General features: G+C 36.7%; 1 protein-coding gene and 1 non-coding gene across 5 annotated transcripts; both read left to right on the top strand.

Moving 5' to 3' along the window:
- Positions 1-16,907: 16,907 nt before the first annotated feature.
- Positions 16,908-17,014, top strand: LOC125492972 (small nucleolar RNA R71). The gene has a single exon (XR_007269357.2). It is a non-coding gene; the product is annotated as a small nucleolar RNA R71 (small nucleolar RNA).
- A 3,855-nt stretch (positions 17,015-20,869) lies between these two features.
- Positions 20,870-65,994, top strand: LOC104901176 (ABC transporter C family member 2). 4 transcript variants are annotated; one of them, XM_010688726.4, is made up of 28 exons: positions 20,870-21,025; positions 21,603-22,029; positions 25,185-25,363; positions 28,664-28,703; positions 28,998-29,154; positions 34,424-34,538; positions 34,621-34,701; positions 34,982-35,006; positions 35,701-35,757; positions 37,117-37,182; positions 40,028-40,102; positions 42,464-42,571; positions 44,271-44,405; positions 46,733-46,839; positions 46,929-47,022; positions 48,022-48,189; positions 48,734-48,874; positions 50,439-50,642; positions 50,853-50,951; positions 51,051-51,203; positions 52,657-53,042; positions 54,262-54,442; positions 54,626-54,949; positions 55,765-56,521; positions 57,691-57,812; positions 59,969-60,214; positions 64,857-65,280; positions 65,708-65,994. In XM_010688726.4, exons 2-28 carry the CDS (start codon positions 21,697-21,699, stop codon positions 65,815-65,817), a joined length of 4,887 nt encoding a protein of 1,628 aa, XP_010687028.1. In that variant the 5' UTR covers positions 20,870-21,025; positions 21,603-21,696; the 3' UTR covers positions 65,818-65,994. The 4 variants fall into 4 exon arrangements, with proteins under 4 accessions (XP_010687028.1, XP_010687030.1, XP_010687027.1 ...); XM_010688728.4 differs by having other exon boundaries at positions 20,983-21,137; XM_010688725.2 differs by lacking the exon at positions 20,870-21,025 and adding an exon at positions 21,032-21,246.
- The last annotated feature ends 6,095 nt before the right edge of the window (positions 65,995-72,089 follow it).

Raw genomic sequence — 72,089 nt, 5'->3', positions numbered from 1 at the left:
CTAAAAGGTAATATGTACTAACCAATCAGCGCTTGCCACGTGTCCTGATATTATTGCTTAGCCAATCAGATGCTCCTAAATTAGGGTGACATCAAGGTACATCAGTCATTTCAAACAGTATATATAGTCCTTGATTTCAGGGTGAAAGGTACGTTTTTCAGAGCATAGTACTGTTATTCTGCCATAAATTCTTCTCCTCTCTCTACTTTCTCTCTCTAAAAGTTCCTTCACATCCCTGTTATCTGACTTAAGCATCGGAGGGGGAAATACCACCCAAACCTCCAGGGTGGGTCCCTTTTTTGCAGGTTGCTGGTCAGGAGTTTGCATTGGGATTTGAGCCAATCATTGTTGCACAAGTCTCTAGTTTTAGAACCTATCATTGGGAGTTGTGATATTAAATTACCAGTAGTTTTACGCTACGTAACAGAAAATAATATAACTTTACTTAGGTTCCAGAATAACTTACATAGTCATCTAATAAGGCAACATTTGATTTGATCTTTAAAGATCGCATCAACAAACAATTCCACTAAGTTTCAACATGAAGTGTTCTCTAATAATCACATAATTGTTCACGTACATATATACATATCAACATGAAATAGGATTGAGTAAATAAAAAAAATATGATCACATAATGAAATTAAAAAAAAAACATTCCTATCACGTGCCCAGAACAAATTCTTACTCACTCTTATAAATAAATAATAGCTTTTATTCCTCAATCGATAATAAGAATATTCTCCCAATCCAAAATAACCAACTTATTCCTCAATAATATAAGAATGCTCAATAAGGAAATTTAAACCATTGTAGCTTGACTACTTTCCAACAACTAATCTTAAACCATAAATAAATACTCGATGGAGTTACATTATCATTCTCATCCTTATTTCATTTTGAGTAACTTTCATCTCCAAAGTCTCCGTCTTCATTATAATGATGATAATAATAATAATAGTAACAATAATAACTTGAGTTCCTAGATCTAATAGATCTTCAAATCCTTTTGGGATGATGTCCATTTTCATCCATCTCTAAAACATTGACATCGCTCAGATAAGGTCTCCAAAATAATATTGTAGATGTCCTTTCAGGTTTGCACTCTAGTATAATCAAATTCTTGAATTACTTCATATACCACTAACAGGGATGCCTACTTTTAACCCATAATGTATAATGATCTCCAGGCTAATGTAACTATAAATTCGAGGCTCATGACATCGAACATTCTCATCATCACTCCATATTATTGGGTTATGATGGCTTCCTACTTTATTAACTTGCCTGACAATTCTATTAACTAGCTTGGCAGATATGGTTAGGGATCTACAACAAATAAACCATAATGTCCTAGTACTCTCTCTAACGTGTTCCCACAAAAAAAATAATAAGGGTAAACAAAAACAAAGGCATGAAAGCATAACACCTTAGCAGGCAAGAAGGATATAACAGTTAGCAGGGAAGAAAAATATTCATGCATCATTAGCTAGAAAGTATAATAATATAATGCATCATTACAGAAAGAAGTGATAATATGCATATTTGCAGGGAAAAATAATAATAATGATGCTGAACTAACTTCCTGATTCAGGCATATAATATTTCTATCCTATATGTCCTTCCTATACTACCCATTCTCAGAATGCAATACTATAAACCTTAAAGGCATGAAAAATAATGCAGACACTTTTTATAAAATAATATTACTTAAGAATTTTCGAATAAAAAAAAATTCGAACTTATGCATTTTCGAAAAAAAAATTCGACTCTTCCTAAATAAAAAAAAAATTTCGGGCTTACTATTTGAGAAAAGAAAAAATTTCGAACTATGTATTTTCCGGAAAAAGAAATTTTTGAACTATATGTTCAAAAAAAAAAAAAAAATTTCTTGAACCTCATTGTTTCCGAAAAAAAATTTCGGTATGTATATAAAAAAAATTCTGGTTTAAAAAAAATGTACTCTACGTCCAAGTTTTCGAAATAAATATGTAGGAGCAATTCTAAGGTTTCCTTCAAATAACTAATAAGCTAAATCACTTAGTAAGCTACGTGACTTAATAAGCTAGCTAGCTAGCTAGTTAGTTAGGCACCTATACGTCTTAAACTAAACTAAAGCGCCCAGATACCACTTTGTAACACCTCGATAATTCTCTCTTTCTAGAAAATACTTTTATAATAAACCTTAGAGAATTACCCAGGCATTATCGCCCGTGTGATAACGTATCGGCTTACTCAGAATTTTGCAACGGAAAACAATTTACTAAAAACCAACTTTATTAAAACTCACTAAATAAAGACAATGTTGAATCTTAAACACACCAACTTAAATAAATCACAAACTGAAGTAAAGATGTTCCTACGAAACATAACTTAAATTAAGCTAGGTATATAAGTAGTCTCTCCATTCCAGATTCCCAATGAGATGCATCTGCTAACCTGTAATGTCAATCACCAGAAGGATCATCACAGGATCAATAGGCAAAGCCAAGATCACACACACAAACAAGCACGTAATCAGCAAAGCTGAGTACTACATATCAGACATAATAATCCTAAACATGATACTACAAAAATAACATGCAGGAAAAATAATAATATAAGTATATAATAATCTGCAGCAACTTTTACTGAACTAAACTTAAACCAACTTTTTATACTTAAATGGAATAGTTATTGGACGAGTTGTCTTGCCTACTAATGTGAAATGGGGCGCGACTCCGCTTTCAGAGTGACCTGCGATATCGAGGAACCTTTGAAATAAAGAGGGTGGTGATCAATCCATTCCTAGAAAAGCTATGGCACGCTCACCATAACCCCAACCCTTATGTCCAACTCTAGACGTGCACCAGTCTAAAGTCTATAACTTATTCTCGTTGCACTTTACATTAATTACATTTTATTACTTGTGTTGACACAACCAAGCAATAACACATAATTAATAATCACACAATCATAACAAATTCCTTTTTATCTTTGGATTAACAAGTGATCACAACTTATCAACCAAGACTCCTTTTTCCTTTTTAACTTTACCAACTTACTTGTTGAACCTAGCCAACAATAAACTTTACCTTTTATATAGGTATAACTTGTCACTTACCAAATAAGATTCACGGTCCTTATAAGATAGTAAATAATACTCAAAGAATACATGTACACATGATTCCCTTTAACTTATATTAATTCACTCATGAATTAAAAATAAACTACTCAACATGCTTGCATCAATCATTCCATATAAACATTTATAATCTGGTAATATAATCACTTCTAAATCACATGCTGCACATAGGTACATAACATGTAAAATAAATTCCAGCATCCACATATATGAACAAACAAGTTCCTATACATGATACTAATATTATAATACTCTTAGAGTATGCTTCTAAATCACATAGCACGTAAATAATGTACGTACCTTGAATACACTAGCCTGTAGGCCACTTTTAGGTCGTTAAAAGTCTCCTACAACGAAATCTCCGCCTAGAAAATAACGTAATACAAATTAATAACTTGAACTAAAAATTCCAGCAGCTTTAAAACGACTAAAACCCCATGAAACACGTTTTAAAAATCGTTTTTAAGTTCCATACTTACGTTATTTTTAATTCCTAGTATAGTATATATTCTAGCAATTAAAAATCCTTAAAACACCATAAATCATTCTTTCTGAAATTACAGCACTTATAAAATTTAATAACCACCTAAAACATATAAAACGTATTTAAAATTACGTACTACATAAATTTCATGATTTATAATATATATATTTAGTTTCTAGTAATTAAAAACCCTAGAAACTATTATTTTCATGATTAAAACTAAAAATAAACTTAACATAATAAATCTGAAATTTATTATATTAATAAACATGATGACCGAAATTGTTTGTATAAATAAAACAGTAATTTAATTCACAAATATGCTAAATAATAATAAAATAACATAAAAACTAGTATTTTAATGGAATCTTAGAGAGGAAGAAAGAAAACAACCACAACAATGGAGGAAAAACGGGACGGCAGCATAGCAGCCATGACAGGGAAACCGGCGGCAGCAGATTCGGTTCTTGAGAAGTATTGTGACGTTTCTTGTTGAACAAGAAACGTTACTTGAAGAAGAAGAAACAAATTTTTTGAGAGAGAAGGCCGAAGGAAAACGACGCACAACCGAGAGGAGAGAGTAAAAGTCGAGTAGAAGAGAGAGAGAATGACGTGAAACTTGGAAAATAATGTGTAGGGTGAAAATATTTTGGGTTTTAGGATATTTATATAAAGGCTTTTACTTGTGGGTTAGGAAAAGAGATTTTAATTAATGAAACTTGATGACTAATAAGATGGGCTATTTAAACTTTAGTCATCAAATGACTCTTTCCCTTTTTATCACTTTTGGGCTTTCGATTCCATTAAACTTCCTTTTCAATGTACTTTTGAATATTTAAAACTTTTATTAAAACATGCTTAATTAAAATATTTCTAATTTTATTAAGCTATGAAAAATAATTTCACTTGACTTTAAACTAGTCAACCCTCTTTAAAAGTCAAACCATTTTCCAAACTCATTTGGATCTAAATATAACTACATAAATACTTAAATATATTTATAAAAATTCTTTAAAATTGTGGGGGATTACAATTATAAAGTAAATATGAGATAGGACATACTCCGTTGTATTTGTGAAACTCAGAAATAGATAAACGCAGTGAATTTGTGATGCATAGTAATCTATTGAGCGGGAGAGAAGTCTTATTTATCCATATTGTCTTGTGTCGAACAAATTGATCGTTACGAAACCTAATTTATGCAAATAAAACTTGTATTCAATTGACCACGTTAATTTGCACATGATTGAAAAAATGCTTCAAACGCATGTAAGTATACATAGTAGCTTACCATTGCTTTAGCTTGCTTGCAATCTTTGTCCTATATTGATCATGATTTGTGTGTTTTCAACGGATTGCAAATAAATACCTATGAAATGTAGTAAAAATACAAAAGTATTTTAAAATAGATTGTAAACATATGTTACCTAAATCATACAATTTTTATGCTTATCATCGTCATTTTTCAAAACCAATCATCTTGCTAAAACAACCATAGCTTCTTGTAATATGTCAGAACTTAATTGTTCTAAATGATCAAAACAATTGTCGACAACGCATAGTTTCATAGCAGTATAACTGATATAAGTAGAAATAATAACGAATCAATATATTGATCATGTGGCGACAAAAAAATCAACTACAATTACATGTAATATAAATCACAACAATTTAAAACTACCTCTTGTCAATTAGTATGATATATTGATTGTTGCTTTGTCGATTGATTTTTGATTGAACACGTCCCATATTGATGAGTACTCCAACAACAGCTAACATGTCATTTTTTAAGAATTCCACAGTGAAACATGAAACTATTTCACATGCATACATATATATATATATATTTATGATACAAATAAATGAGTTAAATAAATACTAAAAAAACGTGTAAAATGATAATAAAATTATTGTGTTAACAAATGAAAAATTATAATATATTAGACTTATTTAAAAACAAAATATGCAGTATATATATACCTATCTCCTTACTTTCAACATCAACTTCCCCTTCAAAGAATTTAGCAATGTGAATTCATTTTTTCGCACCTTATTGACATGAGGATCCATTTCACAAAAGAGAATAAACACAACTTGATCAAAAAAAAAAAGTACCACAATAGAACCAACTTTTGTATGTTCAATATATATAAGACAAACAATAACGCAAATAAAATCATGGGTCTATTGAAATCATTTTATTTCGGAATCAATCAATTGAAAATTCAATGGAATATTTTGTTTCTAAACTGATAAATATTTGCGTTTTAGATTAGTGTTTTAATGCATGTGTTTGGTAATGAATCAATCTGTGATATATTCGAAGGTAAATCAAATCAAAATCTTTAACACACATAAGAGTATCAAACGGTGATATATATTCCATGTTAGCTCGAAAATAACAAAATAATTATGTTAAATATACAATTTAGTACATTTTTTCATTGATTAATCTTTAATACAATTTATGTTAAATCCGAAAAAAAACAAATAAATGGTGCATTATATTGTACTTTTCATTGATTAAACTAAATTCATGACCATGAAAAATAAAGAGAGATATATTATTAATATTTAATACAGAAATGCAAGACAGTACATGAGAAAACTAAACTACTTCATTCTTCAATACATCATATTATATGTTGATTGCCAATGGTTACACACCTTTAATTACATTACTGATTTATTAGAGAATCCAAATACTGAATTGTTCTCCTTGCTTCTGTTGTTGCAAGTTCAATCTGATTACGAAAGGAGATAATCATACCAACATAACCCATGGTTTCCATATCTTCTTCTTCTAATTTTTCTAATGCTTTTAGAGAATTCGCAATCTGCTCATCAATGGCAGACCATGCTTCAAATAATTCCATCATAGACTCATTAATATCATTGACATGTTTAGCAATTTTAGGATCCATCTAATGAAATATTTCGATTTTTCAGAAATTGTAAGGATACTTGGCTTAGAAATTTTTGTGAACGTTTTTGAATTTGGTTTGGTTGTGAAAAAAAACCGGATTAGTATATTGCATTTTATAGGCATAAAAACATCATTTAATTCATTGCATGCATTAGGTGGTAGATCATATTTAATGTGTTGCATGCATTGGTTGGTATTTGAAAGTTTAATTTATTGCATGTATTTATAATCCAACCGTGAGATATAATAGCAAAATCGTTTTTTTTTTTTAATATTAAGATTGACCAATAAATAGTATAACACTAATTGCACTTATTTTGTAATTCAATTAAGAAAATTAAAATACTACATTAATATAAAAGAGTTTGTAGGCAACTTGCTAGTATACCTACAACAAATGTCCTAATCATTCTTTGCAATATAATACACCAACTTTTTATTTCTAAAACGAAGAAGATTTCCGTCGACCAAATTCAATTCTTCGAAACACTCATGGCACACTTTATGAATCCTTGGAGGTAAAGTGTGTAGGTAGTACAACATCATGTTATCACAATCCAAGTAGGCCCTAAACCCAGATTTTGATGAACAAACGTCTTCAATAGTTGACAGGCTAAAGTCGTATCACCTTATCAAAAGTAATCCTAAGTCCTCTAACAAATAGTAGTCAGGGAAGTAGGGTCGAATCCACAGAGAAACAGTGTTCTTTTCCTAATTGTCAGTCAAATCTAGAGTATAGGAACGAGTGTTTGTGTGTAATTATACTAAACTAAACTATAACTAATTCAAGAATTATCAATAATAAAAAGTCTAGGGCATAGGTTCACCAATGATCAATATTTCGGGATGAAACACTAAAATCGACAATTAATAATGCAGTTAAACAGATTGATTCGCTCTCTCGAGTCTAAATCAAGCATAGAACGATATTAACAGGCTCTCGCAATTTATTAACACCAATTCTACCTATTGAAACTAGCCTTAATATCAAGTTTATACCTCTCGGCGCATAACCTAATATTGCAACACTATAACAATCAAATCTGGCCAAATTGGATTGAATAGATATAAAAACATTCAATAGGAATCAACATGCATCAATAAAAATCAATACTTTAACTAAACATCCCTTCCTAATTGATCTGGATCCCCCTAAACCCTAGAAATAAACTACTCAATCATAATTGGAGAAACATATTCATAATTAAATAAGCAAACATGAATTGATAATAAAGGATTGAATAGAAATAAGCAAAGAAGAGAAATAATACCAATTGTAGAACCAATCTTGCAAAAATCAAAGCTTGTATTGAAAATTCAATGTAAAATGGAGAAAAAGCAAAACTAGGGTTCTTCAATAATTGAGAGAAAAAGAAAAATAATCTTTTATGAATTAATGACGGAAAAAAAAAATAGAAAATAAGATAGGAAATAATAATATTCCCTTGAGTCTTTATACCTTTCTATTTCCTAAAACAACTAGAAAAATAGAGTCTAATTCGTCAAAAGATAAAGCCTTATTCGACTAGGAAACCCGGAATAATCCGCGGCCGCGGATTTTCGGGCTGCAAAACAGCGTCAACTTGCCAAGACCATATCTCCCAAAATAGAAGTCGTATCGGGGCGTGTAATATACCGTTGGAAAGCTTTCAAGTCTAGTTTCCAACCCCACTGGAATCACTGAATTCCGATTTCTGGATAATAAGTTATGATCAAAAGAGTGCACATGACTCAATTTCCATACTTCTTTTAATACGTTTCCGCTATGTTTGAGTTGCAATCCGACTTGAAGATGCCCTTTGGACTTCTCATTTGACTTAGCTCCTTCCTAGATGCTTCTCATGCTTAACCTTGTCCAATAATACTCCAATTGTGTTCTCAATACCTGAAAACTATCAAAAACACCGAAAACACACACTAGAGTAATATCTTCTCAACTTAAGTAACTATATGCAATTATGGACTAAGAATGCAACTAAATGATCCTAAAATGCAACCTAAATGCATCATGAAATGCCTATATTAATATGACTTATCAAACTCCCCCAAGCTAAACTGTTGCTTGTCCTCAAGCAATTAAACAATAGACACGGGAAGAAAATGATAACCTACAATATGGGAGTAAAACAGGGTCAAGCACACAATCCAAAACACGAGAGATATCAATCCTACATGAACCAAGCATCGAGTATCAATGAAACAAAGCCGCATAGCACGTCATGTGACCAATCAACTCAACAATCTTACCACAGACCCTTTCCCCCAAGCTGGACTTAACAACACTTGACAGACCTCACTATAGGTATGTGAATAATACTCTCTTGTGTTTAGGGCGAAAATCAATGACACTCAATGATCTCAACCTATATATATCAACTCAGAAGAAGCAATACTCTTTAACTTTGACCCTTTGACTCACTTTCAACACGAAAAATGTAACACACAAAGATCAAGAGGACTTTCAAGGGTTGTAATGAGGCTAGGGTTAAGGGTATGGATCATATTTTGGGAATTGTGGTGGAAAAGCCAAGAAGGGGAGCAAATATCAATGTAACACGGCCTAACAAGGCATTCATCACAACTTCATATAACATCATCATTACCACAATATCACCACAATATCTTTCATGCATAGTAGCCCATATATAACCTTTTCACTTTTCTTTCAAAATATGTTCACTTTCTTTGTTCTTTCATTTCTTTTTCTTCACTCTTTTTCATATTGCCAAAATCTCTTTGCACTACATTCAAATTCGATGATGAAGCTCATTAATAACACTTTCCTTCAACATAACCATGCATTAACTACATCCATGTAATACAGTATGACCAAAACTAACACTTGCTCCCCCAAGCTAGGCTTGGGACAATAATCAAATGAGGTTAAGGGTTGTAATATGGGTGTAAGTAGCAAGCAAGGGTCAAGAAAGCTCAGCGGGGCTAGAGACGGGAAATATGTAAACAAATAGAACTCTGGAGCTAAAATCATGAAATGAACGCCTCAATCATATCAAATAGTGTACACAATCAAGTATCAAGGACGTACCAATGCATCAACTGAGGAACTAATCACTCATGAAAGAACATAACCGACACAGATTCGTCAGTTTATTAGGCACAGAAGCTCACATGGGTCAATTTTGTCTGCACAGTAAAGTTAAAGCCAGCCAGAGAGACCAAACAGTCTTACCACAGCCAATCAATCGTATCACAATTATGCTATGAAGAATCATGCAACCACTGTACAACAAAGCTGTAGAGCTGTAGTAGAGGTATCCACAAAGTTCTCGAAGGTGTGCCAACAATAGTCCCATAGATGAAAACTAGAATGAAATGAGCTAGCTAAAATGCAACTATGATGCAACTAAGAAAGCAGTACATTTTTTTGGTTACACGTAAAATCCTATTCCTAATGAACAGGCAAAAGCGTGTAACAACTACAAAGCAATAAAAACTACACTAGAAATCAGTAAAGGATAGAATATCCCTCCCCCAAGCTAAATACAGCACAGTGTCTCACTGTGTAAAGGAAAATAAGGAAAGGGAAAAATAAAAGCTCACGCAACGGGAGCTTCGTCCATTGAGGATGGCTCAGGAGCAGTGTCGACGCCAGAAGCGATGGGGCCAGAAGCATCTAGCGGCCGACGTAGATCACGGACCTCGGCACGAAGGTCCTCCATATGACGCTCCACAGTCTCGAGACGAGATAAGATCGTCGTCTGAAAGGAGGCAAAAGAACTCATGAAGCGACTGAAACGGGCTTCCATGCTCTCAGGAGACATAGTAGTGCTGGACGAGGGGTCCTCAGAGACTGGAGGTGGAGGGGCTTCAAGTGTGGGAGAGATGACAGAGCTGGGGCTGATAATGCAACACACTGCAGGCACGGGAATGTCCCCTGAACCTTGCCGCCTACCTCTATAGTTTCAGAGATAGCACGGGGATTCCACAGCCAAACACTAGAATCCTGAGGATGATCATTTGGTATAATATCGTAGATGATGCGCTTTTCTGTGGAATGACAAGGCTTAACAAACCATAGGTACATGTTCTTAGCTTGGTGGACGAGCCATCCATATCGATCCATAGCAGTGGTGTTAAGGAGGTTGGTGGAGGAAGAAGTCATTTTAGAGGCTAAATCGATGCCTCTATCCAGAGCAAACACAGAAACAAATCCACCCATAGAGATATCACCTTTCTTGACATCCCGCTCCCAAAGAAATCCTCCCATAAGAAACTTGGCAAAGTTCAGTTTACCGTGCACAGTCGTGGGAGACATAGAAAGAAACCACAGAAGTTTCAAATCTGGGAGAGTGACTTGCCCTGATTCCGCTTTGGGACGGAAAAGTTGAAGTATAAAGCGGTGAAGCAGGCGGAGAGCAGGACAACCAATAGATGAGGACTTGCTAGAACCCGATGCCCAATCAGAACGCCCTGTAATCTGCTTCCAAAAGGAGGTTAGGGTTTGAAGATGATGTGAATGGAAAAAGAAAAGGGGGAAGATGGTGGTGTTGTGTCGAGTGGCCGAGGGTGGGTGAGCCGCGTCGCCGGCGGGTCGGACGGCGTCGTTGCACCGGAGCGGTCGAGAGAGGAGGGTGGGTGAGAACGAGGGTCGAGTGTGGGGGGTTCGAAAGGTTTAGAGGGGTGAGAAGGGGGTGTCGCTGCACCGCGGGTTGTCGGATGGAGGCGCTGGCTTGCGGGGGCTGGGCGGCCGGCCGGTCGGCGGGCGAGATGAGGGAGGGTGGGGGCTTTGGTGTGTGGGGGCCGGAGGTTTTGAGGGGTGGGGTAGGTGTTACTTTTTTTTTTTTTTATTTGTTTATGTTGGTTGGGTGGCGTGGTTCGGGGTAGAGGAGTGCGAAATCCCGCGGGCGCGGGAGTAATCCCGCGGGCGGACAGGATGAAGTGAGATGGGGGGAAGGGTAGGCTGCGGGCGCGGGTTTTTGGTGTGGGGCGCGGGGTAGTCGAAGGGGATTGGGAGTCGCGAAATCCCGCGGGCGCGGGAGTAATCCCGCGGGCGGACAGAAGTGGGAGATGGGGGGGCTTTTGTGGGCTGCGGGCGCGGGGTATCGAGTGGGGCGCGGGGTATTGGGTAATTGTGGAAACCTGCGGGCGCGGGTGTCGGCCCGCGGGCGGACAGAGGGGGGCTGTAGGCGAGATTGAAGTCCTGCGGGCGCGGGTTCTACACCGCGGGTGGATAGTTTTTGGTGTTGTGAAGGGTGTTGCTGCGCCGGGCGCGGGTTCTACACCGCGGGCTCATGTGGAACCTCGTGCTTGCACCTAGGGTCGAAATGAGCACACCAAAACCACTAAATAACACTTGTTAGCATGGTTAGTCTAATTAAAAAAAAAATAAATGAAGATGGAATTCAAGTGAATACAAAACGAAAAGAAACTACGAAAAGAAACTAACTAAACTAAAAATTAATAAACGAATTCAAGTGAATTCAAAACACACAAAAATTGAAAAATAAATTGAATTCAAGTGAATTCAATATGCAAATATTTTTGTTCTTTTCTTTTGTTTAGATAAATGAAGAGTAAAAGGAAAAAGAAGAGTTAGAGATTCGGGTTGCCTCCCGAATAGCGCTGGTTTATGCAGGTCCCGCACGACCGTTTACCTCTTTTCAATGACTAGTAGAGGTAGGTGTTTGGAGGTAGAGTACCTCAACTAAACCCACAGGAGCGCCTTCATAGTACAACTTCAGACGTTGACCATTCACCTTGAAACTTTCACCTTTTTCGTTCATAATCTCGACAGAACCGAATTTGTTCACTCTGGTAACTGTGAAAGGGCCTGACCATCTAGACTTTAACTTTCCAGGAAAGATTTTTAGCCTAGAGTTATAGAGTAAAACCTTATCTCCAATCGTGAACTCCCGAGGGAGGATCTTTTTGTCATGCCACTTCTTGGTTTTCTCCTTGTATACTCGTGCACTATCATAGCTAGCAACCGAAACTCATCAAGCTCATTGAGTTGTAGAAGACGTTTCTCCCCGCAAGCTTTTGATCCAATTAAGCTCCTTGATCGCCCAAAAAGCTTTATTTCTAATTCAACGGGGAGTGGCACGCTTTTCCATACACAAGCCTATACGGTGAAGTACCAATAGGCGTCTTGAATGCAGTTCTATAAGCCCAGAGTGTGTCATCCAATTTCGTGCTCCAATCCTTCCTAGACCTTGCAACTACCTTCTCAAGATGGACTTAATTTCGCGATTTGAAACCTCTACTTGCCCACTTGTTTGAGGATGGTATGCTAATCCAGTACGATGGTAGACTCCATATTTCTTCAAAAGGGTGTCTAAATGTCGTTCATGAAAATGGGAGCCTCCATCACTAATCACAGCTCGTGGGACCCCAAACCTCGGAAATATGATCTTCTTGAACAGAGCTATGACTACCTTAGAATCATTAGTAGGAGATGCCACGGCTTCAACCCACTTAGAGACATAATCCACAGCAACCAAGATGTAGCAATTTCCATTGGAGGAGGGGAACGGTCCCATAAAGTCAATACCCCAAACATCGAAAATTTCAACTTCTAGAATACCGGTTTGGGGCATCTCATGCCTTCGCGAAATATTGCCGGTCCTCTGGCAAGCGTCACATGACACGATGAAAGACTGTGCATCCTTGAACATTGTCGGCCAAAAGAAACCCGACTCATGGAGCTTTGCAACAGTCCTGGAAGGGCCATGATGCCCTCCATAAGGTGAGTTATGGCAGCGATTCAGGACTCCATTGACCTCCCATTCAGGTACACATTTTCGAAAAAGACCATCTGAACATTCACGAAACAAGTGAGGATCATCCCAAAAGTAGAATTTAACATCATGGAGGAACCTTTTCTTCTGTTGGTAGGACATATCAGGAGGTATCACACCGCCTACCAAGTAATTGGCGTAGTCGGCAAACCAAGGAATGTCTGTGACTGCATATAAATGATCGTCAGGAAAAGAATCATCTATAGGAGTTGAGTTCATACCATCTTCATGCCTGATCTTGACAGGTGGTCTGCTACTACGTTCTCTGCGCCCTTCTTATCACGAATTTCTATGTCGAACTCTTGGAGTAAGAGAATCCAGCGAATGAGCCGAGGCTTGGCTTCCTTCTTAGAGAGAAGGTACTTCAAAGCAGCATGATCAGTGTAGATAATGACTTTAGAGCCAATCAGATAAGATCTGAACTTCTCTAAAGCATAGACAATAGCCAAAAGCTCCTTTTCTGTAGTAGCATAGTTGACTTGAGCCTCGTCTATGTCTTGCTAGTAGTAGATTGCATGCAAGACCTTATCCTTACGTTGACCAAGTACTGCTCCAACCGCATAATCACTGCGTCACACATTATCTCGAAGGGAGTTCCCAATCGGGAGAGCGGATAATAGGTGCAGTTATTAAAGCTTGCTTGATCCTGTCAAAAGACTCAAGACACTCATCAGTAAAAACAAATGGAGCATCCTTGAGAAGGAGTTGGGTCAGTGGTTTAGCAATTTTCGAAAAATCCTTGATAAAGCGGCGATAAAATCCCGCATGACCAAGGAAGCTTCGTACCCCTTTAACATTAGCTGGTGGGGGTAATTGCTCAATCACTTGGACCTTAGCTCGATCCTTGGATGCCCCTATCAGAAACAATATGGCCTAAGACGACTCCTTCAGTCACCATGAAATGACACTTTTCCCAGTTTAAGACCAAATGACACTCTTCACATCTTTTCAGGACTTTAGTGAGATTAACTAAGCATGTATCGAATGTGGAACCATACACACTAAAATCATCCATAAAGACTTCCATGATAGACTCGATGAACTCAGAAAAGATACTCATCATGCAGCGTTGAAAGGTGGCAGGGGCATTACAAAACCAAAGGGCATTCTACGATATGCAAAAGTGCCATAAGGGCATGTGAATGTGGTCTTTTCTTGATCATCAGGATGAATGGGAATTTGGAAGAAACCTGAATACCCATCCAAATAGCAAAAGTATTTATGACAAGCCAACCGTTCAAGCATTTGGTCAATAAAAGTGGAAAGTGGTCCTTTTTAGTGGCCATGTTGAGTCTCCTATAGTCTATACACATACGCCATCCAGTCACAGTTCTAGTAGGGATTAACTCATTCTTTTCATTTTTCACAACAGTCATGCCACCTTTTTTCGGTACTACTTGGACAGGACTTACCCACTTAGAGTCAGCAATAGGGTAGATAATACCTGCATCGAGTAGTTTCATCACCTCTTTCTTGACCACTTCCTGCATGTTTGGGTTCAATCTCCTTTGTGGTTGAATGCATGGCTTATGGTCATCCTCAAGGTGTATCCTGTGCATACAAAAATCGGGGCTAATACCCTTCAAATCATCAATACTGTACCCTATAGCCTTCTTGTGATTTTTCAGAACAACTAGAAGTTTGGAAAGTTGGCTATCGTCGAGTGCAGCACTGACAATTACAGGATCTAACTCTTGCTTATCTAAAAAGACATACTTCAAATGAGAGGGGAGAGGTTTAAGTTCGGGTTTCTTTACCTCAACATTACACACAGATCGATCAAACCTCTTTACCTGTTGGCATCCATGAAGGTCAGATTCTTCACTTGCTAGCATCCTCTCAATAGCATCTACTTCATCGCTCCATATACTGCCATCACCTGAAGAATCAAGACAAAGTACCGCCTCCAAGGGATCTCCATAGAGAGTTGGGGCATGTTATCATGGCAAATTAAATCAACCACATCAATACTATAGCACTTTTCCTCTAGCATAGGACTTTTCAAAGCAGTGCTCAGATTAAAAGTGACCTCATCATCTCCAACAGATAGTGTAAGCTTACCATTTTTCACATCAATGACGGCACCAGCAGTATGAAGGAATGGCCTACCCAAAATGATTGGAATTGCCTATCTTCCTCCATATCAAGTACAACAAAGTCCACGGGAATAAAAAATTTACCTACTCTAACAGGTACATCCTCTAAAATACCTGGGGGTATTTAACAGAACGGTCGGCCATTTGTAGAGTAATATTGGTAACTTTCAAACTTCCCATATTCAATTTTGAGGAAACAGACAATGGCATAACACTCACACTAGCCCCCAAATCACATAAAGCTTTATCAATGAACAAACTACCAATGTGACAAGGTATAGAGAAACTACCAGGGTCTTTTAATTTTGGTGGAGATTTATTTTGTAAAATGGCACTACATTCTTCAGTAAAAGCAACTGTCTCCACCTCGTTAAAAGCCCTTTTCCTAGTCAAGATATCTTTCATAAATTTAGCATAAGCAGGCACTTGAGTAATTAATTCCGTGAAAGGAACTGTTACCTGAAGATTCTTGACGACTTCCAAAAACTTACCAAATTGCTTGTCCAGCTTACTCTTGAGGTGACGATTGGGGAAAGGAAGTTTGATAGGAGGAACCTCAATAGCAGGCTTTTTGGCTTCATTGGTCTCTTCATGTTCAGTGCTGCTAGAGTTCTCCTTGTCATTTTAGCTTCAGCTGGGACCTGTTCCTCATCATTTTTCACCTCAAAGTATCATCAATAGGCATGGGTGGTCCATTGTAGTGAGAACCACTCGGAGAGTGATGGCATTTGCCGAATCTGTAGGCTGAACAGGTTGTGCTGGAAGAGCACCTTGTTGTCGAGTGAATTCGAAGTAGCCAATTGTGCCAACTGATTCTCCAACATCTTATTGTGAGCAAGAATGGACTCAATTTGTGCCTTATCAGCTTGTCGATCCTTTTGCATTTGTAGCATCATGTTTCTCATCTCAACCATCATTGGATCGGCAGGAGGTGCTTGTTGAGATGGATTGAAAGGTGGTCTAGAGAAACCAGGAGGGTGTTGGGAGGTGGTTGGTAGTACTTGGTTCAATTGTTGTGCTTGTGGTTGTGGTGCAGGAGGATTCAGGACATTAGTGCTCTTGTAAGACAAGTTAGGATGATTTCTCAATCCTGGATTGTATGTGTTGGAGTATGGGTTGTTCGGCCGATATGCTTGAAAAGCATTAACTTGTTCGAGAGAACTCCGACACTCTTGTGCCCAATGTCCAACTATGCCACAATTATCACACATAATCTCGGAGGTAGTACCCAAAGCAGCAACACTTGCAGGAGAGGAGAGCTGCATATTGTCAAGTTTATTGCTGATGGCATTCATCTGTGCAGCTAATAGGATATAGAATCTATCTCATGCTTTCCACCCTTGTTAGCTAGTCCTCGAGGATTACCATATTGAGAGTTGTGGATAGCCATCTCCTCGATCAAATCATGAGCAGCATCAATTTCCAGTTTCATGAATCTCCCATTTGCTGCAGAGTCAAGGATAAGTCTCGAGTTGTTCCCCAAACCATTGTAGAATCCTTGAACTAGGAACCATTTTTGTAGTCATGATGGGGACATTCTCTCTGAAGATCTTTAAATCTTTCCCATGCCTCATGTAAAGACTCATCAGTCCCTTGGGTGAAGTTTGTAATCTGACTACGCAACCTAGCAGTCTTCTCTGGAGGGTAGTACTTTCTGTAGAAAGCTAGAGCCAAGGTATTCCAATCAGTGATCCCAAGAGTGGCTCGATTAATCCCATTGTACCACATCTTGCCTTGTCTCGAAGTGAAAATGGGAAAAGAATCTCCCGAATCTGATCTTGTGTCACTCCCTGCTGCTTAATGGTAGAGCAATATTGGCAGAAATCTTGATAATGAAGATTGGGGTCTTCATTAGGTCCACCACCAAATTGTTTTCTTTCGATCATGTTTAGCAATGCAGGTTTGATCTCGAAATTTACAGCTTCGATTTCAGGCATTTGATTGCTTCTGGGAAGTTCAGCCAAAGAGGGTTGGGAAAAATCAGTAAGCCTCCGAGCCATCTCTGATTCTGGTGAAGCAACAAAGACAATGCTGGTAGAATCAGAGTCAGAATCCAAAGGATTATCTTCCCTTGGATTATCTCGCAACTGTCTGGAAAAGTTCTTCTGTCTATGAAAGGATCTTTCGATTTCAGGATCAAATTGTAGGCAATCTGAACTCAAACTCCTGCGCATAGAAGAACTAAAGAACAAACAATTAAGAGATTTTGTCCAAAGAACAAGTGTTCTCTGAGACGAGAGTATATAATCTAGACTCTAAAACAATTAAAGAAAATGGAACAAAACCGTTTTCCCGGCAACGGCGCCAAATTTTGACAGGCTAAAGTCGTATCACCTTATCAAAAGTAATCCTAAGTCCTCTAACAAATAGTAGTCAGGGAAGTAGGGTCGAATCCACAGAGAAACAGTGTTCTTTTCCTAATTGTCAGTCAAATCTAGAGTATAGGAACGAGTGTTTGTGTGGTAATTATACTAAACTAAACTATAACTAATTCAAGAATTATCAATAATAAAAAGTCTAGGGCATAGGTTCACCAATGATCAATATTTCGGGATGAAACACTAAAATAACAATTAATAATGCAGTTAAACAGATTGATTCGCTCTCTCAAGTCTAAATCAAGCATAGAACGATATTAACAGGCTCTCGCAATTTATTAACACCAATTCTACCTATTGAAACTAGCCTTAATATCAAGTTTATACCTCTCGGCGCATAACCTAATATTGCAACACTATAACAATCAAATCTGGCCAAATTGGATTGAATAGATATAAAAACATTCAATAGGAATCAACATGCATCAATAAAAATCAATACTTTAATAAACATCCCTTCCTAATTGATCATGGATCCCCCTAAACCCTAGAAATAGACTACTCAATCATAATTGGAGAAAACATATTCATAATTAAATAAGCAAACATGAATTAATAAAGGATTGAATAGAAATAAGAAAGAAGAGAAATAATACCAATTGTAGAACCAATCTTGCAAAAATCAAAGCTTCTATTGAAAATTCAATGTAAATGGAGAAAAAGCAAAACTAGGGTTCTTCAATAATTGAAGAAAAAGAAAAATAATCTTTTATGAATTAATGACGGAAAAAAAAAATAGAAAATAAGATAGGAAATAATAATATTCCCTTGAGTCTTTATACCTTTCTATTTCCTAAAACAACTAGAAAAATAGAGTCTAATTCGTCAAAAGATAAAGCCTTATTCGACTAGGAAACCCGGAATAATCCGCGGCCGCGGATTTTCGGGCTGCAAAACAGCGTCAACTTGCAAGACCATATCTCCCAAACTAGAAGTCGTATCGGGGCGTGTAATATACCGTTGGAAAGCTCTTCAAGTCTAGTTTCCAACCCCACTGGAATCACTGAATTCCGATTCTGGATAATAAGTTATGATCAAAAGAGTGCACATGACTCAATTTCCATACTTCTTTTAATACGTTTCCGCTATGTTTGAGTTGCAATCCGACTTGAAGATGCCCTTTGGACTTCTCATTTGACTTAGCTCCTTCCTAGATGCTTCTCATGCTTAAGCTTGTCCAATAATACTCCAATTGTGTTCTCAATACCTGAAAACTATCAAAAACACCGAAAACACACACAGAGTAATATCTTCTCAACTTAAGTAACTATATGCAATTATGGACTAAGAATGCAACTAAATGATCCTAAAATGCAACCTAAATGCATCATGAAATGCCTATATTAATATGACTTATCAATAGTATCCCATATAGGCGAATCATAACATATATCTTGCGTGAATTCAATTGATACTTTATGACACAAGAGACGACCCGAACGAAATAGTGTTAAAACCATTGCATCAACATCAAAGAAATTAGAATGTGCCAATTTCGGATGCCATCCTTCTTCACACGTTTTTGCTTTACACGCAGAATCTTCAATTGAGGCGCATTGTGTTTCACAGGGGACTTCATGAAATACATCTTCAATTACGGACATATCACGTTTATGGTTATTAGATTAGTTTTGATTTAGTATTTTTTTGAAACTAATCTCATAAATACGCATGAATAAGAAACAAACAAACTGTTTTATGGTGTGACATGACCATCCTAAAAACGTCATTTTGACTCTCTTTTAATTTTGAAAATTATGATAGTTTGTGTTATGGTATGGTGTGGTGAGACAAAGGCCAAAGCACCATTGATATTTATACTACATATGGCCGAGTATAATTACCACTTTAATGTTTTTTTATTTATTTGTAATGATAGTAATGTAAAATTGTTTCCTTAATATTAGCATGGTTGGTTGGTTTAGTATCAATTACAACCGTGATTGATATTCAAATTTCCTTAATTGATTCGAAAATGTATCAATTAATATCGTCCTTAATATTAGCATGGTTGGTTGGTTTAGTATCAATTACAACCGTGATTGATATTCAAATTTCCTTAATTGATTCCTTAATTGATTCGAAAATGTATCAATTAATATCGTGATTGATATTCAAAATCTTGTGAAATGTTAACGTGCAATTTGGTTGACATGGATTACATAGATTACGTTATTGGAATAAACGTTTCCTTAATTATGTAGATTACATATCAATTAAAATCCTTAATTAACGTCAATTTCATATTCTTTGATTGCCTTGACACGTGGACACTCTAATTGAGCTTCAAAAAAATACTGATCAATGGAGCATGCCACGTCATGCCACGTGGGATTGAAATCTCTAACTTTGCGACACGTGGCCTGAAGGATTCTTCTTTAGATATATATATCTCTCTATATATATATGAGAACCACCCTTATGGTGAGAACCGTGAGAATCACTCATTTTTCCTCATTTTACGAAGATTTTGATCATTTCATAACATTTTTGCTCATTTTTTGTTTCACTTATTTTATGGCTTTGCTCATTTAACAATTTTGTGCTCGTTTATCAACGTTTTTGCTCATTTTACTTTTTTTTTCTCATTGAACTTTTTTATGCTCATTTTACGTTTTTCTTCTTTTACATTTTTATACATTTTATGTTTTTGATAACTTAATGTTTTCTACTCATTTTATGTTTCTACTCATTTGTTACGTTTTTTGCTCATTTTAGGAAGTTTTTGCTTAGTTTAGATGGTTCTCACCATAAGAGGGTTCTCACTAGAACCCAACCCTATATATATATATATATATATATATATTTATATATATATTTGTTACCTTTAAAATAATGAAACGAAAAAAATAGGTGTTATGGAGCAACTAAAATGATGAAGGAAAAAATATAGTCATGTGAGATCTTGTTGGATTCGTCTCAATGTGTATTATCCAAATATCAAATTTTTGTAATTTTTACTTATCGAAAATTAGAAATATTAAGGTTCAAATTAGTATCTCGGCAAATGTGTCCCAAAAAAAAGGTAAACTAATAAAAGACCGAGGAAGTATCAAAAACTATTGTGGAGTTTGGAATTCCTCGTTGCAAACTTGCAGATCTTGTGGAACAAAATCAATGGCATCGTAAGCGGTGACGTAGGCATCTTTATCAGCCCACTCCAGTAGACCCAGTATAGGCAGTATTAGACTATTAGTTAGTGGGCGTAAAGTTTGATTCTATTTCTGCCCATTTTCAGCGCATCATTATTCGCATAAAGGTGACACACAGTCTCTCCCTCTCTCTCTCTCTGTGAAAACGTGCGAGTTTTTATTCCAATCACTGAAGCTTTTCTACTCACCAAGTTCCCATTTTTGCGTATTGTATCCGATGTAATTACTGCCCAAAATCTGGATTATGTTGAATTTAAGTATCTTAAACTTGATTAATCTATGAACTGGGAAATGGGTCTCATCTGCTTTCATCGATTATGTGGTCAGGGTAGGTGGGACTTATTCCTCGTGTTCATTTTGGTATTCATCTAATGATATTTTGCAGTTTTAATTGAATATCTTATTAACAGTTGGTTTTGTATGTTTCCGATTTAAGTTCAAATTTTTATGGGTATGTTCTTTTGTTTCGATTTTGGAATCTAGAAGTAACCATTTTATGTTTAATGTTGTTCCATATTAACGTGAGTAGTATGTGTATAGCTATTAATAAGTTAACTAGTATGTGACTCATAATGTATAACCTGAAATTTCATATTCGGAAACTAAAAACTGACATTGATATAATATGTACTTTGTGTTGAATTAAACATAACTGATTGAATACTGGTGTTGGTTTCGGTGCAGGCGTGGTAGGGGATAACTTCATCTGAGAAAGGAACAAAGGGGAGGATTTTTAATTATTGTTTGTGGTGTTCTGAGAGAAAAAGGGTGATCAGTGATGGCTTTCAAGCCATTGATATGGTATTGTCAGCCAGTGACAAATGGTGTTTGGGCAACAGCAGTGCAGAATGCTCTGGGAGCTTTTACACCTTGTGCTACGGACACTTTTGTGATTTGCATATCTCATCTAGTTATGATGGGGATCTGTCTATATCGGATATGGATAACGCACAACAATCTCAAAGCCCAGAAGTATTCTTTAAGGTCCAAGTTCTACAATTACTTACTGGCTTTATTGGCTGGTTACGCTGCTGCTGAGCCTTTGTTCAGGTTAATAATGGGTGTTTCGGTCCTTAGTTTGGATGGGCAGGCTGGACTTGCGCCGTATGAGGTGTGCCCCTCTTTTGAATAAACTGAGTTTGTTTTCTTCCAATAAATTATGGTTCAACTAACATCAACTTATTCTTATGTAATTAAACTTATTTTTCAATTCAATTGTTTATGCTATACTTGATTAATTTTTGTTGAATTGAACTTATTTTTCTTGAACTATTTTTGATGAAATCTGTTAAATACCTAGTTGGTTGTTGTGATAATGATGATGGTGATCAACTGATCTCTTGTTAGACTGGCTGACACAAGTATTTGGTAGTTGTTATAAAAAAATTTTAAGAAGAGAAGGAAATTATGTAAAAAGTTATCCTTTCCAATACGGTTGACCTTTTTACATCATTTGTTTGTGTAACTAATAGTATTCTGACACAAGAATCCGTGTTATTACAATCATCATCATGGTATGTTTAGCTACACCAAGCTCGTGTCTCACTGAATTTGTAAAATCAGTATTATGTCAATTTGAGGGCATTCAAATCTCTCTTACTCATAACATGTGTCTCAAGCAAGTTTTTATGAGAATCCTGAACTCACTGTGTCAAAATAATCATATCTAAATAGCTTAAGTAGCCAAAATAGTTATAGAGTATTCATAAAATAATAAAAGCTAGGTTAGACTAGGAAAAAAAAAGCCTCCTTACTTTGTGTATAAACACCAGAAGCCATGAAACAAACTTTTAGCACCTACTAACTACAGTTCTGAAGTTACATTTGGAATCAAAGGTTTGTAATAGGGCAAAGAATTTTGTTTGGACGACAATATGGGATAAGCATGATACTACTTATGATTAACTGTTTCCTGAATTTGTCTGAGGATTATGCCATTCTATGACTCAAGTAACCATATTGAATTAATTCTGTATGGGACATATGAAGTAACACCCAAAAGATGAGGCTTCCATGATCACTATTGTGATCTTGATCTGACCACAAATTTTTTCCTATGCTTATTAGTTATTACAAAAAACAAGTAATACGTATGCAGTGCGTTTAAAGTGTGATGACATTACATGTAAAAGTGGGTTCAGTCAGTAAGTTCACTTGTATACCTTTGACCTAGACTTGGTTTTGCCATGTCACAAGCTCTAAAACTCTAAGTTTTCGGCCGAAAGCTTGCTGATTTGAGGAATAAGAGGAAAAATTGACCTTTTCCGTTGTCAAAACAGATAAAGGAAAGGTCAGTGAGTACAATGCTGGCATAAGGAGCTAGTCACGATCTTCTAATTTGTTGCTTGTCATGTGTAATCTCATTGGAGACCAAATTCTATCTGTGAGATAGAGTGGTATCTTTGGCTATCCCGGAATATTTTTTGTGGACTTCTGGTTGTTTTCGCGTTTCCTACTAGTTGGTAGCTCTAAGAGGTTAGCTGTTAAGGTAGTTGTTTACATTATGATTGTTCGGTAAAGCTAGGTTAGATTAAGTAAACAATAAAACTTCTTTTACTACTTAGATAATTAATTAATGAAATTAAGTGAACCTTACTAGAAAAACTCCAACCTAAACATCTTTTTGATGAATATAACAATTTAGGGAGGCAAAACATCCACAATAGAACCTAACTAATAATACCAAAAGGAAAACTAAATACACCTGACATACCATAAACATGGAACTAAGAGAACATCAATCTAAAGAAAATAGGAAATTTAAGCACGGAGCTTAACGCAATTGAAGTATAACAAAGATCAAGCTAATTTGCATTGGCAAACTAAAGTAAATTAGTTAATAAAAGAAAGAATTATAACAAAAATCAAGCAAAAATATAACAAAATTCAAAGAAAAGGGGAACTGCAACTGTAGGCAGAGAATAAAAATAAAACCAACGTCTATTCATGCCCGCAAACGAATCTAAATCTAACCAAATTATTAATCCCCGCAAACAATCCTGACAAACAGTAGTGCAGTGGCTCATAAAGAAATCCCAGATCTTATAGTTTCTTGAATCAATTTGCTCAAAAATTCTAGTTTCTGAATGGTTTGACAATTTTGTGGCACGGTACCTCCACTAGTAATGGAGGTGTAGAGGCAGAAAGATTAATGATTTGGGGAAGAAGACTGATAAAACTTTTGAAGTGTTATTTATAAGGATAAAACTCTACATTTTAACATTTGGCAAGCTCTACCAGAACTCCACCCGAAACTCTACCATTACTAAAACCACTGTTTGCCAAGCCCTTTCTTCTCTTTCTGAACTTGTGTTTTGACCTAGTCAAAACTCTAAATCCACCTATAAAGTTAAGTTGAACAGGGTCTAAATATTATTGGATGGTTAGGATTCTGGTTTTTTTGGTACATAATGAAAGTTACGACACCCTTCTCTCAAGGGAGACTCCTAACGAATCAAGAACTAATTTATTTAACAAAGGTTCCGTAGAAACTTCCACGCCTACCGAAGCAACAGAACTATTGTGACCTTTTTTTTTTGATAGAAGATCTGCTACCCGATTAGCTACCCGAAAAATATGCTTAATGTTGTAGAATCTAAACTGACGAAGCAAATGTTGGTTATTATTATGTTCAAGGCACACCATTTCCTTTCTTGTAGCTGCCACTTATTGTCACTAAAACCCCATAATTATGCTGTCCAGTGTCCAGAGTGCTAGAAGTCAAAGGGATCTATGTATATACTACCTCTGTTTCTTAATTAGTGACACACTTCCCTTATTTAGAAATGCCACAATAAGTGACACCAAGCTTGAAATGGCAAAAAAAGTCCTTTTTGTTACAAATATGCCACTAAAAAGTAAGAGGGGACCACTACTTTTTTATTTCACCCCTTGAATTATCTTACTCTGCTGTGGTCCCAGATTTTGCTCTCTAGATTCCTTGGTTTTCCCCGCTTTCTCTATGTTTCACTTATTAAGAAACTGAGGAAGTATACGTGAACATGAAAACAGTGATGAAACAGCCCATAATCGTGCTATCTGCTTAATTGTCCATTCTTTATGTACTGGCTGAGGATCGATAGCATGAGTTCAATCCCTTGATAGTCAATGCTGAACAATTAGAATTTCTTTTCTCTTTCTAAAGTTAGTCATTAATTCTGTAGAAATGTCTTTAATCTATACTTCCAATATTTTCTGTACCTGTACTACCTGAATTCTTCATTTCCATTCTGCAGAATTAGTTACACATATTTGCTTCTGTTGCAGGTCATGTCGTTGATCATTGAGGCTCTTGCTTGGTTCTCAGTGCTTGTCATGATTGCCATAGAAACTAAAGTGTATGTTCGTGAATTACGATGGTTTGTCAGATTTAGTGTCATTTATGCTCTGGTTGGAGATGCTGTCATGCTGAATCTTGTTCTCTCTGTGAAGGAGCATTATGAAAGGTTGGTTCTTACATCTTCCATGCTTCTTTTTCTTCCTAACACGTTTATTGTTGAGACTTTGTTCTTATGTGACTACCTTTTTTCGGGAAACAATTTATCCTTGACATCAATTTGTCCTTGACATTTTTTCAATAGATAAGTTTCTGAAGATTCTCACTCCAATTATTTTACCTTTTGAGTTGGTTGGAATCCTCCGATCTAAGTTCTTTGACATATCTTTGATAAAATTGCTTCTTATCTCAAGCCTCCCCTCCCCCAAAGAAAAAAGAGGAAAGAAATAAAGAGAAAGAAAAGGAATGCAGAAGATTGGGGTAGAGTAAAAGCAATTTTCATAATTTGTAGTGGGCCGTGGCACATGTATATGTTCCCCTTTCTTCCTAGTTCTGAGTTCTGCGTTAACTTTTGTGTACCGCTTTATGTGTTGCTTTCCTCGTCCGCTTGTTTTCTTGTGTGATTTTGTATACCTATATGTAGTTATGTACGCCTTAAGTGGTGATTGTGGTTCAGTTTCTTTGATTGTTTGATTTTCCTGGACTAAGTACAAAAGGAGATTCATTTAGATGGAAGGAAGTTGTGGTGAAATAATTTTCAAAAAAAGTTATGTTGATGAAGGACGTAGAATATGCAGGGAAGGATGACTAATGAACCAGAACTGAAGTGAAAAAGAAAAGAATTCTGTCTCATTTTGGACATTCAGCAGGGAGACTTGTGAAAGTGAGCAAATGTGAAGCTAGAAACCTTATTTGTCCAACAAAAATTATAGGCACCTGATCTTAGAAGATCATATCCTTTACCTTTATTCCTTTAATCAATTTACATTTAGTAAAACACTTATGGGAGTGGCTATAATTGTTATTCGGACCCTTGCACATATGGGAAATGGAAATACAAGGTCCTGTGTGCATTTCGATAGTTGGACGAGAGACATGTGTGATCTGTATACCTAGGAAACTCATGAACAATGATGACGTCTGCTTACAAGAATATATGACATGAGCACTAGCAAGACACAAATGCACATTTAGAACCATTGATTTTTTTTTTTAGGCTTTAAACCTACTACTTATTACTAGGATAATATTCTGTTTCTGTTTCATTTGGTCACTTTCTTGATGGAGATGGAGATGAAAATGGAAGCCAGTCTTCAGGAAATGAGGAAGGAGGTTAACTATCAAGCGCTGGGTAGTTTCTTTCCTCCTTTTTCTCTTGGTTTACTTGGCTTGAAACCCATATTGTTGGATCCGATCAATGGCATTTTTAGGCTCTTGTGTTTTCCGTATCCAAAAAGCGACGCGACATGTTACCCCTTAGGTATTTCCATGCCCCCGAGCTCCTAAGTGAGTGATTTATATACTTTGGGTCAATTTTGGAGGAATGCGGATATTGACTAAGATGTGACTCTTGTGACCAAAATAGAATCGCTAGTGTTATATCGATCGACCGAAACGGTCTTATAAGGTTAAAAGAGAATTCTATTGGAATGACTATTAGGCTAATGTTATCCTTTGGGTTGGATTGTTGGTATATTTAGAAGATGAGCATTGGTATATTTAGAAGATGAGCATAGTATATATGCATAGGTTTAGATGGATGTCTAGGAATACCTTATGGGATATACTTTCGAAAGTAAATATTCGGAAAAAGGTCGAAGCTGTAGATATTGAGGATAAAACAAGGGACTATTGGCTGCATTAGTTGCGGCATGTTCGATGCTGACGAAAAGATGATTTAGATGGAGGGAGTTGAAAATGATATGGAGAAAATGGGCTTGCAAGAGTACATAACATTAGATTAAAGGACATATCTTTTTGGTGGACTACCAAAAGAGATTAAGTTTTTGGTTCATGCAGGTGGAGGTAATCTCATCCCTTGGTTTTAAGTCTTTGATATTGTTGATTTTGGCTAATGTTCTAGGGGTACCTTAATAAGTTAGTAAATCTTATAATGATGTTATGGAACTAGTGTATGAGTTACATTAGGAACTGACTTAATATTAGCTTGCAAAAGGAAGCTGAACCTTCAAATACTAATGAGCATTTGATATCCACTTAGCCATTAACATTTAGAGAAAAAAGAGGAAATTTCTATGTGGTAACCTTGTGGTTTGCAAGTGTCCGTATGGTACAAATTTTCTATTATTAAATTAGATGTTATCGTGGAGTCCTGCAAACATGTATAACCCATGTGATTCTTTGGCGGGGTTAAGAAAAAGTTATGCCTGATGTTGTTACACATGATAAGCAAGACAAAAATGTAGGAATTCAAGCTATTGATGCATATGATGTTTTAATACGATGTTCCACAATATATTTTTATTTATTAAGTTCTGAGTAATAGAGGGTCACTTTGAAAATCAAACTTTTGTTCCCAGCATATAAAATTTGCGAAAACACAAAATCACCATCTAGAATTGTAGTTTGGTTCGGCTGGCACTTTCTGGGAAACTGAACTAAATTTTGAACTGTAATTTAATAAAAATGTAAACCAAACCGGAAAAATGCAGTTTGGTGCAGTTTGTGGTTCAGACCATACTATGAACACCTTTAGTCGTTATATCAAACTAACAATTAAGTTAGATAATTATTGTGATTTTAAATAATATAATGGGCTTATCTATCTCTAGCATAGCAAAATCCTACTTTCCTACTAGGTCAATTCGTATTGAGATTGGTGACTTGCATGATATTGAGATGTGAACCAAGAGATGCTAAGGGATATGGTGTTTTGCTGCATCATAGTGTTCTTAGCCTTTTCGATGTTTGTTTTTTCAATGGCTTGGTTCTGTTTCTGGTGGAACTTGGACGTATAGAGGTATTTGTATGTGTTCGGAATGATTTTGAGAAAATGGAGCTGAGTTTGATAAAGCTGATGAGAAAACTAGCATTCTAAGTTTATTGTGGGAAGGCAGTTTGAAGTTCATTTTGTGGTCATATTCTTCAGCATAAATTTTTGTAATAGATTCAATTTCATGTTTTCTTAAGATTTTGTTTGGAGAATTTCTTGTTACCGGTTGTTCTCTCTTCTCCTTATCTAATAGTACTTTTCTTATCTAAATAATCCATTTACATCAGTGGTTCTTAATTGGAACAAATTGTAAAAAAAAAAAGGTCTCTTCAACAAGTTTGCATGTATGAAAGAGGTCAATAATACCTCTTTTTTATTAAATTATATACTTATAGTTTCTGATTTTCCATATGATTGAAGTCTTTGATGTAAGGAATTGACACAAAGAGAATATCATGTTCCACTAATTATATTCCTTCTTTTTCTTATAATTTTTGAATGGTTATGTTGTTGCAGATCTGTGCTGTACCTCTACATCAGTGAGGTTCTTGTCCAGGTTTGTTGTCCATATGCCTTGTTAGTTTCAATTTTCTTTATCATTTTTATTGCTTCATGTATCGGGACTAATAAAATGGAATCTTTATTTGAATCTTGCTTAAGTGTTTTTTTTTAATCTACATCTTAATCTGCATTTTGTTTTTTCATCCCTCTAATTTGCTTATCTTACTCTATTCATATGGGAAAACAATTTTGATAAAATTACTACTTCTATATCAATCCTCAACCATGACTAATATGCTCTCTTTCTTAAAATTAGATGTATTTAAGGTGTTCTTTTCCTTTGGTTTAGGGGTTGTTTGGAGTACTTTTGTTTGTCTACATTCCTAGTCTGGATCCTTACCCTGGGTATACCCCTGTAAGAGATGAACCAATTGAAGACAGTGAGTATGAGGAACTTCCTGGCGGAGAGCAAATTTGTCCAGAAAGGCATGTTAACGTACTCTCCAGTATGTTTTTCTTTCCCTCTTTCTTTAGTCTTTAGAAATATCCAGTTGGACTTTTGATTGAGCACTCAGTTTTAAAACTATTGTAGCTAAATCTATATCGTTGATTAATTTTACAAAGTAGCTGCTTCTTCGATCCTTGAATGTTACACTCACTTCGGTATAATAAGGGGATGTAAGTACATGTTTTTCTACTCATATACTATATCTTGATATATATGATGTAAGTGGAATCTTCATTTATACTCTGAAATTGAACTATATTGTTAAGACCACTAAATTCAGAAATCTCATAATGCGAAGGGACTAGGGAGCAATGAAAAAAGCATGGATGCGGTCACGATTGTGGTAAAATTTTTGTTGTCACGAAAGTGGCTTGTAACAGATGAATGGAATGGATCGGAGCCGACACGGTGTGAATTTTTTTAAAAAATGCACATTATATGTTCTAACCTTATTGCATTGTTTTAGTTTATGAACTATTATTACAATATAATATAATCAAATCTACCAGATCATGTTTCATCAGCTATATAATCAATTCATGAAATATATTTGGCCAATGTTTGAAAAGAACGGGTGTAACGGGGATAAAAACATTCTGACGCGGTGACTTCACATTACGGAATGGAAAACGCGGCAAGAAGTTTGTGGATTTTGTTATTGTGTAATAGATTGGTTTAGGAAGAAGGATATTATGGGTAGTACAATATAATTTGGTTGGCTTGGGGAGTGAGTAAGTAAGTTAGCTCCATAAAAATAGTGGATTAGTGATAGGAAAGGGGTATCAAGAAAATATTGGAGAAGTTTATTTATTGGGTAGGATGGGAATGTGACCAAGTCACTCGAAAACTTTGGCAATTATCTTTTTACTTTCAATAACTTACATTTCCTTCAATCAAATATCATCATCTTCTTCCTTAATTCTATTGTCAAAATATCTAGTTTATTACAAATGGTATCAGAGCAATCTTGGGAAGTAAGCTGCTGATTTTTTGTTACAAAAAAAAAAAAAAATCTGACATGGAAGTTGATGAAAATCTGGTCTGGACATAAAGGAGATAGGAAAAGAGTTTGCCAAAAAAATAGATGAGATCATGAGAATAAGTTATGAGAAACTTCAAAACGGTGTAGAGAAGATAATCGATGAAGCCTTTTCTCCAATCCAACGAGAGTTGAGGTTACTTAGAAAGGAGCTTGAAGAAGAAGAATACATGCATTTATTGTAGTGGAAGAAGATAATAAACTCTGGAAAAATGTAGATACGACGAAGGTTACACCGACGATGGGTTTGGTGTTAAGTCTGGTTGTTATCCTATCTTCTTCACTAGAGAAAAGATGGTGGGATCGGGGGGGGGGGGGGGAGAGTACAAGTTTTTCCGTCTCAAAACAGAGATGGAGGCTCATGCGGTGGTTCTAATGGTTGTCCCAAAATTCGTGTGGATGGTGATATTAGTGTTTTTGAGGGTAAGAAACTGAGAAGGGATACCGATGAGCTTGATGTCGTACGCCTGAAGAATATTTTCGATATGGGTGGTGCAAATAGCAGTGGGTCCGGTGGTGGCCCAGGTGGTGGTGGCGGAGAAAGTGGTAAGAGGAATTAAGGCTGTTCAAGTTGGTGGAGGGTGCTTCAAAGGGGTAAACTAGAAGATTCTACAAAGGGAGGTGGAGAAGAGTAGATTTGAAAATAATTTTGCAAATTTTAAAGATGGATTTGCCGAGGAACAAAAGGGAGATGCACTGATGCAGGTTGTAATTTTGTGAGTATCGAGGGCGGAAAGTTGAGCAATGAGTCTGACAGTTTAAAGGTGGTTCACCTCAAGGAGTTTTCAAGCGAGGGGGTGTGGAATGCTGTGATTCCGTTGGTGGGCCAGGATTCGCAAGTGAAGTGTTTGAGTGCGGCGCTGGAGGTAGACGACCCAGTGAATGGACCAGAGATTCTGTTAGTCCTGGTGGTGGTCTTGATTTCTTCGCCGGGGGTAAGCTGGGTGGTGTTCTTCTTGGGTGGGGGCGTCAAAGACATCTCTGATGAAGTTTCAGAAATGGTGGAGTATTGGAGAAGCTTCCTGTGATGAAGTTTCAGAAATGGTGGAGTATTAGAGAAGCTCCTGTGATGAAGTTTCAGAAATGGTGGAGTATTGAAGAAGTTTGAGCAAGTTCCTCCTTGGCTAGGAAAGAAAGCTAATTCTAGAAGAAGCTACTAAGGGTAGAATGGTTAGAAAGAAAAAGAAAAAAAAGGAAATAACAAAGGAAGGAGGAGGCACAAGAAATAAAACTCGTATGAACCCGATGCACACTAATTAATTTGCACCCAGTAGATGTTATATAGGTTGTAATGATTAGAACTTCTACTATTTTGTATTTCTCTCTACTCAGATTTCCTTGCTTTTTCAGTTTCTCTTTCATAACGGATTCATTTTTCTCCCTCTTTAATTTCTTACTTTATTTTTCAGCTTTTGTGATATAGTTGATTGTACAATTGAACCCGCTATAGAAGATTAGGATTATATTGTCGGTTTCGATATAGTGTGTTTGTGTGTTATAGTGTGTTTCTCTATGCTATAGTGTGTTGATTTGTGATAGTGTTTTTTTGTGCTATAGTGTGTTTTGTGATATAGTGTATTTCTTTCTTAGTGTATCTGTTTGTGATATAGTGTGTTTCTATGTATTATGGTTGATTGTACAATTGAACCTGTTATAGAAGATTAGGATAATATTGTCAGTTTCGATATAGTGTGTTTGTATATGGTATAGTGTGTTTCTCTGTGCTATAGTATTTTCTTGCAAGAGCTATAGTGCTTCTTTGTGTTATAGTGTATCTGTTTGTTCTATAGTGGGTTTCTGTGTATTATAATAGTGTGTGTTCCGATTCACGTGTGTGGGCTTGGTGCACACTAATTTTAGTGTGCACTAGGTCCGCACAAGTCGGATTGGGACAAAAGAAGGCACATGCAGTTAAGAAAAGGAAAGCCCTAGTATGCCAAGTAACCTAATTGAGTGGGCTCATGTGAAACAAGTGATTGGGCCTTTTAAATTTGAACCCATTACATCATTTACTGATGAAAACATTATATATGTGCAGATGGACATTAAACCCAACTATTTTCTTTTCCAATACTTGAGCCTATATCACTCCATTCCCCCATTTTACTAGGCCCGTGTCTAACAAACTCACCCCATTTTCATTAAACCCACCCCTACCGTGTAATACTAACACCTATTCTAAGTGTTCCAACCTCATGTTTCTACCAGTAAGTGAAGAACAGTTACCTAGGTCAACCCACATAAATTCCAACCATTAGTTTTAAACCCCATTCACGTCATCAAATTTTCCAAACCGTCCGCTCCTCTTATTGTTTCTTCTACAACTAAACCCAAGTCGAGATACTAATTCAAAACCACCTTACACAACTTTCCATCACTACCTCCAAATTAGACCAACAATTTAGTGTGAATTTTCCCAGCCTTACAATTCCAAGTCGGACACCGATACCATAATGCCAGCTTACGATAACTTCACATATCATCTATTCTTAGCTACACGAGTAGGGGAAGTACAAGGACTCAAAATTGAGGAGTTTGAGCGCCAATGGAAGTTGGGCATGAGTGTTTTCAACATGTCACAGTACAATGTTGTCGAGGTCGGACATTTAGTGCCAATTGCTACCCACATTTTGAGGACAAGGTGAATGATTCGGCCGCACATATTGTAATAGATTGGTTAGGAGGAGGGGTATTATGGGTAGTACAAGATAATTAGGTTGGCTTGTGAAATAAGCAAGCAAGTTAGCTCTATAAATATAGTGGATTAGTAATAAGAAAGGGGTATGAAGAATATTTTGGAGAGTTTATTTTAGTGGTTAATTTGGAGTGTGACCAAGTCACTCGAAAACTTGGCAACTATCTTTTATTTCCTCTAACTTCTATTTCCATCAATCAAATATCATCATCTTCTTCCTTTATTTTTCTGCGCATATTCTTAGTTTATTACAAATGGTATCAGATGTGTCAAATGAACTTTCCTGAAAAACGGAAGCGAGGGAGGAGAACAGAGCTTGGGGTTAGCTTGGAAAGGAAGCCAGAATATGCTGTTGAGATTCTTGAGAGGTCACGTGGCAGGAGTAATGAAGGTGTATAAAAAAATTCTAGCTGCCAAGGGAAGATGGGTACAAGGTCTAGGTCATGATGTCAGCAAGGAAGTTATAAATATGTGGACCCCTATTTTAACTCAAGGCAAAAGAAATGAGAACCCAGATTGTGATAATTTTATAAAAAGATTAGACCTAGGCTTTTTGAGCGCAACATTCCTCTTAAATATCCTACTCCAAGCTAGGTCAATGCAAGTGGAAGAAATGAACTGCATGTCCGCCCAAATTCTAATACCTTCATGACAAAAATTGGGCCTAATCTTTTTGAGCCTAATACTCCTTTTAAAAGGAGACCGGATAATTGGGCAGCCATGGTTTAAGTTACATCAGACCCAATCCCACAACTATTGAAACTACACCTTTGAATTATTCCAACCAACAACACTACAACTCTATCCCATTTCCTTCCAAGCCTAAGTGAGACAAGACTTCCACCCAACCTTTACTTCCACCACATGACAACTTCAAGGATCATTGTCTCTTAGCTACACCACTAGAGGAAGTACAAGGACTCACCAGTGAGGACCTTGAACGCCAGTGGAAGCCGGGTATCAATTTTCAAACAGACACTGTTAAGTGCTGATGAGGCCGGGAACTTAATGCTGATTACTACCCACCTTGAGGACAAGGTGGAAGTTTGGCGGGCCGGTAGTATAATATAATTAGGTTGGCTTGGGGAGTAAGTTAGCTCTATTAATATGGTGGATTAGTGATAGGTATGGGGTATCAAGAAAATATTAGAGAAGTTAATTTTAGTAGTTAGTTTGGGAGTGTGACCAAGTCACTCGAAAACTTGGCAATTGTCTTTTTATTTTCTGTAATTTGCATTTCCTTTAGCAAAATATCATCATCTTCTTCCTTAATTCTACTGCCCAAGTATCCAATTTTTTACATATGGCGTTACGTAACGGGATCTCGCGGAAGGACAAATCCAAAATCCGTTACAAAACGGTCATTGTATAACAGAAGAGGAGAGTTTTAATTCCATGCTAGGGAGTGCTTTTGTGGCTTGCTTGTATTATTCTTTGTGTGATACACGTCAAGAGAACTTAAATTCTTGATGTCTCAAATGTTCTGTTCTCTATTTCCTTCTTACACCCTTTTTTTTTGTTTTGTTTTGATAGGTATTGTATTCTCATGGATGAATCCCCTCATGGACCTGGGTTCGAGAAGACCATTGACAGAGAAGGATGTATGGAAGCTAGACACATGGGATCAAACTGAAACATTGATAAGCAAGTATGTCTGATTCTCTTATATTTATCCTAACATCTTTATATAGTATTTATGCTTTTTCCTAGGGTTTAATTTGAGATTCTAGGTTTCAGAGTTGCTGGGATGAAGAATCTGAAAAACCAAAACCATGGCTTCTAAGGGCATTAAATCGTAGTCTTGGGGGAAGGTATGTGGTATCTCTTTTTGCTCTATGTTAACGTTTTTTGGTGAATGTTTTAGGTATTTTTGTCTTAATCCTTTTTGCAAATATATTTATTTGCTTAAATCCTTATAATTTTTAAATTTTTACTTCCCAAAATGAGATGGTATTTTCTATTCAGATGAAGCATTTTGACTCGAAAAGGTTTGGGCTCAGGTTAAATGGTTACATTTGTATATGAGGATTTGTTTTCAATATTTAAGTGTATGTATTTTCACTGATGTGATTCATTTTTTTTTTTTTGTAGGTTCTGGTGGGGAGGATTCTGGAAGGTGCTGACTTTTTTTCTCTTTGTTGCCAAATCATTTATTAGATATGGATATTGCTATGGAAAAATTAAAGTATCGGACATGAAAATAATATTCAGAAGTATTCTGGAGCTATGTAGTTTCCCATGTTAACGTATACTTCCTCTGTTATGATTTAGTTGCAACATGGGGGGAGGCTCATAAATTAAAGTGAGGAGAGAGATAAAAAAGAAGCCAAGTGATGAGAGATAGAGAGAAAGAATATCCAAATATTTAATGGTGCAACTAAATAAAAATATCCAAAAAAGGAAGTGTTGCAACTAAATTGGAAGAGAGGAAGTATTTGACACTCGAAGAGTCCTCAAGTAATGGTTTGGCTTTCTTGATTACTGGCTATGGACTGTGCAATTGTCTTGATCATATACCTACGACTCTATGAGGGTACTAGGTTGTGACCTTTGATACTTGCGGAGGAAGTTCAAGTTCAAAATTCTATCTAAAAACTGCTTTCTATAGCTAGGGTAGTTTATTGTTAGAAAATTTATTGAGTTGAGGTTAAGTTTTTATTGGAATGCATGCATGTTTTTTCATTAATGTAGGAAGTTGTATTCATGTAATGCTATGAATGCTACTGTACTAAGGCTCTTAAACAGTTTGTTCTGTTAGCTGCTATCAACTTTATAATGGGTTTTAACTCCTATTGTTTTTTGACTTGCAGATCGGTAACGATCTTTCACAATTTGTTGGCCCACTTTTGCTGAACAGCCTTCTACAGGTCAGTCTTCTCCTCATCAGTAGGCCTTGAAAAAAAAAGTGGGGAACGGTAGAGAAAGAAACATAAATATTCATCTCTTGTTTCTGCGTGAGTTGATTGGGATGACGATATATCTCTAGGCTGGATTGTGGTCCTTTTCTGGTTAAAAGCTGCATGCTCTTCTAGGGATCACTTAATTGGTTAGGAAAGTATTGAAACGCGAAAAGGCAGTTTGGTTGGTCGCGAAATTTGACAATGACCATGGCACCATCATAAATCAATGAAAGGCACCGACAACATTAAACGAATATGAGATAGAGAGAGATCTCCCACCACCACCACCACCACCACAACCACATTGCTAACTTACCATCAATGGCTTGGCATTTTGTTCCCAAGCTACCACTCTTGAGTCTTGATGCCTTTTGTCCATAACACCACATTTAGTAAGAGAGAAAAACAGAGAGAAGAAACACATGTTAATTTGCTACTTACCACAACCTCTTCCTGTGGTGGCAGCCACAAATGAAGACAAAGACAGAGGTTTTCTTATGTCCAAGATTTGGACTTTAGCTATTTTCTTCTTGTGACAGAAGAAAGATGTTGAGATGGAAGTAGTGATTGGAGACACTGCAAGGGATGGTGGGGGTGATGTATGGAGGCGGAGTGGTTGTTATTTTAGATGATTGGTCTTGGGAAGAAAGAGATAACTGGAGTTGGGTTTATATTCTGTTCCTTCCCTGAATTTCTTATCTTTTCTTGTGTGTTCATAGCTGCTTCTATGAATTTCATTTTGTTGGCTTTGGAGAAATAGTAATGCTTTTATTAAGGGTTTTAAGGATAATGATGACTTTTAATAATATTGAACCTATCTGCTTAAATCTACAGTTGCACCTATACTTCCCCCGATCTTTGGCCTGAGCTGTATGAGGCAGAAACTCGTCTCATGCAGAGTTCAATGGCCAAGCCCGGCCCCAGTAGTAATGGTGCAGCTCTGAGTCAAGCCCAAATATGCCTAGATAGCTCCCTAGTCCCTATTTGCTCTTGAAGCTCTCTAGTAGAAGGCAAATTTCCCCTGACACTAAATTTATATAGTAGCACCGCATACCAACACACACAATTATACATACAGGCATTGCACGCATGCATGAAGCATCCTTATGAATGCACACTTGTGTGCGCACGTGCATCCACACGAATACACACTTGTGTTCATGTACATAACCATATATGATGATAGGAAAACAATGTAATAAACAAAAACTTATGGAAACTCATCCTGAACGTTGAGCTGGAAGTAGGTCTATTATTTTCGCTCAGGAAGTTGTGATCATAAATGTCAGCTGAATTCCATCCTTTTGTGGTGTGTTAATTTTGCAGTCTATGCAACAAGGAGATCCAGCTTGGATTGGGTACATCTATGCTTTTTCAATCTTTGTTGGAGTGGTATGACTTGATTACCTCTATCTGTTGGGTCTTAAAATTTTTGTTCACTATAACATTGGTCAATATTTAATTTTATGCTTCTTCTATAGTTTAATCCTGTTATGGCTTCCTAAATAGGATTCTGTATCCTCTACTCCTATTAGGCCACTGTGTCAATTTTGTAGTGCACTATCTAAATCATGTTTTTCTGGAAGGCATTTAATTAATATCTATGTTACTCGGATTCTTCATCTACCTTGCTGTACCCGTATCATACCCATTTCATACTTGCTTGGACATGGATGTGATCTTCCTGCATATCAGTAAACCTAGGAAACACTTTTTTCTTTTGTGGTGGACACTTTATCCAAGTCTGTTGCTTCCGACGTATCCTTGTGATACAGGTCTGTATTGGCTGCAGACATGTATGATTTTAAGGTCTAGCATGATAATATTTCATTTTTCAGACGGTGGCTTCTTTTTATGTCCATGTTTAAACTTTATTTGAGTGATTGCTTTTATTGATGTGCACCACTTTTGTGCAAAAAGTTTCATCTGGATTTCTGCATGTTTCTGTGCTCTTCGCATTGTTATTTGCTGATTAAGTTTAGCTAAAGAACTTCGTCTATAGCAAGTAGGTATACTCGCAGAGTAAGCTTAGAATATCTAAAAAGGTTGTGGTTGAGTCCTGGTTATAATTCTTGCCCATGATCTATCTGAGCTTTCTTTTGGTAAATTTTATTTTTGCTCAAGATGTTTTGTGATGTTGAGAATATCCAGTATGGTAACTGATGTGGGGGTTGCGGTGGAGAGGTTATGTTTTCTTGCAAGAAGCCATAGGAGTTCTGGGACAGGAAAATCATATATTATACAGAAGTGGAAACCACTAAAGTTGGTAACCCACCTCGATTTCCTTTCTAAATGAGGAGGTTTCCCTCGAAAATATCCTCCCTAAATGCACCGTACTTTAATAAATGACTGCATTGGAAATGTATGTACGGGTTTAATTAGATACTTGAATTTTTGTTTTTGTTGAGTTGTTATATTTGAGGATTTCTGGTACTTTGGCTGTACGCCTTTCATACTGTAATCAATATTTGTTTTAAACCTAAAATTATATTAAGGAAAATGAAGCTGCTGATTTGGGGAAGTATCCTTGAGACAGCCTATGGCATAAGCACATGCAGGAGACAAGTCAGAAACTATGTCAAACTTATTATGAAATTAGAGAAATGGAAATAACTCAATGAGTTGTTAATATTATTTAGCAAAATGATAAAAAAATTGCTGAAAAGGTATTGTTTTGTTAGATGATATCGTGCTTGATTTTTGAAAATGAGCAATTGTCACTTGTTAACACCAAGGAGGAGGCTTTGCTAAAGCTAGTCCACTGTCCATCAACTACTAATGAATTATAAAGGAGAACCTAGATTCCTTTTCTATTGGCCGTACAAAGGTACAAGTGAAGTGTCAATTAGGGACTATAAAGAACACGACACATGAAACTTATTGTGTCCCTTTTCTTATTATATATCTAACCTGGTCAACAAATATATGGATATCCTTAATATTCATCATATATTGATTTGGATCAGTGATAATTCACACTCTGATTAGTTGATCCCAATGAAAAATTCACTTACCTCTTAGCAACATTTCATTATAAATGATCCAGTATAGATTTTGCCAGTAGCGGAGTTATGATAGATCTCCTAATCAGATGAAATGGAAGGAAAGCTAATGCAAATAGTGACAGTAAATGCAGTGAAGAAATTTATGGAGACCACAAATTTTGATGAATGAAATAATCATGTTACCTCTATCTTGTTGATCAGGGGTTTTAGTTGACCAGTTGGACACATGGGGACAGGGATGGGGGAGAGCTTTTCTGCTCATTTGGGGGGGGGGGGTTCCAGATTGGCACCTTGATTTAGTAGTTGAGATCCCTTCTATTTGGAGAAATTTCGCTCCTAACTCCGTCAAAAAGGAGTCTTGAAGTGGTGGATGGGGGAGAATGATGGGTGGTGGAGGAGAGAGAGGACTGAGAATGGATGGAGTCGAAACTAAAACAAAAGTAAACTGGGAGAGTGGGATAAAAGATCATCTTTTGATGGCTACGTAGAGAATTTAGGAACCCAAACCCTACTTGTTTACTTTCTTGTCTTTTTTTTTTATAATTATTTTTCTTTTTTTGGTAAAGAAGATTAGATACAAGAATGAGTCTGATAGCCTTCTCTGGAGGCCAGAAAAGCCTACTTCTCTTAAGTGTGATGGACAACATCCTGATGTACAAATCTTCTCCTCCCCAAATCTGAGTGGATGAAGTCTCTTGTAGAGTTGTACTGTTTCCAATCAGATGTGAAACTAGAAAGACAGTGTATAAAGTTGTTAGTTGTCTTATAAATATTAGCATAAATTGATGTATGTTTCAGAATTCAGACCTTTGCACTGAAATATGGCTTGAGGATTTGAGTTTGGTTTTGTTCTCTATCAAACATACTTAGAAGCCAAGCTTTCTTTTGAATTCTTTGATATATAGTTGATTCTTGTTTTTGATATTCCATCGACCCAACTATACCACTGTATCAATTTTAATATGGGGAGCTGCGACAGCTCCAGTAGGCAGTTATATTTTTAGCTCTCATCTGTAGATAGTGGCCCTGTCTCCTTTTGAATTTCATTCTCCGATTTACATATCTTCCTACTAGAAAATAGCTAATTTTCGTTTTCTTTCCTTGGATTTGAAATGGCTTTAGTTTTATTTTTGGCTTACTACTCGAAAATGGCAATCAGGGCTTTTTTGTTTTTTTTCTTTTTCCATTTCTGATCCTGCTGTTTATGTGTTCTGAATTCTTATGTTATTCAGGTGTTAGGGGTCTTATGTGAAGCACAATATTTTCAAAATGTTATGCGTGTTGGATACCGGCTCCGATCAACTTTGGTAAGTTTGTTTTGGACTCCTTATATACATTCCTGATTCTTTATCGATTTTCCACAATTCACATCTACTTGATGTATATTTCTCTTGATTTATATTATGGAAGCCTCCTTAATATTATATTATCCAATTGTAAAGTATTTGAGGACTGTGTTAGTTCCTCTCTTTTGCTTTCTTAGTTAAATAATTTCTTATGCTGGCTGACCTGAGTATCTAGCTTGCTTCCACATGACGCCTCATTGAACAGTTTACAGTGAGGGCAGATCCTTCAACAGTGAACTATGGAAATGGAGTGTTGTGACAAAAAGGTGCTGGATTTTCATGTTTTGAGTGATGCTTCTGGCTACTATATAGTAAAGGAAACATATTGATAAACGGAACTACTATTTATTTGCTGAATAGACAGTTTCATCGAAAAAACCATACCTATACTTACAACGAAATACTCAAAAAAGCCCATATACGCCGAAGATTTTTTTTTGCCATCGGAAAAAGAACAGCTCCTATTAACAAAGGAACTGGAAGTGGAAGGAATCATCTTTCACATTTTGAACTAAGGTTAGAGAACCGGCTTCGCCAAAGAACTGAACAAAAATTTCTGTAGGGTCCTGTTGAGGGCCTGTTGTGATGTCGCCCCCACATTCTTCATATTTTATGATTGCATTGTTAGTGCATTCAACAATCACCAACCAAGAGTGCACAAGGTCAGAGATTGGCAACAACTGTGTCTTCTGATCTCTCATGTTTGAGCGAAGCTTCTCTTAATTAGAAAGGCAAACCCAGTTTTTTTGATTGTTGGTAATTACTCTGCCAAAGGACTGCAGTCCATTAGAAGTCCGTAATTTGAAAGGTGTGGAAAGTAATTGTTGATGTGCTAGATATTCAATTCTGAAATTTCAATGCTATCTGAATAGCTTATACTTGTACTTGAGTCTTGATTAAATAAAGTGATTATTATTTGCAAGCTAATATTAAGTGTTATACACATTACTGCCAGAAACTGTTTTGCGTTACGAAAGATAAACTTGTACAGCTATTGTTTTGAAGCATTTGTTGGTGCGATTTGTTGGATTTGAGAGGAATTGGGAGTAGAGATCCACAAAATAAATGGTTCCCTGGGATCTGTGGATGCTGTGTTCGATGAGGATTAAAGTATTTCCTTAAAAAGATCTACAGTTGGCATGTACTGATGAGCATTGACAGATCCAGGATTCTTATTTGGAGTGGCTCTGTAGCTTGCATGAGATCAGGCAGGGACAAGACTACACGAGTACTGGAATATATAATGTTTATACTCCTTCCATCCCCCATTGAAGATAATATCTACTTTTTGGACGAGGATCAAGAAAACTGAAAAAGCAGAGAGGAGAAACAGTGGGTGGGTGTGGGTCCTAAGTCCTAACTGTAGAGGATTTAGAGAAGAAACTTACCAGAAGTAGATGCTAACTTAATGCATGACGGGCTAAATGAAAGATATTAACTTTGATGATGGCTGCAGTAATATAATTTTAAATGCAAAATTTTATCAATGTTTGATAAATCACGAAAACTATAAATTTGATTAGCTAACATAAAGTTTTTTGTAGCATTAGTATCACAAAAGAACTACCCTGCAAACATTTACGAGAACAAGGCCTTTCTTTGCAAAAACCTATCCTGAGGGTCTATTCTCAAGATAAGCCCTAACCAAAGAAAATACCTTAAGTCCTCTCCTCTTCTGTCCTCTTTTCAGCAGGATTACCAAGCCGTTTTCATTGCTCTTTGTTCGTGTAGGTAGCCTGGTAGTTGCAGTTAGGCAGTGATGGAGGTGGTGGGCTAAATGCATGCAATGGTTTGTGGTATTGTGGGGAAATGTTTTCCTCAGACTTGGAAATGTTTGCGATCATTTTGGATTGTTTTCCAATTTGTTCGAAATGCTAATCATTCTCTTGTTTGTTGTTGTCTCTGGACTGGAGGCTGTCATTGTAGTTATGGGCTGTGAAGTGATGGGTTTGTGATACAAAAGTCGGGTCAGGTTCCAGAACAGAGGAGAAAAGTAAATGCTCATAGTCTGCGATGAGACTTCTTTAGCGCGATATTTGTAATTTTGTACTTTTTATCTTGTTAAAATTATAGTTGGCCTTTGGGGTTGAAGTATTTGTGTGCTCGAGGGGATTTGCTTTGGTGTATTTTGGGTATTTGTTGGTGCACATACCATAGATCCTCCTTCATTTCGGATCTAGTGACTACATTTTAATTTCTATATTTCCTAGTTACCTGTTTAACTTTGATTAATGTCCTCAATTTTATTTCAAATGACTTTCATTATTCATATTATATGATATTTGCTCATAGTTCATATATCTCTTTGTGCTTGTCCTGCAGGTTGCTGCAGTTTTTCGGAAATCTTTAAAGTTAACTCATGAGAGTCGCAAAAAGTTTGCATCAGGAAAAATAACCAATATGATGACAACTGATGCTGAATCTCTCCAGGTATGCTAATTTAATTTTAGCATTTTCAATTGCGTCCCACCCTCCCACTCCCCCCAAAGCCCGGGTTTCCGCTCTTGCTGTTGACTGACTGAACAGAAGTTAAACTACTGCATAAGCGGATTGTGTTATTGGCTAATAAAGCTTCAGTGGCTATTACATCGGTCCAAACTGAATTCCTGTATAAAAGATTTACTAGCTGTTAGAATTAGATGTGGATATCTTCGTCACCATTCTATGACATCTATCGCTATCTCCTTTTGTTTCAAGTGTATCTTATTTGACTTTCAGGATCTTTGGCGGTTAACTTTGAACACTCAGTTCTTGTGCAGAATATTAATATATAAAAATAGAAAACGATCTCTCTATAGTCTATACTTCAAGATTCTTATTTGTAACTCTTAAGTGCCAAAATTTTGATACATGCTGTTTTATGTAGTGTTGAATTAGCTCACAGTCTTGGTGCTTTTAGTCAGGGCTCAGGCTAATAATTTTGTCAAAATACGGTTACAAAAGTTCACGAAGCAATTTTCCTTTATAGCGGTTTCTATGTCTTTCTTTTTACTGAGATGGACTTCCCGACTTATAAATGTGGTAGTTTTAGAATAAGATAGGTGTACAGTAAGATATGAGTACCTGTTTGCGGCATATGGGGTGATTGAAATGATTTAGATTAATGCAAAGAGGTGATTTTCTAACTGCCATGAATTGACTTCTATCGAGACTTGGCTGTTTTTGACTGTGAATGACCTTCCTGCTGAAAATGCATATTCAGTAATGACTAATCTGACAAGACTTATTGAAAGAACCTTCACTGTGCAGACAAAACTTATTCAGAAAAGCATGGTTACTGATAATATGCTTTTTAAAGCTCTTGAAGAGCTTGGTTCTTGAGATAATCATCCAGGGCTTAGATAAGCAAATTGTCAATCAGTGTCTTGCCATCAATGTCTGTTTCTATTTAGTGACCTGGGAATTGGTGTATGCAATAGTGTCATGAATTAAGATTACTTAGGCAGATTTGAGAAGGAGAATAAGAAATAAAATGGACTTGATTGATGATTTTCTGATAAACAGTGAAAGAAAGTGATAACTACAAGCTCTGGAGAGTCTTGTTCTCTCCCAAATACCAAAATAACTCTCCAATATTTTCTTCATGACCTCTTCTCTCCCTAATCTCCCTATTTATAGTCTACTTGCCTTACTCCCCAAGCCAACATAATAAATAGTGTGTATTACCAAAAGTACCCCTGCCTCCATTAGGCTAGTCTATTACAATAAAGGCCCGCCAAACTTCCACCTTGTCCTCAAGGTGGTTTGTGACCAGCTATATCTTCCTGGCATCGGCAATGATGAGCATTGTCCAACCCTTCTTTATTCTCAAACTTGTGTTATGCACCCCATGTTGCTGCTGCTCATTGATTAAGCCTTGTAGTGCCACTTGTGATGAGTTTTTGGGTGATGAGATGTAACTGCTGCTGTGAAGAGATGTCTTGGATGGTCTGATGTGGGTTATATTTGGGTGGGGAAATTGGGTTATTTTGAGCAAGGGGGGGAAATGATAAACATCCAACATCCAATTTGATAGCTGCTGGAATTTCGGAATTCCGTAAAAGAGCATCCAACTTTACTGTTTGTGTAATGGCTCCTTGTTCTGGTTGTCGATATGTATCACATCTCATGTGGTTTTTTGTTACTGCAGCAAATTTGCCAGTCGCTTCATACATTGTGGTCGGCTCCGTTTCGTATCATCATCGCTATGGTTCTCCTTTACAGGGAGCTTGGAGTAGCCTCAATAGTTGGTGCTTTAATGCTAGTTCTTTTGTTCCCAATACAGGTAAGAAAGACAGTCGTCTTACAATTCCCTCCTTTTGTTTTTAGATGGTATGTTAACGGCTTTTATACATTTTGTGCATTTAATTAACTCCTTTTAGAATTTGCATTGATCAATGGACGTAGAAGGTTGTATAGGTAATACAAATAAACCTATATGCTAAGTTTTTACATTATAAACTGGCATCGAGTATTGATTAGTATAATGAAATAACTTATTATTTGAAATAATTTGATCAGATGCAGAAATTGTTCATCCCATCAATATTTCCATTTCAGGACTTAGTTCAGTTGGCTGCTAAAGCCCCAAACGCCTGTTAGGATTTGATCAACCTGTAACTTCTCTGTACAATGGTGAAATCACCAGTAAGAAGAATTGATTTGATTCTGTAATTGGTAGATCCTAGTTTAACAAACATCTAGTTTTTAAACGGAGATCTGGAGATCAACATTTGGGTTCTGTTTATGCTTGGCTTGTGGAGTCAAATGGATTTCATTTCAATAGAAATGTATTGGTCTATAAGTAACAATCTTTTTCTTATATCTAAGTTGTTTATCCTTAAATGTCTGAATGTATTATATGTCAGTGATTGGCCAGGTTGGGTAAAGGAAACATCTAATAGCTCTTCCATTTTCTGTTTCAAGTAATAAATTTATAGCCAAGGTAGAAAAATATAAGATTCTTTGGCTGAGGGTTTATTGTAACTTATTTGCGAAATACGGAGCTAGTATCTGTCGATCAACGTCATCCCTGACTTCACATAAAGAATGTTGATGCCCTTGCCCCCATAATGTTTAACTAATCGGCCATATATAGACTCAATGAGTCAGTGTTACCCGGTTTGGTAATTGAACCCATGAACTGCAAACTGGGTCGAACGTCCCAAAACCTTGGGGGAAATTTGACCAGTTCACTTATGGAAGGTGATCTGGTTGGATTCACAACTGTTAGAAGAAGTGGAGAAGGAGAAGAGTCTAGAAAAGAGACGTAACTGATTTTTCATCCACTCCATGCTCAGTCCTTGTGCTTTCTCTCTCTTTCTTCCCGAGATACTCAGTGACCCACTTTCTTTTTTAGTTTTCTGGTCTCCGAATTAATTAGATCTACCCACCTTATTAGTGAACCTGTGCCTTTTTTTAATGGTGTCGAGCACCTTTTTGGATAAGTAACAATTATTGATTCATGATAAATCCCCACAGGCCATAGTCCTATACTCCCGTCTACCTCTCCAAGTCTCAAACTGATTTCCATCAGTATAGAAAGTACTTTATCCATTGGCTCCACCTATGCTATTACTTTTCTCTTTCCTGGTTCCCTATTTCAAGTATTGTATCAATCAATCAAAAATAAAGTAGCAAATGTTAAATTCTTGTCCCTTTTTCTTGAATGAAATTACTTGTTTTGAACTCTATTCCACTCATCTTACCTGATTCACTAAAGCAGCATTTTACATACTTCCTCCGTTTTTTTTAGATGTTACACTTTCTATTTTAGGAAGTTTTAAATTAGATGTTACACTTTTATTTTGGGTAATAACTTCTCTCTATCTCTCTCCTATCACATGTTCACATGAGAAACTTTTGTTTTTCATCCTCTCTCCTCTCCAAAAATTACCTAGGAGTCCGTGATTTGAAAAGTGTAACATCTAATAAAAAACGGAGGAAGTATCTATTTTTGTCACGTATCGAACAATATTGCTTTCCGGGTAAAACTCGATAGGCTTTCCAATATATGTGATGAATCTGGGAAACTTCTACTTGCTTGTGATCAATATCACAATATCATCTCCAATGCTACATCCTCCATTCCATAATTAGTGTTTCTTAAGGTTACTTAAATTTATCAGGGAGTTGTAGGTTGCTGTAAATTTATAATGGTATTCAACACTAACAGATCACATCACATTGGTATTTTAAATTTATGGGTAACAGTATGAAGAGTTTGAATGAAAATAATATGGCCTACAAAAAGTTAACTGTCATAAAAAGGGATGGAGTAGTACTAAGATATGGGAAGTGTATGTCTTTCTCTAAACTGTCCATAGCAGGCAGAATCCGTTAATAATGCATTAGGTGCTCGTTCGCAGTCGACGTAGAAGTTGCGGGCCTTGCGGCCCTAATGAAAAGATTTATGAATACTTTTATGTTTTTCTCTCGTATAGAGAAGGTGGGTATGGGACTGTTTGGCCATTCCCACTATGTTCGGGGCTTCAGGTTTATGGGGATTGGAGATGCACGTTCTTTCAGTTGAAGTTTGATGCACTCTTTTGTAAGTTGATTCCTCTTTTTATTTATTCAATTATAATAATGCTTCTTATTCAATTTTGCTAGACTTATGTCATCAGCAAGATGCAAAAGTTGACCAAAGAGGGATTGCAGCGCACTGACAAAAGAATCGGCCTCATGAATGAAATATTGGCTGCCATGGATACTGTGAAGTATGTAATTCTTGTAAGATTGGATTCTTTCGTGGGTTTTGTGGGACAAATGGGAGCTAATAAATTTTTTTTGTGCTCAATGTGACCAGATGCTATGCATGGGAGACTAGTTTCCAGGGAAAAGTCCAAAGCATACGAGGGGAGGAACTGTCATGGTTTCGCCAAGCACAGCTACTAGCAGCGGTATGAAAACCTTGCATTGGGAAAATAGGAACTTTATATATTGCATGTTACTTTTACCTATAGTATACCGTTTGAAATCACTCACATATTGCTTCTAGTCTTGAATAACATCCTTTGTTTTAGTTTGTCCTTAAAAAGTTGTGTCAGTTCTTATCATAGAACTTCTAGTAGCTAAGAATATGGTAGGCATGTCAATTAATGGATGAACGGTTCGAGTACTAAATATCCCTCTCTCCTATTTTTCTACTACTTGCATAACTGCTGTGCAGAGCTGAATTTATATTGCTGAGTCAGATGAACTTGAGAAAGACTATGCATAATATACCGCAGGCAGATCCAATAGCCACACAAAACAGAGAAGATCAAACCCTGGGTTTGTTGGGGGATAATATCCATCCAATGCTTCGGTCAAAGGAGGGAAATTAAGGAAGAGAGAGAAAGATAATACTTAGAGAAATTTGCTAACAAAATGCCAGAGTCTTGGTGATTACTCTAATATTTGCCGATGATTAGCTGTGCAATGGAAATTTATCCCATAGAGAATGGAACAGACAACTTGATGAAAAGGGAATGTGTTTGGCAAACCGCTCAATTGGTTAGGTTGCTAGTGAAACGAGTGGATTAGTCCAAGCATTTTTTAATTTACCCCGTATGGATTGGTGCAGGATGCCTCGCATGTCTATCTGGGCCTTAGCTCATTAGTAACATCTATCATTAAAATGATTAGTGACAAATTTTTTCAATCATATCTATTTATGCCAAGTATACTATTGTATCCTGAATTTTGTTATTTTGTATGTAAATGACCATCTATTTCAAACCTCATTCTGAGGTCTTAAACAGATTCTGTAGAAGATGAAACGTATTTTTTTAAAAAAAATTATCTATTTTCTATATTCATTATTTCATGCATATGCTTTGCATATTTTATCTTTTCCTATCGAGTTGGATGTATTCTCAAGTGGCTTTCTGACATCTTTTCTTCTTTTGCATTTGCAGTGCAACAGTTTTATACTTAACAGTATACCTGTATTTGTTACTGTGGTTTCTTTCGGGATGTTCTCACTGCTGGGGGGTGATTTGACACCAGCGAGGGCATTTACATCACTTTCATTATTTGCGGTGCTGCGGTTTCCCCTATTTATGCTTCCAAATATGATAACTCAGGTATTTGACAATTCTGCTAGTTCTTTTTTGCTGTTTCGTGGTCTGATGGTGTCATACAATTACATGTATGGTTTGTATATTTCAGTCTCTTACTCGTATGTACTTCTTTTGCAGGTTAATGTACATTGTGCAGATTTTCTAATTGTTATTATAAATATCAACTCTTTTTGGTTGTCGTCTTTATTGCTGTCATGTTAACTATTAGCTTCCAAAATGAATGGAAGATATGATGCTTTGTCTCACTTAGTTTATTTTTCATATTGGCATGAGGATAAATATTGTTTTTGCCTTCCTTATTTCTTAAAGGAGTCGACTAGGTTGTAATCTTTGCATCAGTGTTTGTTCATGACTATAATAGCAAAAAAATATAGGAGATTACATAGTTGCTTGCAAGTTTCTTGAGCTGCCATGCTAAAAATAAAATCGCAATTATCTTCTACTTAGATGTTCAATATGCACCTTGATTTTGTTTTTGCTGCTTAGTTCATTATCATAATCTAATTTTAGCTGATTACTACCTGGTTCCCTTTCCTTTTGGTGACAGGTTGTAAATGCGAATGTATCCCTGGCACGTTTAGAAGAACTATTGCTTGCTGAGGGGAGAATCCTCCTGCCAAATCCACCTCTTGATCCAGGATTACCAGCTATCTCAATTAAAAATGGAAATTTCTCTTGGGATTCGAAGGTTTACTCACATTTTCTTTCCTAAAGAATATTTAGCATGTAGTCCACGAATATTTTATGGCCTTTTTTCGCTGCACCACAAATTGGGGCATCTTGCTATCTCCGGATTCCAATATCTTACGGTGTTTCTTAGTATATCATTCATCATACTTAGGGGTGATAGAGCTCGAACTTGGGGTTGCTGGGCTTGGCTCGCCAGACTTATCTTTGAGCTAGCCTTTTTGAGCTCAAATTTTCAAGTTCAACTAAGTTTAAAACTCAACTTGAGCTCAGAAATTGTTACTAAGTACTACTTTTTAATGCTAAAATAATTTGTAGTTAAGCTTTTTTCTAATAGTTAAAAAACTCACAAGTAGGTGCAAGTTTTTATTAGTGATAACTAATCAAATACGTAAAAATTTAATAGTTAAAATGTATAAATTTTGAGCGTGTTTCACAAGGCTCTCGAGCTGCATTAGCTCGGCTCCGCTCATAAAATATTTGAGTCAAGCTCAAGTAGTTTGCGAGACAGTGGCTCATTAAGTCATTATCACTTCTAGTCATACTGATGCGAGTTGCAAGTGAAACATAGCATAAAAGCATAGGTGTTCGGAAATCAGGTTTTTCCAAAGTGGTGAATGCCTAAAGTTGTGGATGTAAGAGCACCAAGCATCTTTTGACGTGATGCTTATCAGATTGGTTCTGTAATGATATTTACTTATGTACGCTCTAAAGTTGTCTTATTTGTGTGAGGAAAACGATCCTTTTGAAGATTTCCAATTTCAAAAAATGAGAAAATCTCCTGTATTTCCCCCCCCCCCCCCCCCCCCCAAAAAAAAAGGCAGTAGAAGAAATTACATGAAATCTTGCTTATTAGAATGTAGACATGACTTTTTGGGATGTAATGGAGGATAGATTGGAATAGGTGGTATGTTTGTTCTAATTTCACTTCTTTCTATTTTTCTGAAGTATGCAGTTGGTTCTTGCCGTTCCAATTGATGGATTTAAAGGAAAACAACTCTATATATTGGTAAATTCTGCAGAAGAGCAGATTTGATTCCCCATACCTTTCCACAGGCAGAACGCAGAAGTCTTGTTAGAAATCCTGGGTTTGGTGTTGTATGATATAAGGGTGATGATTTATCCTCAACTGTTTGGACCTTTTGCATATGTCTTATTCCCAAACCCTGGGAGAGTGCTGGATGGGTTCTGTTGCTATGGGGACCAAGCAGCAATTTTATTTTGAAAAATAAGAAAATAATCTTACATCACAAATATGTAAACAATTACTTAATAATGGTAAATTGGCAATGGATCAAATGATCTTGCATTTGTAGTTCTTATCTCCGTGTTGTTAAAGGTTCGCATAAGCTATTGTATTTAATGAGTTTTCTCTAATGTGCTATTATCTCCTTTTAGATGCAGCTCTTATTGGTTTGGTTTATTATGATTTAATTTTGCTTAATAATCATATTAGCTATTAATTCATATTACTGCACTCTTGAGAAGATGTATTGCCTTTGAACATTATTGGGCTTGGGTGGCTCCTTGTCCTAACAATTAATTATTTTTTTTAATATCTTCAGGCAGAGAAGCCTGCACTAGCCAATATAAATTTAGATATACCTGTTGGGAGCTTGGTTGCAATAGTTGGTGGTACTGGAGAAGGAAAGACATCACTTATATCTTCAATGCTTGGGGAGCTTCCTCCAATGTCTCCTGATACAAGTGCTACCATTAGAGGAAAAGTTGCTTATGTTCCACAAGTTTCTTGGATATTCAATGCCACTGTGAGTTGTTAGCTATAAGATTCATTGTGTCTGGTTTCAGTACCTATCTCTTTGATAGCAGTGATAATGTTCAAAAATTAGAGTTTCTTTCCCTTGCTAAAGAGGACTAGTCATCTCTACTTTTTCAATTAAAATGTGAACAGTAATGTATCTTTATATAGTTCCATCATATGAGAAAGTTGTTTCTCTCCTAAACATCTGTTCTGTTAGGTGCGGGATAACATTCTGTTTGGCTCAGTTTTTGAACCTACACGATATGAGAGGGCAATAGATGTCACTGCCTTGAAGCATGACCTGGAATTACTTTCAGTAAGTTTAATGGTTGTCTCTCGTTAATTTCATCTTGCGTTCATATTGATTCTCGTGGGTGTTTGAATATCTGGCTTCATTGTTTTATTCGTCAATCAGGGTGGTGATCTTACTGAGATCGGTGAAAGAGGAGTAAACATCAGTGGTGGACAAAAGCAAAGAGTATCAATGGCTCGAGCTGTTTATTCCGATTCAGATGTTTACATCTTTGATGACCCTTTGAGTGCTCTAGATGCTCATGTGGGTCGACAGGTAATTCTTGGCAACCTATAATACTTTTCGTTTGTTAATTTTATTGGGTTTCATTAGTTGGTTCCGTTACTCGTAACTTCTTATTGTGGGCACTTGGTAGTGTATCATTTAGTCTGAGTGTTATTTTGTTCTGCTATGTTACCTGGATTTGGTAATGTTTCATTAACCCGTGTCAATATGACACAACATGACACAACATGACACTGGCTACGAAATCTGGGAAAGGTCCTCCATTTGTCAGTGGGACATGTCTTCTTGTGCAAGCCATTCAAGGACAGAATAAGAGAGTGGGAAGGGGAGGAGAGAGAAAAAAATCTCATCTGGTTGATGCTAAATGGCTGGGGAAGGAGACTTCAATTGCGTTATTTAATAATCATGACGTGTTTTTTTTCTAATTCAAAGTAAAAAAAAAATCATGTAAAACAAAAAAAACAGCCATCAGTCTATGAAGTAAGAGGAAAGTGAAAACAGCTGCAGAAGATAGGATAGAGAGAAGGATTGATAAGCCCAAATCAGTAATCATCTTCTTCTATCAATGTCAAGAGTCAACCCAATCGCCATGATTATTGTTTTATGTTGGGCACAGGATTCTTTGAACTTTTTTAATATGAATGTCTCTTAGGCTGATATATATTGCTGGCTGTCAAAACCACATAATACTTATGTATCAAGTCTTCTGGTCAAATATATATGTTGCTTGTTGTACCAAATATGATTATTTTCTGTCTGGCTTACCCTTTTTGGGAGACACCTTCCTCTTAAAAAAGGATCAAATAGCATTATTTGTGATGAGAAATCAGGCAAATAAGCCTCATGATTTATCGAACTAGGGCGTGCTGACTACCACCATCATTACAATCCATAGCCATTAAACCTACACTCCACCAACGTACCATTACTGAGTGTATAAGCTATGTCATCGTTACTGGTTTTGACGTTCACATCCTTTATGAATGTGAATACTAGAACACTGACCCATCACTAATGACCATCTTTTAACTGGAATAAACTTATCTCTAGTCTCTTCACCTATATAAATATTTTTAGATGATAAATACTTTCTTTCTAGATATACAATATCTACATGTATTTTATTCTCCACAGCTCTGGTTCTATATTGTTCTGTTTGAGAAGGATGACCACTACTTTGTGCTTATATGTGTTGATGGTGGCTGGAGAAGAAAGATCCTTGGGGAAGCAAAAGGTTGGCAGGGATACTCTCTTCTATGGAAGAAAAATAAGGGGTCATACAGTAAACTTGTTTGTTCGAGTGCATGGAGTTTCATGTAGAATGGTTAAAGTAAATCCTTTAATGTTATATACTATGATGTATACGTTATTCATTTTTCAAGGTCTTTAATTTTTAAATGGCCTCCTCTCTTATATCTTAGCTTACTAGCACCCCATGTGCTGCGATATGGTCTTGACTTGTTTAAATGTGAACTATCTGTAGGTATTCGAGAAATGTATCAAGGATGAGCTAAGAGGTAAAACTAGGGTACTTGTCACGAACCAGTTGCATTTTCTGTCACAAGTTGATAGAATCATTCTGGTTCATGATGGCTTGATTAAAGAAGAAGGAACTTTTGAGGAATTGTCTGAAAACGGAATAATGTTCCAGAAACTGATGGAAAATGCTGGGAAAATGGAAGAATATACAGAAGAGAACCATGATCTTGAGAGTAATGATGAAAAGGCTCTAAAAGCTGTAGAAAATGGGAACTTAGTTGACAAGCCGGGAGACAAGACTGAGCCAAAAAAACCTAAAGAATCAAAATCTGTTCTGATCAAACAGGAAGAACGAGAAACTGGTGTTGTGAGTTGGAATGTCTTAATGAGGTACTGGAAATTACTTTATAAAACCCACAACAGTCGCTATCTGATGATTAATGTTTACTGGCTTAGTTTTGAAATTAGTTATCTGCTTTTGCCAAAATCATGGCTTTCATTGAGTGCCCTAAAGTTAGTTGATGCATTAGTAGCCAAAAACATTGAGGGGCAGATCATGTCATCAATCAGGTTTGCATTATCTTAAAAGATGTTTACTTATCTCTTATTGCCTAAATGATGGCTGTCATTTTGAGTGCTCCAAATTGCCCTATGCTTCAGCAGCCAAAAATGGTGAGGGGGCTTATCATGTCATCTGTCTGATTTTCTGTTTTGAAAGATGTTGCTTTGCTAGGTTAGATTGGAAACTAGCTGCACTAACTCTAATGTCATACGTCCAAAGGTAAAGTAAATGATACTGGGTTGATTATTTCTATCTCAAATCTCATTGCTTGTTTCCTTTGTGGGATAACTGCTATTGCATATGGTGACCAAAAAGATGACAAAAGAAGGTATCTTTCCCCCTTTTCTGCGGACAAAGGGAAAATTGGCTTGAGTAAGAGATTCGATACTCAAGTTATAGAGCTTCCAACTCTAATTATGGATTTTTGATATAAATTGTATGTACATATCCTCATGTTTGAGTGAGTAGATTTTACATTTGGCTCTATGCTTCCAATCCCTCCTCATGGTGTTGCTGCTGGCTTTGAGTTGAAATTGGGCAAGGTGGGGATTGTTATTCTTACCTACCTATGAAATATGAGGAGAAAGTTGAAGGATTTTTACAATATTTTCTGATTCATTCGTTTATAGTGGACTCGTTGCGCTGTTAAGGATCTATGTTGTATGCTATTCATTCTTCCTGTTATTATAAATGAGTATGTAACTTTTCTTAAAAAATTTAGAAGATATTGAATAGAAATATAATTTCATACACTTAGCCTGAGAGACCGTGTCCAATAATATGCAAAACATTTTCCAAGAAACAACAATTTTGGTTCAATTTCACTGGACCTGGACTTTTGTTCCAATGCTGAAGAAGCAAGCTTGTTTTATTTCCTCACAGTTACATTACCTCTTAGGGTTGGTGCAATAGTGACTGCAATCAAGTTCCTACTCCGACAAACAGAAAACTATTACCATTTCTCCCTTTCTCCTATTAATTATTATAATCATCTAATAATCCAATAGACTGTGAATGTAAAATGAAATTCACTTCTTGTCAATGCAGGTACAAGAATGCACTTGGAGGGACATGGGTGGTTATCATACTCCTTATGTGCTACATTTTAACAGAAGTTCTGCGCGTTTCAAGTAGCACATGGTTGAGTGCTTGGACAGATCAAAGCAGCCCCGACAAATATGGATCGGGAACTTATAATCTAGTCTATGCTCTTCTATCATTTGGTCAGGTGAGTCTTTTAGATTAAGTTTAAAATTTGTGTAAAATATTTTCCCTTTTTTCAGTTTCTTTTCAACTGTTTTTCTGTTACAGTCTAAAGGATGTTTTTCCAATATTCCAAGTGATAATTATGAAGATGAAATTTTGGTTGTACTTTCCAGAACTTAATTTGTGATGTATACTCTTGATGCAGGTTCTGATTACATTGTTCAATTCTTATTGGTTGATCACTTCAAGTCTCTATGCGGCTAAGAGACTCCATGATGCTATGCTTAACTCTATTCTTAGAGCACCTATGGTCTTTTTTCAAACCAATCCCCTTGGACGGGTCATCAACAGATTTGCAAAGGACCTTGGTGACATAGATCGGAATGTTGCGATATTTGGAAATATGTTTTTGAACCAGGTCTCGCAGCTTATTTCAACTTTTGTGTTGATTGGAATTGTGAGCACTATGTCTCTGTGGGCCATAATGCCTCTTCTAGTCTTGTTCTATGGTGCCTATTTATACTATCAGGTATATCCGGCCTTCTGGCTTCTTTATAACCTCGCAAAAGCTGTTAATTTTGTCCAGAATTCTAACTTCTAAGAACACTCTGTGTTAAATATTGTGAATTTGTGATCTAGAATTCTGTGCAATATGCTAAAATAGTTCCATAAATTTGATGAGTGAAATAGGTGGGAATTTCACTTTTGTGAACTTCAAGCATATATTATGTCACTGTTTTAATTTTGTATTTACTAAGAAATCGTTTTTCTTAATTGTAGCATCTAAATATTTCCAAACATTAACTTGTTTTATTTTGATTACATGTGTCTATGATATGAACCTCGGCTCATGAGCATGGAGCCCCTTACTATATGAGAAAAATTTGGCCCCGAGTATGTTATTTTTGTTTGTAAACATCACATCACTTTATTTCTGGATACCAATAACTTATGTAATGAACAGGTTACAATTATCCCCTTACCAAGCTATAAGGCAGCTATTTTGTATGATTAGGGTTCTGTTTGAGGACTTGTGGCTCTTATGTTATAGTAGTGCTTTTTTTTTTCCTCTATGGAAGATATAAACTCAGATAAATCAGAGGTGTTACTTGTGATTCTTGTTCAGAATTTTCTCCTTTTCCTATCAATTTGAAATTATTGTATCGACATATGGGTGGGTCTTTTTCATATCTATGTCGTTGGAGATATAATTCATATTTTCTCCTCTTTTTTCTTCAGATTCTATCTCTCATCTATTGTATAAGCTTTATCTGAGAGGCTGTCTCCTTCTTATCTAAATGCCTTGTAAAGTACACTTGTGGATAACATTCTTTTATTTCACAGAGCACTGCACGGGAGGTCAAACGTTTAGATTCAATTTCCAGATCACCTGTATATGCACAGTTTGGAGAAGCATTGAATGGGCTATCAACTATTCGAGCCTACAAAGCTTATGATCGAATGGCGAACATCAATGGGAAGTCCATGGACAATAATATCAGATTCAGTCTTGTGAACATGAGTGGGAACCGATGGCTTGCTATCCGTTTGGAAACATTAGGTGGCCTCATGATATGGCTTACAGCAACTTTTGCTGTCATGCAGAATGGGAGGGCGGAGAACCAGCAGGCATTTGCCTCTACTATGGGGTTGCTGCTTAGCTATGCCCTGAATATAACAGGACTATTGACTGGTGTGCTTAGACTTGCAAGTCTTGCAGAAAATAATTTCAATTCAGTTGAACGGGTTGGAACATATATTGATTTGCCTTCTGAGGCACCTCCTGTTATTGAAAGCAACCGTCCTCCTCCTGGTTGGCCTTCTTCAGGTTCTATCAAGTTTGAAGATGTGGTGTTACGTTACCGACCTGAACTTCCTGCTGTCCTGCATGGTGTCTCCTTCACAGTACCCCCTAGTGACAAGGTTGGAATAGTTGGACGAACTGGGGCAGGGAAATCGAGCATGCTTAATGCGTTATTTCGTATTGTAGAACTCGAAAGGGGAAAAATATTAATTGATGGCTGTGATATTGCGAAATTTGGACTCACTGATTTGCGTAAAGTTCTGGGAATCATACCTCAAGCACCTGTTTTGTTCTCAGGTATGTTTCATCTAGTCTTGGTTCTAGTTAACTTTTTATCTTCACAATACCTCTCGATGTTACGGTTTCTTGTCTTTCTCCCCTGCCCAGCCCCTTTCATGAAAGGTGAAGGGGTTACATTGGGATTCCGTCGAGTATTACTTTTGAAACATGTTAATGTATTTTTGCTTGTTCAACTTCTTATCTTGTTGACATTTTGTGCTATTATCTAGCTTAACAATGTATTAAACAATGGAAAATTGTTGAGATATGAAGATTTGCATTTCATTAAACAATAAAGAATTGTTCAAATATCTAGATTAACATCTCATTGTGTCTCCTCAATAGTCCTCACTTAAAGAGACTACAGGTAAAATTGTTTATGATTAAAAATAGTTGGCACAGCAGCTACACATGGGTGTAAATGCAATGATGCAATGATTACTCGAGCTTTAAGGTTTTTTTTTTCTTTTTATTTTAGAAGTTAGAAATTTGTGCCGAGGCAAAATCATAAAAAATCATTAATATAAATTCAGTTCTTTCTTTTTGGTGCTAACGGGATTGATCATCTGTAGGCTGTGGCTATCTGCTTGCTTTGAAATTTCTGTTACATGAAGGTGGTTTTGTGAATTTTCAACAACTTCCATGTTCCCTCATAACTTAACTCGTCCTTAAATGTCTGTTCTCCTAGCAGGCTTATTTTATTTTCTTCATTTGTTTTTAGTTGTTTTGCCTTTCTGTTTCCTAACCTGTGCTGATCTCTACTGCTGAATCTGGTTTTGATTTGATCAGTCAGTTCATTGAAATTTTTGGAATTAAGACCTTTTTTTGTATCGTAAAATAATTTTTTGAACCAAGATAGTCATGAATCGGATCTTAATTGTCTCCTTGTGACATAAGCTGAGTTGTTGCATATTTAACGTCAACACTGTGCTTATCATGTTAATCTAGCTTTTTCATAAGTTTCCCATGGCATGAGCCCAGCTATTAGTTACTGTTGTTTTCTGTTCTTTAGACTGTAAAGAATATTCGGTAGTGAGTAGGGCCCTAGGAGTGTCTTATGGTTTCAGTGGATTGAATCTGTAATTATGTGCAGACTGCAGTTGTCAAGTTTCTGTACTTTTAGAAAGTTCCCTCTTATTGAAAGAGTCTTAACGACTAATGAGCGTTACTTTTTCTGGTATCCTCAGGAACTGTTAGGTTTAATCTTGATCCTTTCAACGAGCACAATGATGCAGACCTTTGGGAATCTTTGGAGAGGGCCCATTTGAAGGAAGTCATCAGGAGGAATCCTTTAGGTTTGGATGCTGAGGTATGTTTTTCTAGGTGTTGGTACTTTTTAAGTGGAGTAGTTTTTGCCACTTTTAAGTAAATAAATTTCCTCGATGAATGTGTATATTGCTCATATTGTCTATTGGGTGAGGTTCTCATGAGAACCACCCTTATGGTGAGATCAATCCGTTTGGTGAAAACCATGCACCTAGTAGAAAAATTATGCACTTGCTGTTAAAAAATAGGCATATGAAAAAAGCATGCAAATATAAAAAAAACTTACAAATTCGCACCACAATTTGAAAACATGCATTGTGTAGGTAGTAGATGAACACTAGTCTTTTTTCTTCTCCGTCACATGTTTCTGTGCTCTTACCTATGTTACTCCGAGACCTTCGTTTACCTCAAAAATCGGGTGTCGTGTCGTGTCTTGTCGTGTCGGACACGACACTTCACTTGGATACTTCATTTTAAACTAAAAACTTGTCTTTTTCTACAAAATAGCCAAGTCGGACACTTGGACACCCGTATCCGAGTAGACACTCAATCCGTGTCTGAGTAACATAGGTTCTTACCATAAAGGTGGTTTTCACATAAGCCTAAATCTATCTATCAATTTTTATTTCGAATTTTTTTAAAAAGTAGAACTCTGTATTATCAATTTATTTTAAAAAATTAATTTGTAAAAATCTACCTTATGGAGTACATTCGTGCTTTGATTTGGCCGGATTCTTTGGTGTTAGCCTTTTTTCCGGCATCCACCAGTGGCAGTCATATGCCATGCAGGTTTCTTCAATGAGCCGTTTTTCCCCTTCTTCCCTTCATTTTTCAGTGGACTCGAGCTCTCCTTTCCCCTCCTCTCATTGCCCTCCACTCTTCAAAGCACTCTTTCATCTTTTTTATTCTTAATTTTTGGACGGACCAATTATCTCTCTCTCTCGACTCTGTTATAGAACAATAGGAATGCACTTTCCAAAAGCTAGCTCAAGAGGAGGAGAGCCCACTGTCCTATATAAACAACACCAACCTCCCATACGTTCGGTGTGAGATCCTTTCCCTGGGATCAGTCCATAACATTCGCCCCCCCATAAGGACCAACATCCTCGTTGGTCACAGCCACGTTGGTCACGGCTGGCTAGTTCCAGGCCACCACTCCGTGGGCCACCACTCCGAGGTTTGGCTCTGATACCATTTGCTATGAATTAACATAGCTTAGACACATTAATGGCAAAAATTATGGAAGAAAAGGGGTATTTGATTGAAAAACTGAAATTACAGCAATATAAAATGATAGTTACAAGCTTTCGAGAGGCTTTTTCTCTCCCATTGAACTTTAAAAGCTCACCCAATTTTTCTTAACAATTTTCAACATACCTTTCTCTCTCTAATTATCCCTATATATAGTGTAATTACGTTAGCACAACTACCTAGCTTATTCCCTAAGCTACTCATTAGGATAATACCTAAATTACCCTTACCCTAAAATATTAGTTCATAGCAGACTCTCGCAAAAATCTCACCATCTAGATATCAGAAAGCCACCTCTCTTGACCCAATAAAGCTCCACATGGAATGAAGAGTGAGCAATGTGCCAAATATTTCGAATACTCTTATTCAGATTTAAATATATACTATGTGGAGATTATGTAAAATACATAAAGCTAATAAAAATAGAAAATTTCTAATTCCTTGCTGCCATGCCAGAATGCTGTATTGCATGCAAATTTGCCATCGTCGAAGAAGTTTTATCTACTTTTTTTTTCACAACTTCAGTAGTGGGAAATAGATATATTAGGAGGATTAATTTATGGAGTGAATAATAATCAGAAATAAGAGAGAGGGAGAGACACAGACACACACACAAACACACACACACACACACACAGAGGAGAAGTACGAAAATAATTAGAAAAGAAATAGAGAAAGATTCAGAGTGAGTATAGTTCAGAGATCCAGTTCCAACTTGGCACTTTTTTGTAGGTTGATGTTGATATAGCCCTGCTTTTTATTTTAAAAATGCAAATAATAGTTTTGTAAGTCCCGTATCGGATTAAATTATTTGCCAAAACTTTTTAAGTTTTCTTTGATGTGGTAACTGGTGTCTATTGTACCTACACTCGATATATGATTAGTGTTCTCTTGGTTCCATGTATTCAAAAGGGAATATTGTTTAACTAATATTCGTTGTTTCTGAAGGTCTCTGAAGCAGGAGAAAACTTCAGTGTTGGGCAGCGACAACTTCTAAGTCTTTCACGAGCTTTGCTACGGAGGTCTAAGATCCTAGTTCTTGATGAGGCAACTGCTGCTGTTGATGTGAGAACTGATGCTCTAATCCAGAAAACCATACGAGAAGAATTTAAAACATGTACAATGCTCATAATTGCACATCGACTCAACACTATTATTGACTGTGATCGTGTTCTTCTTCTTGAGGCTGGGAAGGTATGGTCTCCGACATTTAGTTATGTTACCTTGGTATGTGTTAACTACCTTCTTTGTTGTGTTATTTTTTTTTTTAACGTAGCTCCAAAGATATCAGTTGAGCTTCGAAATGGCACATTAGACTGATGAATCAAAAGCCCAAGTTAAGAACTAGAGCTGTGAACGAAAGAAACTTGATTAATCTTGAATTGTGAGTAGTGTTCTGGAAATGATTTGCTAAGAGACACATATCAAGGGAAAAGCAGCTGAGATTAGTTTTTCGACTATTAGTTACCAAGCATTCAATCAGAATATGTTTGTATGAAGAAAAAAATATGTGTCGCTATTAGTTTTTATCATTGTAAGTAAAATTTTCTTGTTAAAAAAACTAATTGCCAAGACTTGCAGAATTTTGCCTTTATCGTTCATAGTATGGCGTTATTAAAGGCTAGATAATTTGTTCCTTGCTAGGAATATACTATTATACCTATCCCGTATGTAATATAAGGGGGGCTAAAGTTTGGAGCTTATCAAAATCAGCCTTCTAAAAACATGATTAATTATGCCACCAAGCAATATAGAAATTTTTTTCTTTCTTTCACCATGTTAGACGTGAAGGGATTCTTATCCTATGGGATTTAAGGTGGTAGTTGCTCACCAAAGTGGGTGATAAATGATGATTTTAATGTGCTTCCTACTAGTGTAAGAGTTAGGGGGAGATTCTAGTATTACCTCTATGTGAAGGACTTGGAGTTTTGAATCATGTAGTCAAGACTGCATTTTGGTTAATCACCCCCTGATGGGTGTACATTATTTGGTTTGTAAAAGGGTAGGATGATATGGCAGCGAGGACGGATAGTTTATTTTGGTCTATGGATCAAGTGCTAGAACTACAACATTTGATTGCGATAGTATTTGATCATAGCCCTTTTAATTTTTGTGACTTCCTACAGTTAGGATTTGTGCTCATGTGTATAAAAATGGTAAAAATGTCTTAGCCCATTAAAAGAAGTTAACAGTAACCTGACTTATTTATCAAACGGACAGTTGACAGTAACCTGGCTTATTTATTAAACGGATTAGTGAATTTGACCCATTTGCTTTCTTTGTTCATTATTATTATCAATTAACTTCTGCATAGAAAGTTGATTATAAAAGTTGTAGTGTACATTACCATTCCATTAAATCAACAGGTTAATATGTCTATCCATGTCTGTCGAATATCGCAATCAAAATTAGCTATTTTCAGTTTAGATATGGGTTGATCTTGCGAATTTGTGGACTTTGCATGATTAAATTTTGGTAAAGGTCCGGCATCGGAGTGAGTGCTTTCTGGAGTTAAGTGGACTAGTATATATTAATAGATTTTAGTGTGATAGAATCATAGAATAGTTGAAGATGTGGACCATATATGAGTTCAGGGAGATGACCTGGCAGAGACCCACTATTTAGGTCCTAAAGTATTTGCGCTAAAGACTATAGGTTGAATTGCCTTTTCAATATCCCAATTCTGTCTTCATGCTTTCAACTGAAAGGCAAAGGTACCTGTTAAGGTGTGGTTTTTCTTGTGATGCTAGCGGTAGACAGGATTAACAATATCAATATTTTCTCCAGAGAAGAAAGCCAGTCAAGTTTTGGCTTTGTTGCGCCGATATTTACTCGTGTTTCATTTTTATCTTCATAGTTGGGTACCTCAATTACGTTGGAAAAATTGTTTCTGTTGTGTCAGTTGTGGGCTTACCCTTTTTCTATAGTGGACTGTTTGCATGTGTAGTAATTGATGCTTGGTTGACCAGGGATAAGGAGGTCTTGTAGTATAAAGCTTTTATTGCAATAGTTAAAAGTACATATGTATATGTGTGACCACAAATGAGAATTGCATCTGTGGTAGTGAGGCAAGTTTTTACAAAGTTGCTGAAGCTGATGACTTTGAAAGGAACATTGTGGAATTACATATAAGATAGAAACCAAGGAAGCTTGTGATTCTTAGAAGAATTATGAAGAGCAAAAGGTTGCCTTCTACTTTGTTGCTGACTTCAAAATTCTTGATTCCCTATCACACAGAGTGATTAAAACAGTTATGTCCTCCACATGAATGGTATGGAAATGCTACTATGCTAGCAGGGGCTGATGCTTCCTAACAGGCCCCTGAAAGTTATCTTTAGGGCTTTTATCCTTTTCTTCCTTTGCCGAGATACCAAGATGTCAGGTTCCTAGCAGGATCCTTGGTTGTCTTTCATGCTTCCCTGTTTGCTTTTAGTGTCTGTGTCTTTTGCAGCAAGAATGATAGATGTGTCACTTGGAACTTCCACCTCCAGCAGATATCTTTTTTATTAGGAGGTTGGAAAGGAAGCTAACGAGCTGAGTGTCCTTAGTAAAATTTCTTTGATAGATACCCCATTTAGGTAGAGTGTCTTGTTGCCTGAGTTAAGTGGAATTATATTTTGCGACTCTGGAGAAACGCAATAAATTCCCATGAAAGATAATGCATGTAGGGGTGAAGTTTTTTGCTGGCTGATTTCAGTGGAACGATATCATGCAACCCTGGAGAAACTCAACAGCCATGTTAAGCTGCACCGGGTAAGATTTTGTCAGCAAATATGCATATTGTATCCTTGGGTTGCGGCTAAAGCAACAGGAAGAGATCTGTGAGTGAGGCTTATTGGCCGAGACATGGCCATCACCAGTTTTTGTATTAATTCCTTTTTATATAACAGCTCTCAGAGCAACTCCACTGGTTGAGCAAAATGGAAATTGACTTAAGTTGCCACCTAGATTTCTCTAGCTAACTTCACTAATCAAAACCCCCACAATGGTTAAGCCAAATTCATTCAGTTGCTTGAAATATAACCATTGATGGGAAAAATTAAAGATGTAGCATGTGGGTCCAACCACACTTTTATGTTTCCTTTCAATAGCTTGTGCGTGAGACCCATTTGCTACAACATTTCACAGTGAAAGCCACGCCCTATACATTTCTTCATCCTCCAACAACAATGGGCCCACATAATTGGCTTGGCAAATTTGGCTTTGTAGAGCAAAGTTCATTAGCTAAATTATTTCCAGCGACTTACTCCAACGGTTGGGCAAGTGGCTTAATATTTCTGAAATTTGCTAGCAAGTCCCTGTTCAAGCACCATTGGAGTTGCTCTTAAGTGTAATAGGTGTGCTTGGTTTGTGTCTGATTTCAAATGTATGACTTTGCTGTGTGGAATTCGGAAGGAATAGGGGGTGAAGGGTCAAGGGTGTAGTGGTGGTGCTGTACTTCCATTGCGAAGTACAAATTCTGATATCAGACCCTTCTTGTCACCTTGAACATTCTAATATGGATGTGGACAGATTATGCTTCATTTTTTAACCCAAACAAATGTGATTTTTTCATAAAATAGTCGAGTTTGACAGTTGAACATATTCCTGTGTTCTCCTAGTCCAAGTTATGTAACAATAGAGAGCAGTATATTCTTTCTCGATCAGATTTGTATCATTTTTACTTTTAGTGGAAATTATATGAGCTTTCCTTAAGTGGTGTGGGGGGTAATCTTTCATTTACAAGGTCAACAATTTTACTCCTGGGCCTCCTGGCTCCTGCCTGAAGAGAACTAGCCGACCTAGGCTCAACATTGGGTTTTGAGGGTGAGGGCTTCGTCAGCTATCCATCTGGGGTTGTTTTTATGAGAGGGAGCAATTTGTTTAGTGTCTTATTGGATATGTGTTCATGAAGATATGCTTTCAGAATCTCTCTTTCAAATGTTGGAGATATTTGAATGTTGTAGTGTCTTTTTCCCACTTTGCAGTTTCTTCTTTGCAACGTAAGGTATCTCTTTTCGTCCAAGAAAATTGCTCATGATACTAGGTAGAGGCTATTTCACAATCTGTTGTATGAAGTAAGAACTGCATAGAATAAAAACACCTCACCATAAAACAAAAGAGCGGGAGTGGTTTGAGAACATAGAGATGGCTACAACTTTGTGTAGATAAAAATTTACATATATCGGTTTAGCTGTTGCTGAACTATCAGTAGGAGATTTAACCACACCATGTGCAAAAGCGTCAACATGATAGCAACGTGAACCCACTCCATTCAACAACCTCAAGTTTTTACTGTTTTTCTTTAAGGGTTTGGCTGTTACCTTCTAGGATAATTGGCAGAAGATATTTATGACGTGAAGTTTATTTGCTAAGCTTATGGACATCTGTGGAAGATAGCAGGGTTTATCGAGCTTAAAATCATGTTCTTTTGTGTCATAGAGTTATTTGATATGTAAATTAACTATAGACATTCTCTGATTGACTAATTTGGGTGTAAAAGTGTCTTATAGCTTTCCTTTTCCCTCATATTCTTTCCTTTTCTTTGTATATATTTACGTCATTTATTAATAGAAGTTCTGCTTATCTCAAAGGATAAAATTACTAGATAATGAAAATAACTCCAAATTTTACACATCTATGATATAGCTATTAAGAATTTAAGATGTGATCTGTTCCTCCGATGGACAGCTATCTATGTTACTTATGTGCCATGCACTTATGAAAAGTGAAGATATGTCTGGAAGCCCTTCACAATGTTAACACTTTTTTATTTCTATCATAGATAGAGTTCTTTGTCAAATGTTTGTTACATGATTATCTTGCCTGTTGTTTACAAGTTATATTCCTCCTCCAGGTCCTAGAATATAATACCCCAGAAAAGCTTCTTCTAAATGAAGAAAGTGCTTTCTCTAAGATGGTTCAAAGCACTGGAGCTGCAAATGCTCAATATTTGCGCAGCCTTGTGCATAGAGTTGAAGAAGAAAATTCGTCAACTGGAGATAACAATAGGCTAGATGGGCAAAGGAGGTGGTTGGCATCTTCTCGATGGGCAGCTGCAGCTCAGTTTGCCCTTGCTGTCAGTTTAACCTCATCACAGAATGACCTTCAACACTTGGAGATCGAAGATGAGGATAATATTCTGAAGAAGACAAAGGATGCAGTTATAACGCTGCAGGGTGTTTTGGAAGGAAAGCACGATAAAGCTATTGAAGAAACTCTTGAACAGTACCAAGTTCCTACAGATAGATGGTGGTCGTCTTTATATAGGGTGGTTGAAGGTAAATCTTTTTCATTTTATACCCCATATATATTGCTGAGTCTTTCTGTAAACATCCAGAAGCTAAAGGTATGTCCTTTCACTTCCAGCAGGTTCAACTATTTACCAACTATTATGCTTTACCCTTCATTTAATTAGCTCATTGGATAACTGCTAGTGAAATGTAAATACTTCATTCAGCTTTGATGGAAATTTACTTGTTGATGCGATTAGCCAGAGCAGAAGTCAAAGAGTGGAACCTATGATTGAATAGTCCCTTTGTGTTTGTCCATTTTGTGATCAATATTCAATCATTATGTCTATAAATCTTCTATTAAACATTCATTTGCAACAACTATATTATGATGTATATTTCCTATTATGAGTATATCTTTCCAATAGTTGTTTCCTATTTGAAGCAGATTTTGTTATACCTTTCTTTGTCCCAGGTCTTGCTGTGATGAGTAGGCTGGGTCGGAGTAGACTTCACCATCCTGATTACAATTTTGAAGACAAGTCTATTGACTGGGATCATGTAGAAAGTTCAGAGAATCTGTGACTTGATTCTGTATGTAAATTTTGACAAATTATATGACGTGTTGGCTGTTGCTGCATTTTTGTAACAACTCAATGTACAATTTCTGTAATTCGAACTGCATTTTTGTAACTTCTAAGGCATTATATAGAACAATAAAACACAGTAGTTCCGCTGATTGAAGTTGGAGGCACTTCTTTATCTTGGATCTTTATATTGCGGTTAATGGCTAGTTAAGTAGTTATCTTTTAGCTAAATTGACCAAATTAATCTGTATAATATTCCATCCGTTTCCTAAAGATTTTCCCTCTTTCCGTTTAAATGCGTTTTCAAAAGATCTTCCATCTTTTACTTTATTCCTTATTTAGAATTTTTTTTCCTTTTTACCCTCTCATGTCCCTATTATATGGTCCACCATTACATTATTAATTCAATTTTACCCCCTTTCTCTCTCCTATTTTAACCCCTTTTTATTTGTTTATTTATCTCAATCCCTTTTTTTCTCATACTTTATCCACCCGATACCCCACACAAATCGATCCTCCTTGGTATCTGTAGGAACAGTAACAAGAAAGATCTTTAGGAAACGAAGGTAATATATAAATGGTTGTGGCTTGATTCAGATTTCTCTGTAAAAATCGTAAAGACAAAGATATACTATCATCAAGTAATTCCATAATTTCGGGGGCGTTTGGTTGTCATGAGGTAAAGGGAATGGAATCAAGAAAGGGGTAGAGAGGGAAAGGAAAGCAAAACCCTTAGATGTTAAGTGTTGTTTGGTTGATATAAATTTCTTTTTCTTCCTCCTACCTCTCTTCAACCATAGCACCACCAGTTCTTCCTCCCTTATAGTGCTGCCGCCACCCTCTCCCCACCCAGTAGCGACGCGAGCCGCCGCACCTCCTCCTCCTCTTCCCGCCGGCCGCCACCTTCTCCCGGTCTCCCCAGCGTCGCGTCCTTTCGTTCCCCCTCCCCCGCGTCGCGTCCGCCCGCCACCCTCGTACTCTTCTCCGCTCTCCTCCCCTACTGTCGCGGTAACCGCCGCCGCATCATCCGCCATCATGTCTCCGACAATTCCAACTTCGACAACTCCAACTCCAACTCCGACGAAAATCAAAACATGGCTTCAAATGGTGGTTGGGTTAGGGTTTCGGTGGTTGGGTTAGGGTTCGATGGTTGGGTTAGGGTTGCCGGCGGGTGGGTGATCAAGGAAGTGGTTGGATGGTGGCGGTTGGGTGGTGGCCGGTTAGTGGTGGTAATTATTGGGTTAGGCTGTGATGGTGGGTGGTGGTTGGATGGTCAAGGAGGTGGTCTATGGTGAGTCAAAGAAAGGGAATGTGAAACCTTGGGGGTGTGGGTAATCAAATTAGAGGGATTTGGGGGTAAGAGGGAAAGGGGGGAAAAGAAACCCCCAAAACAAACAACATAAAAGGGAATCAAGAGGTTCTATTCCCTTTCCCTTTCCAGTTTCCCCCAAACCAAACGCCCCCTTAGTATATGAAACAAACAACTCTTAATCCTGATTCTTGAACGAGTAATATACTGAAATCTCCTCAAAAGAAAAAGCAATGAAATGCCGCACGACTATTAAAAGTTTGTTTGGTCAGTGATCATAAATAGGAACAATGATAATACATACCTGAAATCATGGAAGATAAGATCGGCAAAAGTTTGGGAAGCTTGTGCAAGCACCCTTGCCTAAGTGTATGTTGTGGGTTGTGACTACTTCAATTTGTAAAGAAATTTCCATATCATACTTTATTCTAAAATATATGTCCATCATTTTTCTCCTAAAATTTTAATTACACTTTATTCTAAAATATAGACACATAAATCTATGTCCGCTTTTAGCTCACAATGATGATACATATTGTTGTCCTACTTGAGTTGGACGGAAGAGAAACCATCAAAATGCCTAAGTCCAACACCTTTTAAAGTCAAAACTAGTATTTTAACCCCAGAGATTTCGCAAGTCAGTTATAATTATTAAATATTTATTATTCATAATTGATTTTTTTTAGCATTTCGTAATTTGCAGTTTAGCGCGAAATTGAAAAATGAACATTATGCCATGATAAATTGTTTTTTTCTAAAACAATCTATAGTTTTTTTCACCATATGCCCTCACAAGCTTTCAAATTCACCATATATCCTCCACTTTTCAAAAAATGCATCAAACTACCTTTAATGACTAAAGGCGTTGACTTTCGATAGTCATTAACCCCTAATCCCCCCTAACCCTAATATCCTAACCCTGACCACCCAACCATCACCCCTCTCCCCACTGCCCCAAAGCCCCCCTCCACCTTCCCCATCCCCTCCCCTTCCCCGTAAGTCGTGCAGCCCCCCTCCCCTCCCCTCCCCTTGCAGTTGCGTATTCCTGAAACGCCTTGAAACCCTCGCTTGGTTCGATTTTTGGGCGTTTTAAATTTCTATTTTTTCAATTTTTTTTCATTTTAGGGGAAGAGGAGGGGGAGGGGGTTGCGCGGTGGCTGCGAGGGAAGGAGAGGGGAATTGCGCGACTATAGGGGAAGGGCAGTGTGGCTGCAGGGGATGGAGACGCGGGGGAGGGGGCTGCGGGGGGTGGGGGAAGGAAAGGGGGCTGCAGGGGGTGCTGGGGGAAGAGGGGCTGTGAGTGTGGTGGGATGGGTGGTGGGACGGGTGGTGGGTTGGTGGTGGGGGAAAGGATGGGGTAGGGGGAGGGGTGGTGGATGGGTGGCTAGGATTAGGGTTAGGGTATTAGATTAGAGGTTAGGCTTAGAGTTAGGTTTAATTTAGATTAGTTAATTAGGATTAGAGGGGGAATTAGGGGTTAATGGCTAACGGTGTTTGACTTTCGTTAGTCATAAGGGTAGGTTGATGTATTTTTTAAAAACTGAGGGTATATGGTGAATTTGGAAACTCGAAAGGATATGCGATGCAAAAAAAAAATTGTCAGAGGTATATGGTGAAAAAACTCGAAAAATCTAAGGTATTATTAGGGATAGAATAAAAATTGCAATTGTAACACCCCAAAATCCATACATGCCTAAACTACGTCGTATCGACTTTGGGAGTGTTAATGTTGCAGTGAAATGTAAGGCTTATTGAAATGAAGACATTAACTTACAACATTAACTTACTCCTTGTTATGAAAACTAAACTCCGACAGAAATAAAATGTTAACTATAACTCGAGAATCACTATGGACCCCTTTTTATTTAAAATTATTAACTTAAGGAAAAATTGATAGAAACAGTCTCAATTATAGGCATTATGTCATTTCCAGTCCCAACTTTTATTATTTCTAAGTAGTCCCAACTTTAAAGTTTGTTTTATGAAGATGATCCCAGCAGGTTGGTGACCTTTCTACAACAGGTAAGCCCCCACCCTCAAAATTGCCATCCCCTTTGAAACCCTCTCCCTGTCACCCCTCCCCCACTCCATGCTCCAACACCCCATCCACCGCAAAAACCCGACCCACCATTAAACCCACTTAAACCTCCTCCTTTGAAACACTCTTTTCTCAATGAAATCCACCCAAACCACCGTCTCTCTTCTTCCTCTCTTAAAAATTGTTCACCTACTGCAATATTTGGATAAGAGCAAAAACGCAGAGATTTGGACCTCTTAGTATCATAAATTTATTGAAATCTTAACCAAAATTTGATTTTCAAAATATTCAAAGCAGCGATCTCGAGTTACCAATGTAGATGAAATTCGAGTAGTTTTCCTTATTGCACTTGGGTTTTCTGTATCTTGTTTAAACTGTTAGATTAGGATCACAAATTTTGATGGGTCTCCCTCAATTTTGTGGCGAATTGCCGAATGTCAAGAGATGGGTGGTGTTCTACCCAAATTACATCAATTCGATGACGATTGTGATAGAATTTGTGGGGCGCATACAGAAGTTTTGATGGACCCGAATATTATCATAAAATTGTATTTTCATTGATAATTAATTTGTACAAGTGTGTTTGTGAGAGCTCATGTCTCTCATTCACCTTGGTAGAACCCTTTGTTTCTACCTTTCCTAATATTTTGTGTGGAGCTCACTTTGTTTGGCTCTCTTCTCAACTCATGCACATATTACATATTTATAGTTGTGTATCCTAACTTCTAGATTTTTCTTTCAAGTACAAATATCTTAGATTTTTCACATGATGATTCTAGATACACATTAGATATTTTTCACACATTTTTCATCAAACATTTAGAATTTTCTAGATTAATCTCTAACAGATTGTTGAAGGTCGCCATTAGCGCTAACAAAGCTTGCGGAAATCCTACTTGCGATGAAATCGGAGATTGCTGTAAGTTTCTTAATCTTAATTTCCTACCATAAATAGGTATGTTTATAATTTAATTGTTCTTCTCTATCCTCGTAATTGCTGCTAAGTTCGTTGATTTCGTCGAATTTTGCTGGTTGATGCATTTTTCTTAATTTTCTTTTTGTAGGTTGAGAAAGCTTTTCCAAGAGATTTTATGCAGAGGATGAAGATAAGATTGTTACTGGTGGTGATGAAGATAAACAGGTCTCCACCTCACTATCCCATAGTTGTTCAATCTCCACTAAGATTATTCCTCTATTTATATCTCTCTTTTTCTCCTGCTTCTAATCAGACTTTCTTGGATGATTAACTAATTATATATGTGTCGAATTCACCCGAAAATAACTTGCCGCTTTGTTGGATGAGAAGATTAATAGCAAAAAGCTTGATATTAAGGTTTTGAATATTTTATGATGATTTGACCAATGTGATTTTGATTGTTGAAGAGATTGTAAGAATTGGTTGTTTGATTTGTTTGATAAATTAGAGCAAATTTTTGAGTGGAACAAAAAGTGAAGGCTTGTTTGAAATGGTTTCAAGCTAGGAGTTGAACTAAATGTCAATCAGGTGTAGGAAAAGCTGCTTTACTCTTCAGCGAAGAAATGCCCGAAATCTGGAAATTTTGACTTGCTGAATAGGTAACCAGTCAACTGGACATTTTTATAAACTATAAGCATTTGGGACCACTGAGAAATAATCAAAGTAGGGACTGAGAATGGCGAAAAGCCCATAGCTGGGATTGTTGTTATCAATTTTTGCTTAATTAAATAATTCATGAAAAACTCTAGACGGTTCGATAAAAACGCTTAAGTTTAGAAAAGAAAGAGTATTTCATGTATGCCCGAACTCATGCAGCATCAACAACATATCTAATTTGCTCCCCATTGAATATCATTGGTCCATCACAGGTTAACAAACAAATACAAATAACAACCAATCAGCTATATATGTTGAGTACGTACTTAAATAATGAAATAATATACCAAGCATAATCAAAGTAATAAGAATTATTCGTAGACATGATACAATGAGAGTATTACATTTTATTATTTTTATAATTTAATTGGCAAGGAACGGGCACCGTCATCTTTTTAAGATCATACGGGCTACTTAATCCTCAATAGACAACTTGGTCTATTAGATGAAATGTAAATACGATTTTGTTTCGTCCCACATCCATAACCTTAGTATGCATACCCCCTATGATCGTACGGAACCTTCCGCCTACTTGAGTTATCAAAATTTATAAGGACACTATTGTCGTCACAGTAGGCCTGCGTAGGAGTGTAAAATAAGTCCCACACTCCACCAATTGCTCACTTGTTGTAGGGATTCCAACTACAAGTTTATCGCCAAATATCCTTTCTTAGTGTTATTCATTCACATAACATTAAACAATTAGTCATTTAATTTTCCTTCTTAAGTACATTGCTCTATTCTTTAGTTCTTGTAACATCCTTGCTACAACAATAAATCAAAAGATTTCAATTCAATACATTTCATGCTTGTATCTTGTGATAGGATAGAATTACTCATTCCAACAATAATGCAATCCAATTCACAAGTCATACAACCAGGAAATACATACAAATTTTCAATCGATTTCATGTTACCAAACAATCTCGTCAATCATAAATTCATAATCACACAACTATTCCCTATCATGTTTCCAGCTTTCAATGAAATAATTCATATCCTAACATGATTCTAACTGTAACGCCTCGAAAATTCATAACCTTAATTACTCATGATTGGCAGCGAAAACGGAACTTAAGCTATGGGTTATGGGCCCATAAATAAAATAATAGCCTTAAAATGGTCTCTAAAAATATACAAACTCTCAAATAGAGTAATAATGATTACTCATAATACATAGTATTCTAAATATCCCAAATTCATCAGAGTCACTTCAACATAATCCATAATATCACCCTTGCATATGCTTTGCCATACCTAAAACAGAAAGCAAAACGTCATGAGCCGAGG

This window comes from Beta vulgaris, chromosome 8 (genome assembly GCF_026745355.1).
Source record: "Beta vulgaris subsp. vulgaris cultivar EL10 chromosome 8, EL10.2, whole genome shotgun sequence".
Taxonomy (NCBI): Eukaryota; Viridiplantae; Streptophyta; class Magnoliopsida; order Caryophyllales; family Amaranthaceae; genus Beta; species Beta vulgaris.
This window is presented reverse-complemented; position numbering and strand designations above follow the sequence as displayed.

Bases quoted from the DNA above. Each gene is read 5' to 3' on its own strand.
- LOC104901176 (XM_010688726.4), top strand. From the start codon at position 21,697: ATGGCTTTCAAGCCATTGATATGGTATTGTCAGCCAGTGACAAATGGT. The intron at 40,103-42,463 runs GTAAGTTTGTTT...CTTGTCCTGCAG, and splicing joins ACCGGCTCCGATCAACTTTG to GTTGCTGCAGTTTTTCGGAA. The intron at 48,190-48,733 runs GTATTTGACAAT...TTTTGGTGACAG, and splicing joins TTCCAAATATGATAACTCAG to GTTGTAAATGCGAATGTATC.